The sequence below is a fragment of the Euprymna scolopes genome, chromosome 22 (assembly GCF_053919585.1).
Source record: "Euprymna scolopes isolate OS-2025 chromosome 22, ASM5391958v1, whole genome shotgun sequence".
Taxonomy (NCBI): Eukaryota; Metazoa; Mollusca; class Cephalopoda; order Sepiida; family Sepiolidae; genus Euprymna; species Euprymna scolopes.
Genome location: NC_136503.1, coordinates 89331033 through 89403121, shown reverse-complemented (window position 1 = coordinate 89403121; position 72089 = coordinate 89331033).

Genomic DNA, 72089 nt, shown 5'->3' with positions numbered 1-72089 from the left:
GATAATGAACCCTGTTCATGAAAACCCACAAAGATATTAGCCAACGCTGATCCCAATGGGGAACCCATGGCCACACCATCTGTCTGTCTGTACATAATATAATTAAAACTGAATTCAACCAACATGGTAGCGAATTTCATCAATTCTACAAAAATATCTTCTGGAATTGGAGGAATTTGAAGTTTACTCTGATATAAGCCGTCAACACAAATATTAATAGTCTCTAACGATGGGATGCAAATAAAAAGACTAGAAACATCAAAAGAACACATAACTGTTTCTGAACGAGTATAATTTTGCACAAAATTAGCAAAGCTAAAGGAATCCTTAATCTCTATATACAAAACAGTAGGCGTATGGGTGTGCAAATATCTAACAGGTAAATTCCTAAACTACTGGTCACATAACATTGAAATTCTCAGGAAATAATATTTATGCACCAAGGATAGTTAATAGCGAATAATATCTTTGTTTAGATACATGAATAACGCGTACAGATACCGGCAAATTTACATGTAAAATGCATTAATCACTAGCCGACATTTCTGCGCATGCGCACACATACAACAGCATGATGCTAGAACGCTACATATTTTGATTATGTCTTTTTGTATTAATAAAAAAAAAATAAAAACTACGTAAATTTCACTCGCAGTTTTGAACTTGCTAATACAAAGAAAAACCTATATATCTTTTATTATTCACTTATCGAAGACATTTACTTATACAAGACATTATGCCAACACAAAATACCGGTTTATTTCCAATAAATAAATAATATTTAATCAGATAAAATGTATCATATATTTTATTCAGACTATTATTCTCATCTTCTCGAAAAATTGAGTCATAGAAAAACCTTTAACAAATATCTTAGTGACCCCTGTTTTTTTTATAATATTTTAAAATGTTATTTATTTATTTATTTTTAATATTTTAAAATGTTATTTAAAATATTTCAAATAACACGAGATATTTTCCATTTATCATAAAAATACATGCACTTGATTATCTTCGACACATACTTCGCTTACAGTAGAATAAGTCATTTCCATGAATATGATTTTCATAACAAAAACAAAACAAAACATGTATTTACATTCGAATCCTCGACTGATGAAAATCCGCCAAAATAGTCAGATTGCCGTCTGCCACTTACTTCAATCAAAACACCGCTACAAGACTATTTCAACACATGAAAGGTTGACACGAAAGCAATCATTCAAACATAAAGAAAAGTTTTCTTTCTCATTTTTTAAACGAAATCAAATTTCGTTCATCCCCCGCCCCCGCATCGATACAAGTGCCAATCGACATTACTTTCTCTTTCTGTTTTCTTGAGATAACTTTCTTTTCTCCAAATTATATCCTTAATTTACATAGTCTCTTCCTTTTTCTTGAAATAATTTTTCTTTTTCGATTAAACTGCAAGGTGAAAATGTAAAATAGTTAACAAGCCCCCTTTCCATGATAAGAATGGTTTTCTAAATAATAGCGTTATTATTTCAGCATGGTTCATACCGTACACTGCAGAAGTACCCAAAAGTTTGTCAAGACGGGTGTTTAGGTTGCAAAATAATCTCGAACCTTCTATCAAATAAAAGAAACCAAACTCCCTAATCACCGTTATGTTACTATGCCAACGATATATAAACAGTGACATCGGTATTTCAGAAGTTGAGTTTTAAGTAATCAGTACTTCTTTAAAATATAAATAATCTGAATATGAAAACAACGTTTTTTTTAAGAATAGACAGTTTCTTTATTTTAAAGAATATAAATCTTTATCTTTTTATTTTAATCAATATAAACCTTTCTTTTTATTTTCATCAATATAAACCTTTCTTTTTATTTTCATCAATATAAACCTTTCTTTTATTTTCATCAATATAAAGCTTTCTTTTTATTTTCATCAATATAAACCTTTCTTTTTATTTTCATCAATATAAACCTTTCTTTTTTATTTTCATCAATATAAACCTTTCTTTTTTATTTTCATCAATATAAACCTTTCTTTTATTTTCATCAATATAAACCTTTCTTTTTTATTTTCATCAATATAAACCTTTCTTTTTATTTTCATCAATATAAACCTTTCTTTTTATTTTCATCAATATAAACCTTTCTTTTATTTTCATCAATATAAACCTTTCTTTTTATTTTCATCAATATAAACCTTTCTTTTATTTTCATCAATATAAACCTTTCTTTTTATTTTCATCAATATAAACCTTTCTTTTTATTTTCATCAATATAAACCTTTCTTTTATTTTCATCAATATAAATCTTTCTTTTATTTTCATCAATATAAACCTTTCTTTTTTATTTTCATCAATATAAACCTTTCTTTTTATTTTCATCAATATAAACCTTTCTTTTTTATTTTCATCAATATAAACCTTTCTTTTTATTTTCATCAATATAAACCTTTCTTTTTTATTTTCATCAATATAAACCTTTCTTTTTTATTTTCATCAATATAAACCTTTCTTTTTATTTTCATCAATATAAACCTTTCTTTTTATTTTCATCAATATAAACCTTTCTTTTATTTTCATCAATATAAACCTTTCTTTTTATTTTCATCAATATAAACCTTTCTTTTTTATTTTCATCAATATAAACCTTTCTTTTTTATTTTCATCAATATAAACCTTTCTTTTATTTTCATCAATATAAACCTTTCTTTTTATTTTCATCAATATAAACCTTTCTTTTTATTTTCATCAATATAAACCTTTCTTTTTATTTTCATCAATATAAACCTTTCTTTTATTTTCATCAATATAAACCCTTCTTTTTATTTTCATCAATATAAACCTTTCTTTTTTATTTTCATCAATATGAACCTTTCTTTTTTATTTTCATCAATATAAACCTCTCTTTTTTATTTTCATCAATATAAACCTTTCTTTTTATTTTCATCAATATAAACCTTTCTTGTTATTTTCATCAATATAAACCTTTCTTTTATTTTCATCAATATAAACCTTTCTTTTTATTTTCATCAATATAAACCTTTCTTTTTATTTTCATCAATATAAACCTTTCTTTTTATTTTCATCAATATAAACCTTTCTTTTTATTTTCATCAATATAAACCTTTCTTTTTTATTTTCATCAATATAAACCTTTCTTTTTTATTTTCATCAATATAAACCTTTCTTTTTTATTTTCATCAATATAAACCTTTCTTGTTTATTTTCATCAATATAAACCTTTCTTTTTATTTTCATCAATATAAACCTTTCTTTTATTTTCATCAATATAAACCTTTCTTTTTATTTTCATCAATATAAACCTTTCTTTTATTGTCATCAATATAAACCTTTCTTTTTTATTTTCATCAATATAAACCTTTCTTTTTTATTTTCATCAATATAAACCTTTCTTTTTATTTTCATCAATATAAAACTTTCTTTTTTTTTCATCAATATAAACCTTTCTTTTTTATTTTCATCAATATAAACCTTTCTTTTATTTTCATCAATATAAACCTTTCTTTTATTTTCATCAATATAAACCTTTCTTTTATTTTCATCAATATAAACCTTTCTTTTATTTTCATCAATATAAACCTTTCTTTTTTATTTTCATCAATATAAACCTTTCTTTTTTATTTTCATCAATATAAACCTTTCTTTTTTATTTTCATCAATATAAACCTTTCTTTTTTATTTTCATCAATATAAACCTTTCTTTTTTATTTTCATTAATATAAACCTTTCTTTTTTATTTTCATCAATATAAACCTTTCTTTTTTATTTTCATCAATATAAACCTTTCTTTTTATTTTCATCAATATAAACCTTTCTTTTTTATTTTCATCAATTTTTATTTGAAGCAATATAAAGAGAACTTTTTGTATTTTTATTTTTAATTTTAACCAATTTAACTAGAAGTTTGGAGCTTATGTATTTTTGGTACTGCGCTATTTTAAAATAGTTTTTTCCAGGTAAAATTTACGATTCACGATATCTTTGTTTTTATTAAATTGTTAGGTGGAAGCAGAGAATACTTACAAAACATCCCCCACTCCCAATGCTAAGAATGTTTTTTGAAACATAAATAGGGCGATGAGGGAGACGGTAGACGGAATGCACATAAAACAACCTCTCCCTACCACCCCCAAGCAACACCAAGGTGGAAAGATTGCATCGGGCGTTGGTCGATGTTCTGGGTAAGTTAACCAGCGGAGACAAGGAAAACTGGGACCTCTATCTGAACCAGACCTTGTCGGCAATGAGATTTTCGGAAAATTAGACCTCGAAATTGTCCCCCTATTACATGTTATACGGCCGGGACGTAGTACTGCCAATAGACAATTTGCAAAAGATTAGGAGGAAATATATGGGAGAAGACCATCAAAATAATTCTCCAAAAACTACATCAAGTGTTTGTACAGGCTAGGGGGAGAGCTAGGAGTGCCCAAAAACGAAGAAACGAGCGAACCAATAGAGGGCGGAAGGAAGGGTGTGTGGGAGACCCGGTCTTTTATAAATTCACCTGCGAGAAAGGAAGTTTGATCCCCGGTGGGAGTCATACTTCTGAATAGTGGAACAGATAAGACCAGTATCATTTGTGATCTGGGACCAGGTATCCGGGAAAGTTAAAAGAGCACATGCAAACGACCTCAAATTGGTAGATGACTGGGAGCCAATAAAACCAGACCCTCCAAGAAGGAGAATGCGAAAAGTGACTCTGGTGGAACCATAGGACCTGTGAACGAGTAGTTAGACTGAAGATGACGAAGGTGGGGTAAGGAGTTATCCAAAGTTACCTGGACGAGCTCGAAAGCCTTCAGAGAGGGCACGACCATCAGCTGAGAAAAAATTTGGTCTCGAACACGACATGCGAAAAGAAGAGGGTGAGATCGGCGAAGATGATGAGGAAGACAAATTTCCTCTATCGAATCACCGGGCTAAATAGGATGAGGAAGGCGAAATACCTCTAGTCGATCTCCAGGCTTAATGGGAAAGAGAAGACAACATAGCAGTGATCCGGAGAAAATGGATGACAGAGGAAGAAATGATTAATAGAAGAAGGATAATAAAGAAAAAGAGGGTAACCAGTTGGTGAGGTGGTGTAGGGTTGAGGTTGAATGCTTGGCTTCGGATGGTTACGCCATCGCATAATAGGGGGGACGCCCTCGGTCAGACAGGTGTGTCTGGCTGGAGCAGGGACCACCCTAATGTGAAAGGAGCCCAAGCAACCGTAGGTTATCTCGATAAGAAGGATAGAAGTGAGGAAGGTTTTGTCGGACAGACACTCATATCTTTTAGTTTTTGGCATTGGCATGTACGTGGTGAGGCCTCTCACGTGTATGTTGGGGCTGACACCTGTGGTAGGAACTGCCTTCGGTATCATCTCTCGGTCCTAGGAAGTAGTGAGGGAGATTGAGACTTAGAAATAAAACCTAAGCCAAAACGGTCTTTTTCTGCATCTCTTACAGGAATGGATCGGAAATCTTTAGGGATGATAGTCCGGTACTGATGGCAGCGGACACGTGGAAACACAGCCGGAATTCAAGAAAACCAGCGAAGTGACCATAACCCGATCAAGATGGATGATTATGTTGGTCATGAAGTTAATTAAACTGAAACTTACGGAGGTCGAAAGGGGACAAAGACAGCCCAGGTAGCTAGGGGAAGCGTCTCCATACTAAACGTAACCCGGTTGGAATTGGCTAAAAATCGGGCCAGCATAAATGGGTGGATGCGTAATATGAACTCGCTGCGGGAAGAGCTGAAGAATGTGACAACGGAGCTAGCAGATGACTTGCGAGCGCTGGGGGGGATTGTACAACAGGTTCTTTAGTTATTAAGGTGCGCCAAACGGGGCAAACCTTACTAACATTGTTAGAGCACATAAAGGCTCAGTTGAACATACTATCGCTGGGGCATTTGCCCCCGAGTATTGTGGCCCCGAATCATCTCAGGTAACTATTACTAAGAACACAAACAGAGTTACCTCATCATCTGAGGCTGCCGGTTGATCCCGCTGAGGGGCTATGGAAGCATTACAGCTCGTTGGAGTGTGCCACGTTGTTGGGGTGTGTCTTGTTGTGGTGTGCCACGTTTCGGAATGGACTATTTGAGATTTATCAGGTGTTGAATTTGCCTATACACTACACCCGAGTACAGGAGAGGGTGGAAGCGGTTGCTAAGTACAGGATTGAGACTGAATATCTGGCCTTGAACCGAACGAGAACAAAGTTTAATGCTTCTCACACGAGAGGAAGCCATAAAATGTAAGAGAGATGCCCTAGAGGCATGTACGTCCACAAGCCCGATTTATGTAACAGGAAATCACGATTTGTGTGTCCTCGGGTTGTTTAAGGGAAAAGATTAGAAAATTAGGAAGCACTGCCAATTAGAGGTATTGGCAAGTGCAGTATTGCCTCGAGCAATCAGTATAGCCGATGGAGTCTGGGCGTTAGCCACGCAGAAGCAGATGGGGTTAACACGTGTATGTGAAGGAGAGCCTTCCAAAACTATAAGAATATCACCCCTTTAACGATTATAGAGTTACCCATGGCTTGTTCGGCGTTCGGGGCATCTATCTCCCCCCCCCATATTATCAGATGGAAAAAAAATTCGAGGAACGGAGGATGTTTAAGAGGCTGATACAGAAGAATGGGAGTGTTTGGGCAAAGTTATGGGGACTCATAGTTAAAAGATTTCCAGAAAGTAAACTAGAGAAAATCCCGGAGTTGTTGAGACTGGTTGAGAGGATCAACATAGATCGATTAAGGGATAGGCTAGACGCAATGGAGGTTGTGGAACCAGGAAATGGTACCACGAAACATGTTATCACTTGGTCGGCAACGCTTGGCGTTCTCGCCCTCGTATTATTGAGTATCTCGGTAGGAGGTGTGCTAAAGAAGTATGGGAAATTACCGGCTAGGAAGAGGAGACTGGTAGCAAGGGCTGAGAGTGAGACAAGGAATCCAAGGGGTGTTCTCTTTCCCGACAAGTCCGACGAGACTGCCACCGAGCAGGCCCCTGTAACTCTGGAAGAGGAGCCGAGCCCAGAGGGAGAACCAAGTATTCGTAAGGAGAAACAAGGCGCTGTCCCGAAGAGAAAAATGAAAAGGAAAGACAGGAACTGAGGGAGTGAAAAGAAGAGAAACTTTCTTTTTGAGTGTTCTATTTCAGTAAGGAATAGTTAGGGCTCCAACTTTTTGGAATAAAAAATGAAGAGGAGATACATTTATATATATATATATTTTTTTTTTTGACCATGAAGAAGTGAACTTTTTGCATGAATTGACCCGGACAGGACTGCCCATTTCAGTTTTATCCTCATACCTCAGGAACGAGGGCAGAGGCGGTGTCATTTACAGGTAAAGGACAACATTGTGTGTTTGGGGGGGGGGCGATGTAACACTGTAAAGCGTCTAAGTTAAAAGAATTGGAAAGTGCGGGAGAGAAATCAAACCTGGCTCATGGGTTTTAGAATTACTGATACTAGTTGGAAGATAAATAACAGAGCTGAACAGAAACAAGAGGAAAGCCAAAGTTTTGTAAACAGAAAATCATCGTTAAAAATAGATCGAAGGAAACAATAGAAAAGTTGAATGGGTCGACATTTGATAGGTATAAATACGGTATTGAATGTCGGTCGAGCGACCCGAATAATTGACCGGTTGAAACACTTGAGACGTATGAATGGAAGATTAATATCTTGCGTATCAGCAGCCTCAGGTCAAAGGCGATGTGCGACGGGCTAGCCCAAAATATATAAAACACGGGGTTTTTTTGCGAGCAGGGAATCAGAGAGAAAAGCCGAAGAGATATAGACGCGCCGACCGCACCTACCGTCTTGCATGTACACGCCGCATCTACCACCACGACCATGATCACAAACACGGACTTTTACAGTGTTCGCACTCAAACGACTTGATGTAACAAGGAATTAGTGTTTTATTGTATTTTTTTCGTAATACACTTAGACTTATTATTTATAACAAGTCGTCTGTTTTTTGTCTTTGTCTTTCTCTCTCGTCTTGTGACGTCATAATAAAACATCATAACTGGTCCCGTGACCTAGGATCGACCCTATGGTGAATACGTCATAAAAAAAACTCGTAAAATAACATAAGTAAGGAATGATATATCCAGCATATAATATACGGGAAAGAGAAGGAAAAACGGGAGAGCATTTGTATAACTTACATAGAAAATATACACAATTTAACCCAATAAGTTAAACACTATGGAGTGAGAAAGAATGATCGTTTGGTTGTCATTTATCGCTCTAAAAAGAATGGTGATTAGGGCAGTGGAGCGGCGACGTGGAATAGGTCAGTGGATACAATTTGGCGGAATTATGGACAGAGTTAACGAGGTTGAAGCAGAAGTATTTGAAAAATTTGAGGACTGTAAGCCTATTGTGAGAAATAATTTTTCTTGAAGATTGGAAAGGAGTATTGAGAGTTTTGGTCGATTTTAAGGGTTGAGTAAAGAATAAATGTGTGTGTGTCTGGTCATGAATAGGCTCCTATATGGTTGACTATTATAGAAATCTGATCACATATAATGATAGAAGATGTATCGAGACACAGAAATGGGTATGTTTGATCTGGCATAATGATGATTCATTAAAATTGTGGGGTCTGCGTACGCGCCTGGTCCAAAAAGTATGGAAATAAAAAAATTAAAAACTGAAAAAAAAAAAAACATTTACAAGTGTTTTTGATATAGATGTACATAATAATACTTTGATAAGTATGTTTTAACTTAAATATGGATGGTATAATAAAATTGTGGGGTTTGCGTTCGCGCTTGGCATCCATAGAATAGAAATAGGCACACACTTTAATAAAGACTTTTCATATCTATCTGTGTAAGTATACTTTGATAATTATGTTTCAGTTTGAAGAAATATGGTATAATAAAATTATTGGGTGTTCGTTCGCGCCTGACCTCCACAGAATGGAAATATGTCACAAAGTTTAACAAGGTTTTTTAATATAGACCCACAGTATATTGTGATAAGTGTTTCAGTGTGAACAGGTATGATATAATAAATTATGGGGTTTATCTATTTTATTTTTACTTTCATCATATTTTGCTTTGGTTTTGATACCCCCAAATTCGAAGCTATCTCTTTACAACCCTTCCTTTTCATAACCTATCATACTTTCATAAATCAGAGTCCATTTTCTGCAGGTTGTTTTTGAACCCAGTCAACGACGGATAGTTATTTCTAGTATATATATATATATATATATATATATATATATATATATATATATATATATATATATATAATAGCGTCCAAAACTAAGGGACCCCATTTTAAAACCTAATATTTGTTAGAAATAACAACTGTGAAAAGCTGAAATTTTGACAATTGGTAGTCGTTATCATCCATAATAATATACTAAAATTTGAATCATTTGCAAAGGATAAAAAAAGAATTATAACAATTATTTATTTATTTTCAAAATAGGAACGTCCAAAAGTAAGGGAAAATTGAGAAAAACAATGTAAACGGTATTCTTTATTCAAATTTATTGATTTCCTCTAAGGAATAAGTCTTACTTAGTCATTTGTAAGCGTTGCATCAGCCGGTACCGTAGTGAAATGCCAAAAACTTGATTACTCTTTGAGACAAGCTATTGTGAAGTTACACAATGAAAAGCGCACCATTAGAGAGATTTCAGAGAAAGTTAAACGTTCCAAAAGTGTTGTAGGCAGGATTGTTCTAACCTACAATGATATCGGCGAAATCGTTAGTGCTTTGAAAACCAACAGACCTCGCCAAGAGAGGATCGAATAATGCAGCGTATGTCAGTAAAGGACCGCTTTAAGTCTTGCACAGAAATTAAAAGTTTTATGAATAGTACCTCCTGTGTGAATGTGCCAAGACAGACTGTTTCTAGATAACTGCAAGGATTAGGGCTGTTTAATCGAAACCCAGAGAAGAAACCACTTGTTAACTCGAAGAATAAGAAAAAGAGATTAAAGTTTGCAAACGGGTATGAAATTTGGACATATGAAAATTGGACAAAAGTATTTTTCAATGATTAAAGCAAGTTTAATTGATTTAGAAATGATGGGGAAAAACAATGTAAAGAGACGTATTGGTGAAAGATTAAGTGCAAAGTGTACTAAGAAAACTGTCAAGTTTGGGGTCGGAAGCATCATGGTATTCGGAATGTTTTTTCTGTTTCTGGCGCATGTCCAGGACAGAGGTTTCTTTCGTAGAGTCTGGTGCCGTCAATATCTGAAACAAATGGATGGAAATTTCATTTGACGAATACATAAGATCCGTCATCATAACAATCCAATTTACAATTCACTCTGATCCATTTGAGTAGACTAGAAAAAATAGAAGACATTACATTTGGAACATTTTTCGAAGTATAAATTTTGCACGAAAAGTTCCCTTACTTTAAATGGCTACAAAACCGACTAGGATTATTATAACATGCAAGAGTATAATGAGAATAAACTTTATTTTAGGGGAACAAAAAGTACGAAATAAATAGTCCATAATTAAGTAAATGAAATAATTAGTTATTTATTAAGAAATCTAAATGGGTTCAACAAAAATACGAAAATGTACTCCAAACAGTTTTCAATCCAAGTCACCTATTAGTTCAACACATGCACAAAAATGCCTTTCTCTTCAGATCAGAAATAAGAAATAAAACAGCCGAACATTTGTCGAAAAAAAGTTCTGCTATTAGAGAACATTAATCTGTGGCGGGGGACAAGCTTAACACTACGTATACATATTAAAACACATGAACTACATGCATTTTAAACTTGCTGAGTCCCTACAGGAATGAAACGCGGGAGATTGTAGTTTAATTGTTACATATATTTTCATAACTTACTATTTATATATTTATATCTCTATGTATCTTGTAATTCTAATTTCGTTAAACATTTTTGTTATTGATTGCTGCCCAGTTTTATTTCTGTGTCGACCGAAGACCTTGAGTCCCCATCACACGACCACTATTAATTGTTTTTTCTTCCCCAATCCAATGTTCACAACGGACCGATATTGCCCGATTCAAAAAGTTTCAACAATCATTCTTCGATGCTGTTATTTTCATTTTTTTTTTTTGCATAGATTTAAAATGTACAAACATGCATCTACTATTTTCATTATTCGGATTATTATTCTCATCTCAAGTTTTATTTTACAGGATTTCAGTCAATGTAACCTTCGCCTTTTTCTCAGGTGTATCTCTTCTAACTCGGAAATCTTTCCATCGAACTCGGGAATATTTCCTCCGAACTTGAGAAATCGGGTATGAAATTTTAAACGAAGCTCTTTATTTAATTAACCGTGCTACTATGCTCTTGTCCTGTCAGCCATGACTTGAGAGAAGTTCTAAGAAATTTGCATTTGTCATTTTTGGTCGTCCGTGAGGACTAAAACTTCATGTTCCTGAAGAGTATAACTTTAGAACTGAAATTTTACCAAATACTTTATGTTATCATTCTTCACGCCAGAGGTCTGCAATAAAACTCAGGATAAAAAGAAAAATGCAAATGATAATTCTAATAGAAAAAAACTGGTATTACAAAAAAAAATCATCATTAGAAACTAAAATAAAATCTCTGCGTCCGGGTGAACGCCGATAAGTAAAGTCAATTCATAATCAAGTATTGCGTTATTTTCTTCAATAGCATATAAACGTTTACATTGTTTTTTAGTGCTGCTAAGTGTTTTTTTATTTTGTTTTTTATTAAGTTTTTTCATCTTTATTTTGTAGATAAACTGTTTAATCATGACTGGAGGTTAATGTTCAGATTCATAAAGTATTTTAACAAAGTGGCCACTGCATATCAAGGCCCGGAGGAAACTTGAGGACAAGGGTTAATGCAGTAGTCATTGTGACAATAGCGTAGTAATCGTTAGTAGTGGAGATTTGGTTAATTTCAATATTTAAGTGGACGGTTCGATAAGAATTTGTTTATGTTCGACTTGAATACGACAATACTGTATTCAGCTGGAAAGCAGACCAGCGGAACAGAGTTTCACAGGCGGCCAGTTCTATGAAAGAAGCTTTGTTCATGGAATCCACGTTTAGGCTTAGGCACCGATAGAGAGTGGGGGGAGTTTTTTATAGTAATTTTGGCTAGACAGGTGTATTTTCTGAAAGATTGGCAAGAGTGAAATAGATTGGGGTTCATTTGCCATGAAAATAACGATGGAGCAGAGACAACATTTTGCAAGTTTTATTGCGTTCAACATATTTGATACTCCGACAACATTTAGTATTTCTGCCCTATAGATCAGTATAAAGGAAATGCTTGGCTAAAGAAGTAGACATGAATTATTAAAGCTTCCTGTCGGTACCATCAATGGTTTCCGTTTTAGTCTATTTCTTTGAAAGAATTCCAAACCGGAATGACATTATTGAAATGATGAATAAATTTCGATCGTCTGCTTCAACCATTTTGTTCGCCATATAATCTCGCTTATAATAATCTTTTCGTTTACTCAAACCAATTTACCAACAGAAAAAGGTAGAACTTATATAAAAAAATCCTTTATTGTCTTGTCTTTACTCTTTTGTGTTCTACGTGCGAAGGCAAAACATGTTTTCGAGAGGATTTGCGGATCCAACTTATGTTTAAAATAATGTACTTATCCCTAATCGAGTTTAAATCATTTGTTGTTAAACTGTCACGTTGTTGTTTTGAATGAAAAGTTATGTTGGCTTGTAATGCTTTCGTTTAAAATCACCATTTCAACAATTGCTACGTATATTGGTTGGCCCCATACTTAAGATGTAGAATTCTTGTTTTATTTATACATAAATATTAAGTGTATGCTTTCATAGAAACAAAAGCATTATTGGATAAAATATTAACCAATTTCAACCATACTGTACAGATTTTCGTGAATTCACTTACACACACATCTACACATATATACACACATCTACATATATACACACACATCTACACATATATACACACATCTACACATATATACACACATCTACATATATATATACACACATCTACACATATATACACACATGTGTGGCAACAATAAATGGTACATTACAGATTTTAAGTCCAATATTTGATTGAACCTTTTAATGAAGATTAATTATCAACATGGGATTCGACATCCGGTCTAATCGGTTTTTATTTGCTTGGTTTTTATTTCTTTTTTGCAGATTCTGGTATATTCTATCTATATATCTATAAAAGTGAACATGCCTGTGTGTGTTTGTGTGTGTGTATCTGTCTGTCTGTGTACATCTCCCTACGCAATAACTCGATCAATTTTCGGTCTACAGACTTGAGATTTAACATAAGGGGTATTGAGATTTGGGAAAGTCTTTTAAATTGGGGTTCGGCCAGAAATTTGGCTGTTAAAGGAGTCAAAGTTCAATGATTTGACTTTTGAGAACTCTACCAAACTCCTCAGCCAATTTTAGGTCAAAACATCTAAAATTTTAGATACAGATACTTTGGACATGGATCAAACATTATAATTTATTTGATCCCCAAATAATAAATGCTAAGGGGTCAAAATTAAGATCAAATTTAAAAAAAAAATTGATCTCTGCGGTCTCTATCTAATTACTCAGCCAATTTTTGATCTAAATATTTGAAATTTACATAAAGTGTATTCAAACATAGGGCAAGCTTTTTAATCAGTTTTTGGCCTAAACTTTGGCTGCAAGGCGTCAAAGTTCAAAAGACTTTACATTTGAGGTCTCTAGCAAAATATTCAGCCAATTATTGGTCTATTCATTTGAAATTTAACATAAAGGTTACTGAGCCATGCAATAGGCTTTTTAATCAGTTTTTGGGCGAAAGATTCGCTGCCAAAGAGTCAAAGTTAAAATAGTTGACCTTTGCGGACTCTATTGATCCTCTGCCAATTGTTGGTCTAAAAACTTGACATTTTAAATATAGGTTAAAAGAACATGTGTCAAACACTTTAATTTAATTTGATCCCAAAACAATAAATGTTAAGGGGCATAACTGGGGTCAAAGTTTACAAAATTACCTCTGCGGTCTCTACCAAATTACTGAGCCAATTTTTAGTCTAAACATTTGAAATTTTACATAAAGTGTATTCAGACATAGGCCAAGGTATTTAATAGTCTCTTTGCTGATATTTGTTTCAAGAGGTCAAAGTTCAAAAGATTTGATCTTTTCAGTCTCTAGCAAATTATTAAGTTAATTTTTGGTCTATACAATTGAAAATTTATATAAAAGGTATTCAGACATGCGGCAAGCTTTTTAATCAGTTTTTAGGCGAGAATTTGGCGGACAAGAGGTCAAAATTTACAGAGCTGGCCTTTTCAGACTCTACCAAACTCCTCCGCGAATCGTGGGTTACACCCTTGAATTGTAGATGTAGATTACTTGGACATGGGTCAAACACTTTAATTTAATTTGAGTTTAAAACAATAAATGTTAAGGGATGAAAATTGGAGTCAAAGTTGGAAAATAATTTGACCTCTTCGATCTCTACCAACTTTTCTCTATGATAATTAAAGAAGTCTATTATATAGAAAGGCATTTTAATACATATTCACACTTTTGAATATATACATATGCACATCAAGTTATGAACAGCACATAGGGCCCGAGCAAAGCCGGACAGAACTGCTAGTCTGATATAAATCCGTTAACTAACTGAGTTTGAAAAGGGTAGATTGCTAGAGCTCGTATCAGGAGAATTTCTGTCAGCAAAACAGTTGTTCTGTTTTCTGACTAGTGGCCAATATATATGAGAAATAAAAGTATTATATATATAAGTGTGTATGTGCCTGTGATGTTCATATGCTTCGTATAGAAGAAAAGATAACACGCATGAAATCTAAAATCTATGCACATGGAAATTTATTGGGAAAATAATGGAAGTGCAACCGAATGTCTAAGTTAACAGTTCACAGGGTCTATTAAATTATAACGCCTTAAAACATGAAACAATCTTCAAATTTTATGAAATATTCATTAGTTGTATAAACGCTTTCGGGGAAGATACTGGGAATTGTCCAGAATCTGTAAGTGCATTTTTTTTATCTCAGGGAGCTGTTGGCGCCGAAAATCTCTTAAAATTTCAAATATACTCGATTTTGCTAAAATGATTAGCTTAAACGGTACCATCTATGTGCCAAATATCTATATGGTCACCTCGATGTTATCTATGAAGTCAGAATCCCCCCGGAAACATCAAATACGTAATATAGATTTTAATTCAATCCATATGTATTAGGCATTCATTCGGACAAGTTTCTAACATTTCCGATTCAATTAAAGGCGCAGTAAAAACAAATATAGTAATATATTGCTGTGAGCATAGATGAAAAGTACATTGTAGTTATCCCATTCAATCCTAGTTAGTATTGCTCTGTGAGAAAATCAGGTAAATCAATTTCTAATTATTACACGAATCTTTTTACGTATGAATGTTTCCGTCAGTATAAAACATGATTATGAATGATTACTGGCTAAACAATTGCTTATCTTGCTCGCTGCTGATTGTTATAAAATGCATAGCATTACGATGGAGTGAAGACGCATTAACAAGATTGTAAGCTTCAGATGAAACTGCTGATTATATTATTTTAGATCGTAGCAGAGAGATTGAGAGATCGGGTAAACACTACTAGGAACTCTACTCAAAAGTAAACGCTGTAACAGAAGCAACCGTCAAGAAGACCATCAGTTCGCCTATTGAAAGAAAGCTAAACGTCACCTTTCTGCATAGCAGAACAAGATCATTTACAGTACAGCTTCAGGTAAAATAGCACCCCACCTTAAATTAAGGTGAGAAAGGGGATATCTGTTCCACCATCTACATTTTATTTTCATTAATGCTGTGTAGCTCTTTGATCTTGTCAGCAAGAAGGAAAATTTCATTTTGCTGAGAATGCTCCCCTAAGGTTCTTTAAACAAAACGTTGACCATCAATACTTAGATGAACACGTTTACGTGAATACCAAGCTTCCCTGCAGCAGTGAGCCATGCGCTTTAATAACCCCCCACCTAATAAAAATGCCTTCACTTATTTTACGTACCTTGTATATAAGCAACAACTCAGCGACTTTTCTGGGATTAATTCACTTTTTAACTGTTTACATTTAAACAGTTCATGTATTCTAAAGCGTACGTTGTATCAACCCTTAGATTTCATTTCTACTATTAAAAACCATTGACATTACATTGTACGGCACATGACAACCAATTTATAATAACAATTGTCGACCAAGTTCTGCTATGCTAAAGCAAAATATATCTTTTTTGTGAAAATAAAATTGCATTTTATGATTTTTTGATTCGAAAACAAATATTTTCCAGGCTCATTTTATATACTTTATTTTTCTATTTGACTTTCTTTCGTGTAAAATCGAATTGTTATGCCCGGCAATTTTTCATAGTAAGTTTATCGTTACATATTGTGCTGTTCATACGTCGACCCCGGTGAGCAGGAGGAGGAAAACTCATTAATTAACCAAATTCATCTTACAAAGCAATCGACTTTTAATAAAACATTTCAACGATTTATCATTTTATCTGCTGCTTTCAAAAAGTTCACAAAAATGGTTTTATGAAGAGACATGAATTTCATCGGCAAATTTAGTGATGGAAATGATATCAAATTTAGTGATGGAAATGATATCAAATTTAGTGATGGAAATGATATCAAATTTAGTGATGGAAATGATATCAAATTTAGTGATGGAAATGATATCAAATTTAGTGATGAAAATGATATCAAACTTAGTGATGGAAATGATATCAAATTTAGTGATGGAAATGATATCAAATTTAGTGATGGAAATGATATCAAATTTAGTGATGGAAATGATATCAAATTTAGTGATGGAAATGATATCAAATTTAGTGATGAAAATGATATCAAACTTAGTGATGGAAATGATATCAAATTTAGTGATGGAAATGATATCAAATTTAGTGATGGAAATGATATCAAATTTAGTGATGGAAATGATATAAAATTTAGTGATGGAAATGATATCAAATTTAGTGATGGAAATGATATCAAATTTAGTGATGGAAATGATATCAAATTTAGTGATGGAAATGATATCAAACTTAGTGATGGAAATGATATCAAATTTAGTGATGGAAATGATATCAAATTTAGTGATGGAAATGATATCAAATTTAGTGATGGAAATGATATCAAATTTAGTGATGGAAATGATATCAAATTTAGTGATGGAAATGATATCAAATTTAGTGATGGAAATGATATCAAATTTAGTGATGGAAATGATATCAAATTTAGTGATGGAAATGATATCAAACTTAGTGATGGAAATGATATCAAACTTAGTGATGGAAATGATATCAAATTTAGTGATGGAAATGATATAAAATTTAGTGATGGAAATGATATCAAATTTAGTGATGGAAATGATATCAAATTTAGTGATGGAAATGATATCAAATTTAGTGATGGAAATGATATCAAATTTAGTGATGGAAATGATATCAAATTTAGTGATGGAAATGATATCAAATTTAGTGATGGAAATGATATCAAATTTAGTGATGGAAATGATATCAAATTTAGTGATGGAAATGATATCAAATTTAGTGATGGAAATGATATCAAACTTAGTGATGGAAATGATATAAAATTTAGTGATGGAAATGATATCAAATTTAGTGATGGAAATGATATCAAATTTAGTGATGGAAATGATATAAAATTTAGTGATTGAAATGATATCAAATTTAGTGATGGAAATGATATCAAATTTAGTGATGGAAATGATATCAAATTTAGTGATGGAAATGATATCAAACTGACAAACTGACAAAAACGTCATTTCAGACTGAAATGTGTCAGAATACAACAAAGGAACGAAAATGCCATTTTTGATTTAATCAGAACAGATTCACGAAACGCATGTTTATAAGTAAATCGTAAAAGCTCGATTAAAATACTATTTAAACTGACGAGATGTTATGTTAAATTTTAGTTTAATAATCGAAAGATTGGCAGCGCCTTTTATAACAATGTGTTGACGTACATGAAATATATGCGCCCATCTAATCCGTGGCTTTAACGATTATAATATTATTTCAAACGAAATCATAAAAGACCAATGAAAATATTAATTTAAAATTAAGCGTAACAGATTAACGAAAATGCAATTTAAAACTCCCACTAATGCACGAATCTTCATTCCTCCCAGGGAATGAATAAATCCTTGAGAGACGCCGCTTTCTTAAGTACGCTAATAGGATGTGGAATAGCAGACTGGTGTTATAACTGTTAAGAGCATTGTTCGGCCATTCTACGACTTTGATAAGTACCTCACTTCTAACGCAACCCTTCTACTTGTGTAAGAGCCATACACGTCGTGAAGTATCGTGATCGCATATGGGGAGATACACCTATGTTTTTTCCTTGACAGAAGATAAAATCAACTTAGCGATCTAGTAGATATCCTTTAGCTTGTTCCCAACTGTCTATTTCACATAGACCAACCCTTACTTGTCTCTCTCTATTCTATTATTATGTTAATGCTATGTACTTGACTGAGCCTAATCTCTAGTTTCCGCTGTAAAATATCGGCACAGCAAATCGCCTAGCTACAACCACTAGAAACATTCTCTAGCTCATGTTGCATACCTTAACTCTGAATCGAACAACAACGAACAAAGCTTTTTTTTTAATATCCATCACGAGTCTGCTTCCCACCTGACTACATCATGACCATCTTCTAAGTCCCATGCTTAAAAATTCTTAAGGCGCTTTCTTTGAATAATTAATTGTTGCCTTTTGTCTTTCATGTTTCAACTCTCACACGGAGTTTTTATCACCCAACTTACAATCTCTTAACTTTATCATCAGGTACACACCATGGCCTTGATTAAAAATGCACCATTAGTAAAACGAACGACCGCTATTTCAAACTTAATTGTAACATACAAACTGACTAGTAGAGTAGTTAGCATCTAAATGATAGTAAATCGGTTTATTACATTTTAGAAGATCTCATATTTAAGCAGATGGAAATTTAATTTCGTTCCCATTTCGAAAACTGACATTCTGTGAAATCTTTATGATAATAGCAATTGTATCCAATTACCCAACAGAATATCGTCCACATCAGATCCGATGTCGATTAAATTTTCAACTACAAAAAGTTACAAAATATCGTTTTCTTAATTAAAACAAAAAATTAAGTAAGTTAATGTCATTTGCTTGAAGCATATCTGAACGTAATTAATAGCATTCCGTATTATGCAAAGGTATTCCAAAGGTATTATGCAAAGGTATTCCAAAGGTATTATGCAAAGGTATTCCAACGGTATTATGCAAAGGTATTATGCAAAAGTATTCCAAAGGTATTATGCAAAGGTATTATGCAAAGGTATTATGCAAAGGTATTCCAAAGTCACAGAAGTATTCACTCATATTTGTTTACTAGCATTTCAGCCCGGCGTTGCCCGGGTGTTTGGAAATGTGTGTGGAGCCAAAAAACAAAGTGGCAGTACGAAAGCGGGCTCGAACCCGTACTGAGAAGGAAGAACAGAACGAGAGAAAAAACTGACGTCTTGTCGGTTACGACCACCGTCAAACCGGAAGTGACGTAGGTTTAAATTAAGATTAGACAATCGAAGAGAGGGGATGACTTTTGAAAATATCAGCGAAAAAAGCAGCCCCTCCCTGTAGGAAAACGCGCAGCTGAGGGTGAAGCAATTAATGTTGTTAGCCAAATATTTGGTATTTGTCATCTGAAAGGTCGAGCTTCAAAACAATACGGATCTTGTGAAAATCCGTCGACTCTGTCGAAAGTTTTAGGCAGACATGCAAACATACATGCATATATTTATATATTGGTAGCTCAAATTTTCGATCCAAATCGATTAAAAGGAGTCAGACTAAAAATTTGATATACAGGGTACTGAGATTCGGGAAAGCTTTGTGGTCGATTTTTGGACAGAAATTTGGCTGTTATCGATTTGACCTTTGAGAACTCTACCAAACTCCTCCGACAATTTTGGGTCTAAACACTTGAAATTTTAGATATAGGTTCCTTAGACAACATACACCTCCAAACCCACGGGCAACGCCGGGTTGAAACGCTAGTATATCTATAGAAGTGAAAGTGTATCTGTGTGTGTCCGTCTGTATATATTTCACGACACAATAACTCTGTCAATTTTCAGTCTACAGACTCGGGTATGGAGATTTGGAAAAATCTTAGTAATCTGTTTTCGGTAAGAAATTTGGCTGTTAACGGGTAAAAGTCTAACGATTTGACCTTTGAAAACTCTATCAATTTTGGGTATAAACAATTGAAGTTTTAGATATAGGTTCCTTGGACATGGATTGGACTTAATAACTTGATTTGAGCCCAAAACAATAAATGTTAAGGGGTCATAACAGAGGTAAAAGTTTAAAAAAATGACCTCTGCGATCTCCACCAAATTACCCAGACAACTTCTAGTCTAAACATTTCAAACTTTACAAAAAGGGTATTCAGAGATAGGGCACGCTTTTTAGTCGGTTTAGATCGAAAATTTGAGCTACCAATATATAAATATATGTATGTATGTTTGCATCTCTCCCTAAAAATTTCGACAGATGCGACAGATTTTCACACGATCAGGATCGTTTTTAAGCTCGACCCTTCAGACTACAAATACCGACAAATTGGCTAAAAACAATTGTTTTTTCACCTTCAACTTGGCACTTTTCTACAGGGAGTTGTCGCTTTTTCGCCGATATTTTCGAAAGTCATCCCCTCTTTTCGATTGTCTAGCCTTAATTTAAACCTACGTCACTTCCGGTTTGGTGGTGATGGTAACAGCAAAGACGTTACGTTTTTTCCCGTTCTTTTCCCCCTTCGTGGTACGAGTTCGAGCCTGCCTTCCTACTACAACTTTTTTTTTTGCTCAACACCCCCCCCAAACACCCGGATAATTCTGGGCACCCATACTAGTATATATATACATATATATATATATATATATATATATATATATATATATATATATACACTTGTGCCCGATATTATTCATACCCCTCTTTGAAAATTGAGTTTATTAGGTGTAACTTTGTAACAATTTATTGCTTACGTCCATATTGATACATATTCTTAATAAACCTCTTCTGATCATTTTCGTCATTTTAAAATCTCGGGATACTTGTAATAAAAGAAATATTCAGCTATTTATAAAATCTGCAATGTTCAAAAATAATAATACCCCCTTATTTTTTCAGTATTAATCGAGTTTCTGACTGTTTGTTTCCTGTTTGATTCTTATTTTGAATGCTTTTATACAACCTTTGATTAATTTCATTTCGTTTTTTGCATTTTTCAGAAATTAAAATGATATCAACTGAAAACCAATAAAAGAGTAAAAATTATTAGAATGGGGAAGAAAAAAGAGCTTAGTAATGATCTTAGGACTAAAACTGTGAATTCACATGAGGATGGTTTAGGTTACAAGTCAATTTCCAAGAAATTTGAGGTCCCTACAGCAACAGTACAGAGCATCATCAAAAAATTCCAGAGCCACCACATAACAAACAACTTGATTGGTAGAGGAAGGAAAAGGAAACTGTCTGCTAGAGCCACCAGGGATATTGTAAGCAGTGTTAATGCAAATCCAACCACCACTACTAAGGACATTTTAGAAAATCTGGAGTCTTCTGGCATAAAAATATCAAGGCAAACATTGCAAAGGACTCTGCATGAAAATGGTCTGAAAGGAAGAAGACCAAGAAGAACTCTATTGCACACTGGAAAACACCTTGCAGCACGTCTAAAGTTTGCTAGGACCCATGTGAATTCTTCAGAGTCCGTTTTCTCAAGTATTTTGTGGACTGACGAAACAAAAATTGAATTGTTTGGCCATATGGATGCTTCTTACGTTTGGAGGAAGAAAGGAGAAGCTTACAACCCAAAGAACACCATACCCACGGTGAAACATGGTGGTGGTAGCCTAATGTTTTGGGGCTCCTTTTCGGCTAGTGGTCCAGGTAGTTTGGTCAAGATAGATGGAACCATGAAGAAGGAGCAATATTTGGAGATACTCCAGAAAAACATTAGACAGGATGCGGAGAAGCTCCATTTAGGACCAAACTGGGTCCTTCAACAGGATAATGATCCAAAACATACTGCCAAAATAGTCAAGAAATGGTTTGAGGATAATCAAATTAATATTTTGGAATGGCCTAGCCAGAGTCCCGACCTGAACCCTATCGAAATCCTCTGGCACATATTAAAAACTAAGGTTAAAAAGCGGAAACCTAGAAATTTGAGGGATTTGGAGAACTACTGCATTGAAGAATGGTAAAAAATCAGTGTTGATGCTTGTAAAAACCTTGTTGATAAATATCCAAAACGGTTACAGACAGTTATTAAGAATAAAGGGCATGCTATTGACTATTAGTAAGAGAGGTATGAATAATTTTGAACTAGTGCCATTATTGTTTTTCTTTGTATACTGTTTCAAACTTGCATAATTTATTTATTTGTTGAGTTTAAATTAAATGCTTATGCTTGATTTATTGTTTGAAATCCCTTTAATATTGTCTACCTTCTGGTTTGAGCAATATTCTTATAGAAATCTCAAAGATCCGAGGGGTATGAATAATATCGGGCACAAGTGTATATATAATACGTATTACAGTAAAGTTACCAAAATGATCCAAGATGGCAAAACTAAAATATATTATAAATATTGAAGAGTTTATATTTATAAAGTAATCTCAACCAACATACACACATACACACATACATACATACATACATACATACATACATACATACATACACACGTATTACTATATTAAACATTCCAAAATCACAGAGGGTTAATTTATAGTTGTTTATTGCTGCGTATTACACGTGTTTCATTGGATATCCTGACTATACTAAACAAATTATCAGAGACGCACATTCTTCCACAAGGGAAATATATATTTTTATTTCCTTTAATAAAAAACGAAATTGAAATTTTCTGAAATCACAAGAGCAAACCTAAAAAGCATAAAACCACAAAAAACTATTTCTCTATTTGAATATTCTGTATTTGCGGTTAACTGAAATATGATTATTAATACCAGTAGTAAATATTTCCTAGATTTTGAAAGGGTTTCAGGTTATATAAATATAAAGATATTATAGAGGGCAATTGTAGAAATATCAAACGTACTAGGGACGTGCAATATGTAATGCCTCTTACTCACTTCCCATAGGAGTAGAGCAACGAAACTCGGCACAGTTATTAGTCTTTCTCTACATAGGAACCACCCCGAGTTATGCATTTCTTCCATCGTTTGATGCAGCTCTAGAGACCATTTTTGAAGAACAGCCCAGGTTGGTCCTCCAACCACGACGTGACTTCAGAAATCAAGGTTGCGTCATCTGGGAAACGCTTTCTTTTCAAAAACAACTTCATGGCTGGGAAGAGATGAAAATCAGAGGATGCAAGGACAGGAGAGTGTGGAGGATGGGGAGGATTTCATAACCATACGCCCGTGCTTCTGATCTGGCGACATACGAGTTGTGGACCGTATCGTTGTCCTGCAGGAGGAGGATGTCTTTGTTGATCTTGCCCCGCCTCTTGATTTTGATAGCTTCACTTAATTTTCTCAAAAGTGAAGCATAATAGGCTCCTGTAATTGTGGTACTCTTTGTCAGGAAATTTGTCATCACTACTCCGTCCCAGTCTCAGAAGACTGTGAGCATTTGGTCTGCGGAGGGCTGCCCCCTTGGCTTCTTTGGAGGTGGTGAGTCCAAGTGCTTCCACTGCATTGACTGGGCTTTGGTCTCTGGATCATAGTGATGGACTCAGGTTTCATCCTGTGTAATCAGTCTTTTGAAAAACTTTGACTCATCTTCTTGGCACATCTCCAAATTCATCCTCGACCACTCGACGCGTTCTCGCTTCTGGAATGGTGTGAGCAACCTGAGAATTCATCTGGCAGACACCTTATGCATATGCAAATGGTCATGAATGATAGTTTCCACAGACCCTGCATTACTCTTGACATCTTGGGCGAATAGTAATGAGCCGATCTTCCAAAATGGCAGCCTCAACTTGACGGACAGATGCCTCATCAATGGCAGAAGGGGAACGACCAGGTATTGGAGCTGTTTCCACAGACTTCCGGCAATGTTTGAATTCACGATGCCAGTGGGCATTATCACCATAAGTTTCTTTCATTTCATCTAAAGTCTTCTGTGGTGTGCGTCCTTCCAAATACCAAAACCGTATCACTGCTCGACATTCAACAGGCTCCATTTCACGCCTGACTCAGTTCAAACACCTGTAAAACAGAAACAACAATTAGTTCAGAGCTGTAATTTTCCACATAACCCGTATAAATATACATCATCGCACATGCAAAATTTCAGCTAGATCAGACAACTGGAAGTGGGTCAGGGGTATTACTTATTGCACACCCCTTTCAGAAAAAATACTGAAAGTTTTACGTATTAATGTTTTAAAAGAAAATAGTAATTCACTAAAAGACTTTTGCTAAACTTAGTCGTTAAATATATATAATAAGGAAAAACGCTAAACCTTTGATCAGTTTAGGAATATCTTATTTAAAATATGACGAAACTAGAGTATACCTTAATTCAACGCACCTTACATGAACGTTTTAAGTAAACAAATTTATATTATGACGCAGTTAACTTAAATAAAACTGAAATAATAGACTACTAAAAGTTACTTACCTCTACAAATATTTTAAGAATTTATTTATATTATTATCCGACCAAGTAGTCCTAAATGAACGTATACTATTTTTGTGTTGGTAATATCAATGTTGACAAATTACCCCCACCAAAAAAAAAAAAGCGCAAAACACTATACAATTACATTGCGCGGAGTACCACCCTTTGCACCGTTCAAGGATATTTCTACAATTGCCCCTCTAATAATATATTTATATAACCTGAAACCCTTTCAACATCTAGGAAATATTTACTACTGATATTAATAAGCATATTTCAGTTAGATTAACCGCAAATACAGAATATTCAAATTGAGAACTAAATATCAATCGTTAAAGAAAAAAAGGTCTAGCATAAAAAAAACCCAAATGTCTGATCGGTCTCCGAGAGTCTCACCCATAGTGACAGAAATATTTCTACATTGATTAGAATTATTAACTTTAAATATTTAGTATATTAATTACATATTTTACAAAATTATTATTCATTCACTGATAGTATTCACAGAAACCATCATAAAAGATTGCTCTTTGAGAACAACTTGTGATGTTCCCTGGAGTCTGAGTGAAAAGAAGTTTCCCCAGATTTCCAGCATTCTCCACCTCTTTCTTTGCAAAAGAATTTGCGTGATTGTAACCGCTGCTTACGATTGATCTCTCGTTGGCGGCGACTGCTGGTCTTCACGGAAATTTGGGTGGCAATAAGACTCCCCAAGGTTCCAGCCCCCTCATTGCACTCCTTGAGCGGAGGTATGACTAGTGCTTTCTCTTCTCGGTCTTATGATGGCACCGGGCAATTGGATTTCGACCACTCAGGGGTGACGATGATATAGAATATATAGAACTGACATGAGTGACATTTTAACCAATTAACTTGAGGTATAGAAGAAAGATATCTTGGAAATTATTATGCTGATGGGGTAGAGGAGGTTTTCTGTGTGTTCTACATTATATGAGTTGTATAATTGTAGATTAATGATGAAAAAGGGTGCAAGGCCTGCGATTTGGAAAACAATTGTGCGGAAAGAAATCTGGTCTGTAAAGCCTGGGACGATGATTGTCCGATTGAAGAGGGAGATGGACCTCGATTTGGTTGTTCGGCTCATTTGTCGAGAATTTATCGACCACGCGTAGTGTCGACGGGAGGAAGAGATGCTCCTGGAATTTTGATTTGGCCATGCCATGAGGTCACAGGGAATGTGTTGAACTTTGAGGGCACAAAGATTGATGCCACATGGCATTATTGTTCTTTATTTTATTTTTAATTATGGTATGGCAACCTTCTTTACCAGCGGGCAAAGCATTTGTATTTCCTTCTTAGTTTGATGTGAGTAGTAGAAAATGTATGTCTTCGCCACACGTTTTGATTAGAAAAAGGAGGAAAGAGTGTTATGTAGTTGTAGAACACAAGCAATTATTTGCTATTTACCTGTCTGTCGATCTCTTTCGCTCTCTCTCTCTCTCTCTCTCTATATATATATATATATATATATATATATTACTGTTTTTTAAAAATAATATATATATATATATATATATATATATATATATATAGGTGTATGTATTATCTAGCTATCTATCAGTCTATCTATCTAACATACGTTGAATTAGTGACTATATAACATTTGGTATGGTGCTTATTTATGCTGACACTAAAAAAAAGGAGGGCATTATCTTTCAATTATACATTTTCAGTTTTCATGATTCCATGTGATGTTCCTTTGTGTTTTGCATCTGTAATCGTGTTTCTGTTCAGTTTGTGTGTAGTTTATGTGTGGTGTTAGTCTCCACATTCAAGGGGTTTCCTTAATATTTCTGCAGTTTTCATTATTGAAATTTCTTGTATCTTCTCTGCCATCTCTCTGATTTTATCCGCTCCTATTCTTTTTTCAAGGTTTTTCGATATCGCTCATATCACTCCTACTATTAATGTGGTAGTCTTTACTTTTTTCATTTTCCAGATCCCTTTAAACTCTCTGGCTAGTTCCGTGAATTTGCTTTGCTTTTCGGTCTCAGTGATCTTCATTCTGTGGTCTGCTGTAGCGGAAAAATGTACAATCTGGCAGCACTTTTCCTTTTTGTTAACTATTTTAACATCCATTATTCTTGTTTGGATAAGTTTATCCGTTTGTATATCCGTTTGTATATTCATGTCCCATAAGATCTTGTGACTTTTTTCCAGTATTGCCGGTTTGTGTTTGTACCATTCGTTTGTGTGTTCCAGATGTAATTCTTTGCATAATTGCCAATACACTGCCTTCCCCACTTGATCCTATCTATTTTTATATTCTTTTTGGGCTAATTTGCTGCATTCACTTATTATGTGGTTTATTATTTCGTCCTATTGTCCGCAGAGTCTGCATTTGCTTTAACTTGCGCATTTTTGATTGTTGATTTGATGTGGTTGGTTCTATTGCGTAAGCAGTTCTAAGTGTAAAAGTCTTATTCTCAAGAAGACGTTGTCTTACCTGAGCATTACGTAAGCCGTTAATGAAGGCGTCCAAAAGGTATTGCTATTGGGCTTTTAATGCCGTCATTGGACAGAATTTGCAATCTTGCCCAGTGTCCGAAGACTCTTAAGGAAATGATCCAATGTTTCGCCTGAATCTTGTCGGCGAGTTGCAAGTAGGCGTCTAAAAAAATAACTCATTTTGGGGCTTTATGTATGTAGCGTTCAGTACATCGACTGCTTCTTCGTAGGTAACGCAATCCGAAATAATTTCGTTAACTGTGTGAAACAGGTAGTTGGTTAGGAGCGCATGCTTATTAATGAGAGGTCCCGATATTTCTGAATGTTGTCTCCCGCCAATGTTTCCAGCACTTGCCGGCTGAATCGTTTTCTGAATCTGTTGTAAATCGCTCAGGTCGCATGAATTGTTCCATTCTTTAATTGAATAAATTGTAATGAGAACAGGTCGAGAGATTTTGTCTCGTAATCTTTTATTCAATTAAGAATTCTACTACTCGTCTACTCGAAAAGCGAAAATGCACAACTTTTATAGCTTGGATTATCAAAGAGGAGATAATCCATATTCACAACATAGTTGTTCATTCTTAGATAGTTTATTAATTGTTTTAGAGATGGAAGAAAAAAATAGAACTCTTAATAAAAGATAAATTGATGGTTATTATATATGTATATTTGATTATGATTCGGTTTATAGTAATGCTGATATAAATTATTTATCAAATCTAACTTAATGTAAAAAAAACTTACATTAAGATTAATGTCTATAGATATTTTTAACTAAACTTTTGGGATGAATTTTCGCAACCTTTTCTTCTCATCTTAATTCATGATGTTACACTTAACGAAAAAAATAAAGCATTGTCTCTATATAGTCCTTCTATATATTATGTATATAGCCCTACCAAATCTATTACGACTACGGAATCTGGATTTCCCATAGGTATACCAAACTTTTTATTCTTTCTGATCCATAACTTATTATTATACAAGATTAATGCCATTTTCAGCTAGCCTTATGATGCTAATTTCTAGTTTACTTACATATGTTCGAATATTAGCCACGTTAAGATCCTCATCGAACAGTGAAGTGGATATAGATGGGCCAACATCAAACATAATGAATTTGCTATTCTTAGTAATCGATACAGTTTGGAAACCAATAAATTACTTCATCAGATGAAATCCATTATTTGTGATATTTTGGGATCTTTTCACTCTTATAATTCTATCCAATACTTACTGTTCCTATATCAGAAACACATGGAGATTCTATATCAGACACACATGAAGATTCTTGTTCGGAGAAATATTCTCTGTGCAGAATCTTAACAAGACTGATAGTCCCTTCGTACATTCTCGTAGTCTGATAATAAAGAAAATAAAAAACGAAGCAAATGTCTGGCATGTGTTAGCACCTCTATGGCAAGTTGTCTTAGTTTCTATCAGCTTCGTCATGAAATAACCATGTGAAGCTTAAAACAGAAAAAAAACGTAGTAAGCTTGAGTTATATAAACAAAATAATTTTATTACACAAGAAAGGTTTCATCATGCAATCCTCAATGAGCAAAAAGTGGGGTTACCTAAAAAGAATTCGTAAATAAAATTAAAGAGATATCTTTCTTTCGTGTTTGTTCTTGTCTATAAGACAGGATTATTATGTTCTAAATAATAAGAATGACAAGAAACTTATTTGAACTAAATGAACTGGCCAATGAGTATGGATGAGCGCCAGGAGAAGGCAGAGTAGAAAATGTAAAATAATTAGTTCGACATTATGTACAAAATTGAAGATAAATGAAGATTTGTCTAAAGTAAATTATAATCTAATTTCGAAAGGTTTTCAAAAAAGTTATGACGCGATAAATGAAGTCCAGATATAAATCCGCGTCTCCTCTTACTTTCATTCATAGTTAAGTCAAATAACAGATCGATTCTCTTTTTGTTTGATTTCGATCGTTTACTTTTCTGATAAATATTTCCGCAGACGTTTCTTCGATGAATAATTTACTAAAAAATATCGGAACATACATTCTTTTATCTCATGCGAGATAATGTTTTTTGCGACTCAACGCAACACATGTACATGTTATTTCGTATCCTTATGCAATACAATATCAGTTCTTTAAACTACTGTGAAGGCGGTCAAGTCTGCATTCCATTCAATCTTCTCTGTCTATTTAAGTCATATCAATTCATTCGGGCGAAAGGTGCATGGCGAGTTTATACAATGGATTTGGTCACAGCGCGATTGGAGACGCTAGCCTATTTGTTGCTTCACTGTAGGACGCCTGTGTATCGATTGAATTTTTCTTATATTCTTTTCACACGTGCTTGGTTTCGAGCTAAAATATTTCTTGAATTACAGTCTTGTACTCTCGTTACCTTAGAGAAAAAAGAAGGTGTAAGAAGAGAGAAGGGGTAGGATGGAGTTATGTCGGATCAGGAAAGTGTTTTGCGACTGATCCTGTTTAGAATGTTTCCGTTTGGGTTTTTCAAAAATGGGCGTTTTGGAGAAGAGCTTGTTCAATGACACAAAATAAAAATAAATAAGAACTAAAAGGGGGAGTCCTCATGCTATTTCACAGTACTGCTTAGTCGCACCCCCACGTCATATATGTTCTGTGTTGAGTAATTCATATATACATATTAATTGTAGCAAGTGTGTATAACTTTATTTAATATATACATGTATTGGTTTACAAACGTGCGTATATATATATATATATATATATATATATATATATATATATATATATATATATATATATGCATTGTTTTGTTAACATACTGACTGTAATGGGACGTGTAGAGGCATATTAACGATTTGATATTCCGTATAAGCTTTGGTCTATTTGTTTTACGGTTTATCACTTTTCGGGATTATTAAATAGCAATGATCAATTATACTTGTGTGCCAGCGCAACTAAATTTAATTGTGGTGTGCAAACTTCTCATACACTCTGTATGCATGATTAATTGAACAAATTGTGTTGAACTATGGATCTCTCATATTGGTGGAGGTATACTACGTTTATTTTATATAAAAAAGATCTTCAATTTTTGTTGATTACTTAGCCGCGTTTAAATTGTTACATAACACTTTTTACTGCAGCTTTTATAGAGTAGTTTCGGTAGAGATTGAACTCCAAATAATAGGATTTTATTGTTGGTGTTTTAAGAATGTTAGTATGAGTTAAGTATTGTCTAGTTTTTAGATGACGTATTATTTAGTAAAGTAAAAAAGACAGCGAATTCAATATAATTTCATATTAATGTCATGTTAAGACAGAACCAAGTAAGTGTAAAGCGGATAGGTGCAATCCGATAAATTAAATAACATTTCAGTTATTTTTTCTGTTATACACGTGCAAGCATTGTTCAAGATACGATTAAGAGTTCACGGGTGATTCCAGACCATGCAATAGGAAAGGGCGAGTGAAAGGGAGGTGGATGCGGAGAAAGACCATACATGACTACAACTGAGGGACTATACAAACAAATATGCGCAACAGTAATCATTAGTAATTTCCTCTCCTTCCTCAGTAATTGATATAGTGTGTACTTGTGTCAAATACTAAGTCTGTTTATAATAAATACAAGCAGACATAATATAAATATAATATAATGTATAAAATTAAATGTTTCTTTTGCTCATTTGATTAAACATGTATTTATCTACAAATAGAAATGTTCTCCTATCGAGTGGGATAGTTTCGTATATATTGCTAGTTCAAATATTCGTTTATGTTTACATGTTATAATCATATAATCAAATAAGAAAGAGTGGGAACTAAAAAGTTCCAAGTAAGAAAAGATATTAATAAAAAATTTTAAAAGTAAAGAAAATAATTGATAATGATATAAGTAAGAATTAAGAATGCAAAAATAAAGTAGAAACAATGGTTGCTGATGCAGAATAAAATATCAACTTTACTGTGAATATAGAAAGAAAGAAAAAAGAAAAAAGAAAAAAAGAAGTCATAAGATAAAGATAAAAAAAAGAAAAGACGCAAACAAAGCTGATGTTTAATATTGAGAGGCCAGGAGAAAGAAATAATCAATAGGAATAATGTTAGAACGAAATGATGAAAACAATATAGAAATGATAAGGGTAAAAGAACTAACACTAAAAGAAAACCGGAAAAAGGAAACACGGAAAAAGAAAAAACGGAAACCAGGCAGGAAAAGGTAATTAAAAAATACAAGAATACTTATAACTCGAACAAACGACATGGATAGAATTTTATTGTAAAAAACAAGGAAAAGAATTATAAGAATAAATGATAATGAAATGTGGGAATAAGGACGAAATAGAGATAGAGCAAATAAAACTTAAAAAAGAAAAAGAGAGGTAAAGAAAATAAGATGGAAAAGAACGGAATTTCTTGGATTGATTGGAAGTAGACCTAAGGAAAAATAGATGGGTGAATGGAAAATGAAATAAGTAATTTTAATAAAGAAATAGAAAGAATGAAAAGATATCGACGGAGGCAATTGCTATCAAGAATGAATCCGTTGTTTTTCTATTTCGCGTCTTGGTCGAGCCGTAACCAATCCGGTGTTCGTCGAATCGGGAGCCGACTTTTCACCACTGCCATCCAATATAAGGCATAAGATATAAGTAACATTTAATCCCCTTTCCACCGTCCGTCATTTGGTTTGCTTTTAATGTGATGTAACGCCAGGGAAAAGCGGACTAAAATGTGTCGGGGGACAAAGCCGAACTTGCACCGAAACTACAATGGGCAAGATGGCTGTATACAAACTCTTGCAGAGCTCATAATCGGATTATATAGACCAAAATAAAGATTAACTTGGTCAGTACAGAGATGATGGACTGCAGAATGGGGTCAAGGAACTGGTCGGCTGAATCATACAAAGAGGTATGCCGATCGGCAATACAATCCAAACAGTCTCTATTGTTTATCTTGACGGGCATTCAACAGCCTAGTTCGTGAAAATACAGATTAACAAATAAAGGGTTACGGTTCGATGGCATTCGCTTATATATTTAGATTTGTATGATTATGTTGCACCAACTTGAGGTTGGATGCAGACATTGCATGTAAAATTGTAGAATCTCTCATAGGACAACATAGTAATAATGGTACAATAATGGTACATTTTATTACACATTTAACTTTATCTTCGATGACATTTTTGCTGATAAAGAAACAACTGATGAGAGTGCTGATTGCGACTAACACTTATGCATATTCTAATTCGTTTTTTTTTTATCTGCACACAGCCATTTCGACGGTGGAATTATCTGATGTTGTACATGTAAGTTATTTTGCTCGTGTAATATGAGACTGGTGGATTCATATACCTTTCGAAACTATAATTTTTTGCACTTACAGGAGTTTTCTATATGGTTGTTTGGCATATTAGAACGTGAATTAAGTGATACTTTATGATAGCTTAAATGAATTTGATGTTATTGCGAATAATATATATATATATATATATATATATATATATATATGCGTGTGTGTGCGCGCGCGTGTGCGTGTGTGGATGTGGGCGTGTGAGTGTGTAAATATGTTTGAATTACCAATTTCCGGGCTATTGAACCATAACCCTAATAATAGCAAATAACTGAAAAAAGCGTCACGTCTGGGGCCCTAGCAAGCAAGGTCAGTCGAACAGAAAGGAATAAAAAGTTTTTACAATCACTATAAGAACATTTTAAACTTACCTTGAAAAATACAAAAATATCACACACGATTTATACTACAAGTGAACTTATTTAATATTATGTAAATAAAAAAAGATAAATGCACATTAATTCAAAAGCAAAAATCTATGTATTTTTATGCGAACCTTTATTTTGTAAATAAACCTTTGGTTTGTTCATGGATTTAAACAACTCAAATTCGTTTATTGTTTACTTGAAAAGTTTCATGTAAAAAAGAAAATAAAGGAAATGTGAGTCGATTTATACTGATACTGAACTTTAATATGAATTAAAAAGAAAAAAAAACAAGAATTATGTACGTAAAATGCGTATTTTAGAAGCTAGATGCAATGAAATCCTGACAATACTGAATATAAATTTAGGGAATAAATAAACAATAATTAAAAAAATATATAAATTCAAATGATAAATAATTTTAAAATAAAAACGATTTAAATTAAAATAAATAATTTAAATACAAAGATCGTGGTATATATATATATATATATATATATATATATATATATACATCAAATTAATTAAAAAATATGTTTCTGCATAATAACGTTATTATTTCAGCATGGTCCGTATCCAAAACAATCAAAAATTGATTAAAGGAATTATAGGTTCTTATTTAGAATAATAATTATTAATAAAGTAAACACAGAAAATACAGAGAAATTCTCATGAGGTACGTATCTGTGACGGAATAAATATATCATATTCTAAAAATCACGTAAATAGGTTAAGTATGTTTTAAATGAGAGAATCAAATTCATGATAAGCGAGATGGAAAAACCGCAGTGTTTCATAAAGCATGTAACAATATGGCTTTCGTAAATATGTTTATTATGAAGTACATATATCAGGAAGATTTTTCTCTATTTTGTAGGGAAGAGACTTGAAAGAATCTCCTGTAAAATCTATTTGTTTACACTTGTAATAAATATAAAACTTACAGCGTTTCCCCCCGGACAAACTACTTCAATTATCAGAAAATAAAATACACGACCAGTTTTATAAATCTCGTTGTAATTTCTTCGATCTTTTTTAGCGTGAGTCTGTGACCGTATGATTTCAGCAGTACGCCTAGTATGCTACATGGCTTTTAGTGGAGAGGATTACTATATTTACGTCGATCTCAGTTCAAGTCTATGTTTCCAATTAGCATGTGATATATCTTATTTCTATCAAAGCCATGATTAGTGAATTTAAACGAATTCTTTAAGTATGTCAAATATTATTTAGAATTTCCGTTTATTGCATTGATTACAGATATGTGTTGAAAGCAAAATATTATAAACAGTTTTCTCGTAGATGAATGTTCATTTCATGTCCAATTTTAGTTGTAAGAAATGTGAGCTATTCAGGTCAAATATTTTTCTTAATTTATTTTGTGTTTTAATATAACAGATTAAAAGTTATTCTCATTTACTTCAAAATAGTTTAATACATTCTTAAGCATATTCTTGAAATATTTTGATTGTTTTTTTTACTTTTATGTGAATAAATGATTATTTTTTGTCTTAATTCAAGACTTACAGGGATTTTCTAAATGTCACCACTTAGATAAAATGTTTTTATAGTCTATAAACTTCATTTGTTCCAACATAAAATTTAGTTTGTAAAAATCTTTTATGCGTACGAAAATAGGAATAATCAGTATGTATAGTATTTGAATCATTTTAAATCAAGAAAAATATTTTATTTTTATTTTTCTCAAATTATTTTCTGTAAAAAAGAACAAATTTCTACATTTGTTTTATTAACGTTTTACTACGATTGAAATCTTTCAAACCATATTGATTACGTGGTATATTTCATTCGTGAGACGCATAAACATGTAACTGATATGATAAGCATATCGACATTGAATGGATTTTGCAACTTTGCATTATTTTATTCATGAAGTAAAATATTTACATTTATCTGCCACAGACGCACTTAAAATTTCAAGTTTACAAACCAAAAATTACGCATTGTATTATACAATATGAAATTTATCCGAGAGAAACTGTGTATTTTTTACCACACGATGCAACACTATTATGACATATAACAATAGAAGACTCGAAACATATCTATTTTTGTCCCTAAATTTTATTGAAATGTCGAAGTAATCTTGCATGTATAATCCACACTTGGGAAATGAGAAAACGTATCCAGATTTTATGTCGAAATAAAAAGGTCGTATTTATATTTTATTAATAAACAGGACATATTTATAGATTTTACTCAGTAATACATTTAATGCTTACTTTATTTACGTACACTTTATTCATTATAGATTTATCAAAGCTGTCAAGAGATGAATTTTACATGAGATCAAAATTTATTATGCAGTTAGTTTTTATGAGATCAGAATTTATCATTTGCAGTTAGTTTTTAGTAACCTATGTTCCTAATGGTACAGTTTTTGACGATATCTATATTTCCTTGTTATTATTATTATTATTATTATTATTATTATTATTATTATTATTATTATTATTATTATTATTGTCTATATATTGATACAAGAACGTGTGTGTTCCTTTGTGTGTAATGCTTTCTTGCAAATTTCACTCGTTGAGAATAAGAACACACACGCTATCGTATTAATATATAGATTATACTAAATATGAGTTAATGGATTTGGTGAGTGTTTAATGAGATCCCATGCATAATCTCCTCCTCTTTCTTTTCGAGTAGGGAGGGATAAGAGTCTGTCGTGTTTACGTTCAGTGATGACGTCATTATCTTCTGTTAAAAAAGATGCATATAATATATTTATGATGTACTATTAGTATGCTTATTTGTAACAGTCTAAAAATTCACGTAAATATATAAAGTAATCCTGAGTTCATGTTTTTGTCTTTTATGTCTTCATAGCAATAATTGCAAAAACTCTTCTTAAGGAGGAGAGATTAAATTCACTGAATGCTGAGACTGATACTACACTTAGAAAATCATCTCGAAGTAATGATTGTCTAATCCCTAACCGTGTTAATGTTTTTATGAATTAATTTCGAAAAGCTTCTGAAACAGTTTATGATTTAAACCTTCCAAGTATATTTTAACAGTGGGATGGGAGATATGAAATCAGTCCCGGAAATGACTGAAACAGTTTATCATTTATACATTACCTTATTTCATTTACATTTTTAACAGTGAGGTGGGGAATATAAAGTCAGTTCTGGAAATCTTTGAAATAGTTTACGATTTAGACATTGTATGTATATTTTAAACTTATTGTATGTATATTTTAAGCAGTGGGTTGGGGATATAAAGTCAGTTCCGGACATGGCTAAAACAGTTTGCAATTTAAATATTACCTTATTTCATGTATATTTTTAATAGTAGGGTGGCGGACATGAAGTCAGTCCCGGAATTGGATGAGATAAGTGTAAATATATTCTAGCAGAATATCCAGCGTCGCCCAGGATGTAATGAGATAGGTGGAAAACATATAGTAGCAGAATATCCAGCGCCTCCCGGAATAGAATAAGAGGGGGAATATATATACTAGCAGAATACGCGGCGTCACCCGGGATTGGACAAGATAGGTGGAACATATATACTATGAGAATACCCGGAATTGATTGATATGTATGCAATGAAATAATCAGCCCAGACAATATATCAAAGATAATGTGAGATAAATAAGGAAAATGATTGTCGAAATTAGTAACATATCCAAGAATTATGAACACTGATGAAATGCGAGTTTATTGATAGCTGTGTTTGTAATGAAATAATCAGCCCAGACAATATATCAAAGTTCTTATTTTAGTAAGAGTGGGCCATAATATGGGTCAACATTATAAAAAATGATTGTCGAAATTAGTAACGTATCTTAGAATAAGATAAATGATGAAATTGATTGGTGTGTTTGTAATGATATAATCAGCCCAGAAGGGGCAGGGGCAATACTGTGGATTAAAATTATGAAAAATGATTGTCGAAATAAGTAACATATCCAAGAATTATGAAAAATGATGAAATGTGAGTTAATTGATTCGTGTGTTTCTAATGAAATAATAAGCCCAGACAAGGTATAAAAGTTATCATTTTAGTAGGGAGGGCGATATAGTTTTAACAAAAGGGAGACAATAATATGATGGTGTCTCCATTCATGCTGAACGCCCACAGAATGCCCAGCAGCAATATATTACATATGAAAGATGCAACTATGGAATTTCCACAAGTCCTGCTAGTTATTATTGTTATTATTATTGTAATAATAATTATTTTTATAGTTCTTCTTCCTCTTCCTCTTCTTCATCTTTTTCCCCTTCTTCTTCTTCTTCTTCTTCTTCTTCTTCTTCTTCTTCTCCTTATTATTGTTTTATCATTATTATTGTAATTATTTTTACTTGTACTAACTAGAAGCTATCACACATGCCATCAACAAAACATTACTTTCAATAATCAATCTCTGGTGTTTCCTGGAGCCTGAGTGATTTCAAGTTTCCCCAGATTTCCAGTAATATTCACTTCTTTCAATAACTCATTGAAATGAAATTACGTCATCGCAACAACAGTTTACTATTTATTTCATACTGGCAACGACCACTGGATCACTGGAATTTGTGGCAACAAGACTCCTTGACGGTACAGTACTTTTCGCATTCATCAAGTTTAGGTTTGATTAGTGCTTTCTTTTTTTGGTCTTTCCATCATCCCTGACCCTTTAAGATAATTTGATGTGGTGCCTTTCTATGCCGACACAAAAATTTTTGTTTTGGAGAGTAGTTAAATTACAATTTTGCGGTTTCAGTTCTATCTTTTTGCTGTACTTCTATTGCAATTTCTATATGGCCGTTTACAGCTTGTAGCTTGTGTGGGTTAGTTTCCACATTCAAGTGTTTTCCTGAAGATTCTAGATGCTTTCAGTATTATCGTCTGTTGTATAGCTTCAGTCTTCCCTGGATTCTGATGTCCTATAATCTTTTATTTATGTTCTTTGGGATTAGTTTTCCTACAATTATTGGAATTATATTGATTTTCCTCACAGTTTCATATTTTTTCAGATCTCTTTCAAGTTCCTCATATTTGTTTCGTTTTCCGGCTTTTGGATCTTCAGCTGGTTCCCTGCTAGGACGGCAAAATTTATAATCTGGCACATTTTTTTTTCATTTTTGTTAATTATTATGACAACTACTTATCTCGTTTATATGGGTTTATCTGTTTGTACTGCTTTGTTTCAAAGAATATTGTGGTTTTTGTTTTCAGTTATCTCCGGTTTGTGCTAATACCATTTTGAACATGTTAGAAAAGCAGTCGTTTGAAAATCACATACTTTACTGCTTTGCTATGCAGTCGTTCCTGCCTTATGTTCATATTCGTCTAGTTTGCTGCATTCACTTATTATGTTGTTTCATTTCGTTGTTTACATCTTCATATGTTTGATCTATTTTAGCTTTAATGTGGTCCGTTTCAATCGCAGTGTTCTATACGGCTGTTAGAAAAGATTTGGTTTATCTATTATATGTCTTTTTCTTAGCCGTGTATAGGTGTTTTCGCAATGCTCTTCTCTTCGTATTTTAATAAACTGTTCGTGCAGCTTTTTCTCTTCCCATTTTTATTTTTATTGTACTTTGTTTCATCGGTTTCTATATTATTTTTCTTGGCGTTGTCTTTTGCTGCGGTGGTCAATCGTTCATTTCTGTTGATTTGATGGTGTATATTTCCAGAATTCCCCCAATATTTGTAGGTAACATATTCGCCTAGTACTTTCATTTGACTTGGTTGGGTGGTTTCATACATTTCGCTGCTTCCATTTTCTTCTTCTTAGCCGTGCGTAATTTTTTATTCCAAATTCCATTTGGATATCCTAGCTGAAGATTCAGGTCGTATTTATAAGTATCTCTAGCTTTTTTGTTTGTTTTTTGCGCAAAGTTTTGGTCGTTAATATACACTATTTAGTTAATTTTATCGTCCGTGTCAGGCATGTTATTTTATTAATACCTTGTTAAAAAGGCATAATGATATAATGAACAATAGTGGCTATAAGGAATCTCCTTGAAATACATCTTTATATTTTTATCCTTTGCCTCTGTTCCTTGACTTGCTCATTTTTACAATGTTGCCCACTGCAGTAATTATCCATTCTGCGTTTTGCGTTATGCATTTTCCCATTCTTTTTTGACTCATTAACCTAATCTTCTTTACAAACCCTAACCTCTTCCACCGTCTATTTTATGTAGAGTCAGTCAGCATCGTCCTTTAGGTGCAGCACGCTATGCATGGTCAAACTTTTTTTGTCTGTTGGTTAAGATTTGTCAGTTCTTCTCCTGGTCAGCCTATGAACAGTTCGAAGTATCTTGCTAGTGATGCTGCATATTTATGCTTTTTATTAATTTCAAAATGCATAGTTTAGTCTCCAGAAGGTTTTGCTTCAGTTGCTGATGGTCCATTTCTGGTGATTTAAAACGTGATAATAGTACACCATTTATGACCACCCAATCCATATGATTTTAAAAAAATAAACTTTCTTTTAAATGCGAAATATTTTTTGTCAATTTTCACTTAATTAAATTAAGATTTGTGTAACTCTGGATGTTTCTTATATACTGTAAATTTTGAATATTCATTACTTCTAAGATTAACGTATATATGAAATGATCTAATTAAATTATTCTAGTTACTCGGAAATTATCATTATAAGAACAAGCGACTAACCTTTCCTAACCATTTGAATTTTTTTTTATTATTCCCACGAGAGAATTGAAACAAAAATACTAGATTTGAATATAAGAATCTTTTTTACAAAGTGAATATTTCTTCAATTTACATTGAGAATTCCTGTCTGTAACATTTTTATTTCATATTCCACATATTATTTAAGCGTAAAATGGTATTAAACCTATTAAAATACAAGAACATTCGAGAAAATGCACAACAATTACATTGATACAATGTTATTATTATTATTATTATTATTTTTATAATAATAATAATAATAATAATAATAATAATAATAATAATAAATATGCATATCATTTTTTAGTAATTTTGTTTTGACTTCTCTTTAAAAGCAGAATCACATATTTCACGCATGGTTTTACTTTTTCTGGGTCTAACACATTATATATATATATATATATATATATATATATATATATATATATATATATATATATGAGACACATAAATCTTCGAATGTTCCATTAAAATTCTCCTGTATATCTTAAACACTCAGTAAAGAAGTTAAGAACATTATTTCCTTCTCCTCAACCGTTTTAAAATGTTATAGTACAACTTTGTTTTTGATCCCTTGGTGTTACTGCCCTCTAGGACAAAGATACATAGGGTCTACAGGAGTTAGTCATACCGATGGTGTGTTATTTAGGCTGTGGATACTATGTAATTTTAAATATTTGGTCAAAGTTTATTAGTAAGAAAATGGTATCCTGCGAGGTTTTCCTGACGCACTCCTGTACAGAGAGACCTTAGACACAAAGATAGTGTTCTCTATTTCACCTGTTTTTTAATGTTCGTATGTGTTTTTTGATCTTCTGAATTAATCTATTCCCGAAATTCAAGATTATTAGCAGATTACTAGGAGCTAATGTGGCATTAGTCATATCTACGTGGATCTTTGTTCACATGTTGTTTTGATTTCTGTATGTTTGTGTGCTCTGGGGAAACGAAATGCGGAGGAAGTCTAAGGACAGTACATGTGAGAAATAAAGCTATCAGAGTAGAAAATCTTCCAGGATTTAGTTAAGTTAAGGTGTACAGTTTTACTGCTTATCAGGTAGATCACGTAAGGCGGTAAAATAGCAGTATGTAAGGCATAGCCCTTTTCTTTCTGAGGTTCTCATGATTTGAAATCGAATCTTTTTCATCACATTTTCTAGGAGTTCATATATTAGATCTATTACCCTTTCTGCTTCTCGTAAAGTTCATTTGCTCTATGGTTTCAAACACTTGATTACACTTATATTACAGGTTATTCTATACATGTACTTATCTACTATCGGACCATGCGTGTACTAGTGCTTTCATATATGAGCTGGTTAGTCTCTTTCCTATCTTAAAGTACTCGATAAAATGCAGAAATACATCAGTAATTTAATTGGTTCTCATCCTTACATTTTCCTTTCACAAACGTAATATTTTTAGTCTCAGTTTTTCAATAAATATAATTATGACGTATTTTTCGAAACTGTTTTGTCTATTATCTGCTTTATTTGATCGAGCTCGTTAAACTCATTAATCTAGTGATTACTATTAATACGATTTTAATACCTCATTGTAATGCAGCTTTCCATTCCAGTAGATTCTAAAAAAAGAAACTATCAGCTTATCGAACTCTCTTTCTACATATTGTTTTCCTCCTACTTACTCAATGGCTATAGCCATTGACCATTTAGACTAAGAGTAATAGACATCTTCCTTTTTCAGTTATCATTTATTGCTATAGTTAGCTCTTTACATTTAATGGCTCAATGCTTACTTTGGATCAATTTTCAATGGCAAACATATGTCACATGAAATGATCCTGTTGCACGATAGATGCATTAAATCAATTACTGCCACAACTAGGCATTGGAAAGTTTATGTGCGGTTCGGGCCAATCAGTTTCAGTAAAGCGAATAGAGTACAGGTTATGTTTCTGCGTTTTACTCGTTCATTACAGCTGATTTTAATGAAGCCAGAATATTAGATAGATAAGAATAAAAGTATATCAATTTTTAAAATATACGAATCTTACAAAAAAAAAGGGTTTTATTTAATTTTGTTTTTGCTCACATATTCATTCCTTTTTGTTTTTTGGATTAATAACAGGATAATTAAGGCAACACCTTATTTGCGAAATGAATATAATCAAACGTTGATCTTTAGGCCCAACTAACATCATAGCTTTCCAAATCTAAAACCACTATGTCGGCATAGGGCTATTGAATAACAACGGATCAGGAGATACCTGTTATCTCTATACTTTAAACTGGACTATTATTAGTTGCTTCACGCGAGAAGAGAGATAAAACTTGTTACCACACGCGACAGTGTGACTGCGATAGCCGTTAAATCAACTGGATAAAAAACGGAGATCGAACGATGTCGTATATACGACTCAGCACAGTCTCGAACAATTTCTTCCACGTGACCAGACAAGATATTGAACAACTCTATCGATTCGAACCCGAACAACTCCGTCGAAATGATCCGACACGATCCTGAACGACTCAATCTATAGAAACGACTCAACACAACATGTAACCAAGGAAACATTGGCAGTTACAATATGTATTCATGTAATATGTTATAAACACATGAAATGTTAAACAAGGCAAAAAGAAAAGGAGGATGCGGCAACTCTGGCGCGAACTAACGTATATTTTACCTAGTTTAAACTCACAAAAAATCTCTCTATGACCAACTAAAAATAAAAATGTCCAATATATACATGCTGTGGGCAGCCGGGAAATTAATAGTTTATATTCAGCAGGCATGGAATATATAAAATGGTTAGTATAAAAATAAATTCGGGTAATGGATGGGGATTATCAACTAAAAGTGGGCGCAAGAAATTAGGGGTCTTATAACTGCATTTATACATTAGCTGCGTTAATAAATTAGAAAACTCAAGAAATATCCTACTCTAGTTCCAATTGGGTGAAAAGAATTAGTCGCAGCTCATTTTGGCTACCCAATATCCTCTATCGATGCTACATTCATATACATTCATATACCACTCGAAATTAGCCCCAAACGACACAGTCGCGGAACTTCCACCCACCTTCCGAGGTGAATTACACTTTCTCCAACTCGATAGACATTCTCATGCGGTGTTTGAAAATGTGCACAAGCTGGGGAGCAGTGAACGTCTCATCCTAAAAAAACTTCCTATTATCGCGTCGACCCTATCCCGCCTTTCATAACTGCTGGTAAGAAAAAAAACACACATAGTCTTCCCCCTTTTTCATAGTCGCTGCTGAATTACAGTTGAGCACAAAAACCCGAAGGACAAAAAACTGTATTTTCAACATACGAACCATGTAACATTCAACTAACCTACACAAAAAGCGAACGATAGTGCAGCAAAAGAAGACGTGACTGATATCTTTCCCCCCTCTCTCTGCAACGGATACAACTTGGTGTCTCTGTTAAACCCGTTGCGTAAATCTTTTTGCCGACCATGAATGCATTTCTCATTATCAGCCATGTGTATGATGTTTCATAATTGTCGAAATAGCTCAGCCTGGGAACCCAATACCAAATTAAGCGGATCTCCCCCTTCGTAAGACCGTGCTCCCCAATTCTATCGTTTTGAACAGGTACCCTCACCATAGCCAGATATAGCGCCTTACGACACAAGAGTCGGGTGTCAGAGAGGCTTTCTTTCAGCCGAATCAAGGCAACGTCTACTTTCGGGAGAAAAAATGGAGCATTCATTTCGCAAAACTTATGTGCCTCCTCTTCACCCGAATGTACACTTTTCACAGTCGAGAAGCCGGTGTTGTATTCCTTCCAGTAGCCATCGTTTCCCTCACAAGGGGTACACATTCGGTCTCGGAAAGACGAAGCGTTTGTCATGGGATGACACTTGGCATCCCAGAGACCGCCTTCAGACAGATGTAGGTAACATATCTTCCGTGCAACAAGATGCTGCTTTTCCTATCCACAGAAATTCTAAAAGAGTCTGCACTAAATCGAACATTATCTCCGGGGGTAGAAATATTGATAGTCAGTAATGAATAAGCGGATAAATGTGTGTATTGCACACCTCAGCCCTCTTTTCTGGCACCAATGCAAACGCAAGCACACTTACTTAAAGAAAGTTATTTATAGCTCCTGTCACGTATTGATAGCGTCTTATTTCCATATCGACGACAGAGGGGTGCAAGTACCGGACAAAGAAATACCGCCAAGTACCGGGTTCACCCTTAGAAGTAACAGTTCCAACGCAAGCACATACAACATAGGTGAGAACGGATAACTTGACGAATGGACCTGGAAAAATTTAAAGGCCCTGATCCCCAAAATTTACCTTCATTATCGCACCGGGGTTGGCATACAAAAGACGAATACAGGAGCCAAAGTGGGGACCAAATCCAGCTGAGACAGTTTCTAAGAATCGATGATTGCCCCTACCGAACGTTTTGGACTAATTAAAATTTATCAGCTGGTCTTCACTGTCGACTTTATCCTTGATCATGTGAAAATTATCTTGAATCATCTGCCCATTAACAGCTCAAATCTTTTCAGAACTTATTAGGCGATGCAAAACAATTTAGAGACAGTTAGTCAAGATCTTGGCCAAAATCTTTCTCCATGTATTTAACATCGTCAAGGGTCTAAAATTACCTATCAATCCCCATCATCTTTGTCGTCCTTACGTAGCAATTTAATGATGCCTCGTGGTAACGTACTGAGGAATAAAACTATTCTTAAACCAGGAGTTTACAAGACCGCCAGTAAAGGAACAAAAATAGGCGACAACTTCAAACATAGTTCGTAAGGCAGATCTCGAAAGATCTATACAGCCAGACATGTTTCAGAGCCTCCAGAACGTATTTCTTTTTTGTACACCATTCGCACTTCAGTTCTTCAGTATCTTGAAGACGAGAAAAGTCAGCTACATAGGCGTTTAACTGAACTATTGTCAGGTCCTGAAAATGAGAGCGAAAACCTTCCAAAAGTCGTTTGTGGTCACGGTGCGTCTGCCCAGCAATGTGACACTGACGATGAGTCGATCAGTCGATCGGTGAGGCTATTCTGTACGCAGTGAAGCAGTCATTTTTTGTCTCGCTCAGTACATCTTTTAACCTATCCCTTATTACAAATCCCTGATCATCCCTGTTATCGAAAGGATTCAGTTCAACTTTAACTATAGTAAAGGTATCAGTCTCCCTACTTAAATCATCCGATCTAATCTATTTCTCCTGTGTTGTTGCCATCATTGAGTCCTCTTCTATAACCTTTTTGCTTGCGGGAACCGCATCACTTATTCCCGATTATGGATCTCATCATCCCTCTGTATAGCTAATAAAAGCGTTTTCCAGAAGACCGCCAACTTGAATAACGTGTATTGAATTTTCAGAATCCAGCCATTACAGGTTCAGTTCTATCAAACTTTACACTTACCCGGACAAGCCTATGATCCGAGTAAACTATATTATTAAAACTTGAACAATCTAAAAATTCTACGTTAACTCTCCTAATTAAGGACCAATCGATGTAACTCGAGAGTCACGTCTATTTTCCCAGTCCATGCTATGTCAGAAGGGTTTTTATTCCAAAATTTATCGACAACGTAAACTGTTCGATAAAATTCCGGAAAGGTTTTATCTCACTGAAAGTGTAGAGACTTCTAGAAGAATTTACCTCGCGATCTAAATCGGCATCCAGTCTCCCGCTCGAATAATCCGCCGATACTTACTCATAAAAGGGTCAATCCACCGAAAAAAGGCAGCCCGCTCATTTCGTACGTGTGATCAATAAATCCCAATAACTAAAAAATAACATCCTTTACGGTACTATCCAGAACTCACAGTCCCTCCTGTGGATCTGCAAATACCTGGTTGCACGACGCATTTAAATAGCGCTTTGCTTGTTATGAACCCCCTCTTAAGTGAATATCAAAATATACTGAATACAGCTGAAAGTCTCTCAAGAGCACGCCCTGGTAAACACCTGGAATAAAGTGTTTTCTTTACATAACAAATCCACACCAAGGCGTTGAATGTCATGTACAACTATATTTTTATAAAAGGTGTTTCTTAACCCTCGGCTATTCAAGATAGCCAACTTTAGTGTCATTATAGTAACTTAGAGTTGAGTATCCGAAACGAAAATTACCGGTTTTAAGACACAGACAGCAGTTGCCCGGAGAAACCTGTCCAATTTTATCGGTAACGAGACCAACTGGAGACAATCTCGCGATATTTAAGAGGAACGTGACTTTTATAGCTTATTATATTATCGTGCACCCATAAGAAATGGGTGCACGATAATAGGGAATTTCCCCATACAAAACTTTTTTTTATGTCCGGTAATTCTTTGTCGTTGAAAAATGCAAGAGGAGACATTGTTTTTAATGCCGCATTAGCCTCCTCTATCATATTTCAAAATGCGGTTGCATCTTCCCTAGAAGTTATTGGGGGGGGGCTTTATGGAAATTTCAGGATTGCTTACATCTTGTTTACTGATGGTTTTAAGAACAGTGAGATTTCTATAGTCTTTTTAGAGTGAACCCTCATAGTAATTTCCGTGTAGGAAATAATTTTTCATACGCCGTTTCTTTTCGAGCCTTCCTCTTTAGTGAAAAGCTTCTGTAACGTTTTTGAGAAGAGGTTGGAAAAAGCCTAAGTGAGGGTAGATTTGAGTCGGGGTGCCGTATTCTGAGGTACATTGCAAGGATCACCGACGTTAAACAACGTTGAACCTGGTTGGTACTAAATGGGTGACCATTTGGGACTTCCAGGTGCTGTATGGTCTCTCCACGTATCTCGGCATTGTTTCCAGTCATCCTGGACTTTTCCTTGCCACTGCACTCAAACAGTGCCGATTAAGGAGAGGTGTGGTTGTAGATTCCGCAAGCCTTGCCTCACAATTACACGCGCAACTGCCCCTACAGGGGGTATCCTTTGTCTTTCGAGACTGAACGGAGGCATCCCGAATCGCAAGGAGTGGAGAAGGGATATCAATTTTAGGGATTGACTTGCTGTCTTCTTGGGTATGGAAGTAGGAACAGTCTTTACATGGGAGGATCTAAGGGGAGAGGTCACACTACATTATCTAAGGGAAGAGGAATCAATGTATATTCTCTTTTTTGTAGGGAAGCACTCTTTGGGGGAGGGAAAGCTTTTGGTGGGAGCGTCTATCCTAAATTGGGGAGGAAGTTTTAGTCGAAGTTAAAGGCAGTGTTCTTTTCTTTTTCCCCTTTTATTTTGTGTTCTTCGTTAAGCTTGTTTTTTAGTGTCACTATATATTTATATTTTTGTATCCCTGGGTCTATACTGGATCTAATTTCTATTTTCTCATCTTCAGAAAGCAGTTTTGCATTTTCTTGAATGACGGCATTTTCACCGCTTACTACTCTCTATTCATCGTTTTTTATACACTATTTGGAATTGGGTATCAACTTAAGTCTTACTGTTCCAAGATGTAATTCTTGGGATTTGGTGCAGCTGGATTGCTTTTTGGACATATAAATGTTAAATAACTCACTTCCCGACATACTCACTGTTACAAATTCCGTGCATTTCCGTGGTTTTGCAAACAATCTTCTACGTTAGCGGATTTCGGTTTAATCAATTCTGATTTTTCTGAAACAGTTGTTTCCATTTTCTCCAATTTACCAAGCTAAGATTTAAAAATACACAGAATTTTGTTACATATAACATACATTGATTGTAAAATGAACACAACTACTTTTTTTACCAGTCGGTAATTATAACTCATTTATGCACAAGATAGTCATTTGAAAATTGAACAATGCTTTGCTCATCTGAACTACTGTGTAATGACGTTGAGGCCAAGGAGGCAGGGTGCTCGCCTCGCATGCAATTCGGATTGTTAAAATTATTAGTTCGAAGGAAAGTGAAACTCGAGTTTGGGACATTCGGACTTAGACTTCCGGTTTATGGCGTTTAGGCTTTGTATGAGATGCAGCGTTGTCTGATTGTGATAATAATAATAATAATAATAATAATAATAATAATAATAATAATAATAAACAAAAAAATGGGAGAAATTGGAATCAAAGGAATGACTGGAAAAATACAACGAACAACAATCGTGAAACAGCTGGAATATTAAGAAAAACCTTTGAATGTGGAAACTAAAACAGAGTAGTAACAATTGCAGGCAAGACAAATTGCTGCAAAGGCAAAACATGAAACACTACATGGAACCAAGAACATTGAAAACGCATATCTATAAGTTCTCTAACCCAACCCAACCTTCATTGCCACATCACTGCCCCCGCAAAAGAGCGAGACCAAATAACCAGTAGAATCAAGGAGGAAGGAAAGATCGATGAACTAACCAGACCTCAGTGCGAAGAGAACTGGGTCCTTGGGGAGGCTTATTGACACTCAAATCCCAGCAAAGACCAATAGCTGCTGCCAACAAGAAATCAATGTCAAGCAGATGTTGCGATAATGTAAACTTATTGCAAATGTTATCGAAAGAGGTGGAGAGTACTTGAAACCTGGGGATACTTGTTGTCACTCAGCTTTCAGGAAACATCACAAACTGTTTTCAGGGAAAGATCTCTAAAGACCTGTGTGAAAGCTTCTTGTGAGCCAATAATAAAAATAATCTCTCTCCCTCTCTCTCTCTCTCTCTCTATGTATATATATATGTGTGTGTGTGTATATATATATCCTATCTTGTCCTACTTTGAGCTCATATATATATATATATATATATATATATATATATATATATATATATATATATATGAGTTCAATGTAGGACATCACACTCTTCATTTCTTGGTTTGTGTGAGTTCGGCATAGTACGATTGTCGAAAATATCATAAAAGTTATAATTATATATGGTTCATAATTAGATATCATTGTCAAAATTATTATAGTATAGTAATTCTGACAAAAGCACACATTAAATAAAATATCCTAGTTTGATTGAGTGGAGTTTTTTATAAATATCGACCGTAGGGGCATAACTATAAAAAGTCTTCTGTAAGTAATTATCAAGATTGATATTATGTTATATATAGACCTATTCCGTATGTAAAGATTGAGCCAGCTAGTATAAATTTCCAAAGCATGTTATTTAGGTATATTTTCAGGACGACCTAGCAGTAAACAGAATATACCCAATACCGGAGTGGAGTAAAGCGATAATCAAAACAAGCTAGGCGCAGGTGTTTATAATGCAAGTTTGATCACATGTTCAACCAATTTAAGTTTAAAAAAGTGTTTTCAGGCAATCTTCTTCTGGGAACTGTTCCAACAATGTAACAATTTGGGCAAATAACAGTGGAGCTTATACGTGGAAATTATTTTGAGTTAAGGAAGAATCAATTATAGTTTATCCTTATATATAATAAAAGAGGCGCAGTTTTTCCTTTCTGGGCCAAAATACCGTAAGTTTACAACAACATATGCTACGTACAATTTTCCTCTATATAGCGTATTAGTAGCTTTATAAATACTTTTCTAACCCATCCAGATCAAATAAAATCCTAGATTACTTCCGAGGAGCTACCCCAATACTATCGCATAAACTTAAAGAGGAAGTAGTTCCGATCCCGCCCTATTTCTGAAGTCCTCCTACTGATCCCCATAAACACTGCAGGGATTTATACACATGATATGGATATTGCGGTTACAGCTCTTGTAACGGATTCATAAACTAATAGTCCAAACGTTAAATTTCCGTCCGTCGATTCGAAAAATAATAAATTCTCCCTTAACATTCCTGCTATTCTGATTGGCTTAGATCATACCGATCCCTTATTTCCCGTTACAAATATTTTAACTAAGCTGAACGCGTAATCCGTTATCCAACATGGCGCCCACTGACACAGGAAGCTGACGTTTTACATTATATAGAGCGATTATTGAACAGCACATAGTTATTTGCTTCTCATTCCCTCTCTCTTTATACATCTCTCTCTCTCTCTACAGGTGTTTAAATACAGAGAGGGAGAGAGAGTAAGAGAGAGAGAGAGAGTAAGAGAGAGAGAAAGATAAGAGCGAGAGGTATATCTGTTTTGTCCACATTCGACCACTCTACCGGAACGTGATGGCTGAGAGAGAGAGAGAGAGAGAGAAGGAGAGAGAGAGAGCGAGAGAGAAAGAGAGAATCATCGTTACGAATTGGCTTCATTACACTACCGCGTCCAGTTATTTAGGTTAACTAGAAAAAAAAAACAGCAATATTTCAATGCTGTCGTGGGTTTCACGTTTGCTCCCATGTATTGATATTTTTTGAGTTTAAACATTTAAACAGTTTTTTTAATTCCTTCCCCCCATTTCATTTGCTTTTTTTTTACTTTATGTTGTTCTTTTGGGTTAATTTTTATTTTTATGTTTTTATTCGTTACGCTGCAAAGTGAAACATTTGAAACCAAGTAGTGCAGTAATTAATAAAAAAATAATAAATGATAAATACGCGAAAGAAGTTTCGTTTAATTTCCTGAGGATATGATTCCATGTTTTCGCTGCTATATTGATTTCTGCTTTTTAATAAAACTTAGAGACGAAGTATTTTTAGTTGCGGAGGCCGGTAAGTAACCGGTCAACATTACGACAGATTCAACAGCTTGATTTTTTTTTTGTTTGCTTTTAACCTATCTCCACCTGGGCTTCCTACTGCGTTCCGATAGAAGTTCTTACCATGAGGAGTTGGAGGTGTCTATTCAGAAAGCCGTTTGTAACATGAGGAGTTTGAGGGTTGGGCAGCAGCACCAGCAGCACCAGCAGCAACAACAACAACCGTACTGTAATTTTTTGGAGGGGAGCACGCTTCCACCGGGCAACGCCGGTTGGTGGGTACTGCTAATATTTTATAAAGAAGACATAATCTAACACTATCTTTGTTTAAATAAGAAATACTTTTATTGTTATCCTCATTCCGTTTGAAGAAACATTCTCTCACAATAAAAATGTATACATCGCAACAAATCTTCTTGTGTTTCCTGCATGAACTTATTCGTGTTGAGTAACAGAGATAAAGCCCTGGCGATAAATGTTGCAAACACATGGGAATCAATGTTAAAATAATAAAGGCTAATCCGTATGAAGAAAGGACTTTACTAATTGATTCGATTTCTCAGTTGCTCAGCAATAACAGACATGTGCAGCAAGTATGTGTTGGCTTAACACATAAGTACAATCACGCGTGAGTGAAATACTGTATGTTTCTCTTCTAGTTCATGAGTAGAGTAAACCAAATATCTATTTACATATTCAAAGCGTTTACGTATAAATATAGAATCTATCGCAGAAAGACTAGGCGAAGTGCTTAAAGGGTCAATGCATACGCGTGAGCACTGTATGGGAAGATGGTCTGTCGGAAGATGAAACCTAAAATCTTGATCACTATTTATTTATTATATTTATGCGTAACAAAAGGACAAAATAGATTTTTCAGCAAAATTAACAGTAATTATTCCTACGCCAAGACAAACATTTAAATTTGATCACCAAGAAATTAAGAAAATGGTCAAAATTGTTATATGTACTAAAAAAGCTATCTTACCTGAAAGGGTGCTAATTTTACGTTATATGTATGTGCAAAAATGATCCCCCTCTCCAAAGTGCAACATATTCTGTTGTTTTATTTCTTTTATTACTCACTTTTTCGGACTGTTTACATGTAACCGCCTAATATAGTAAAGCGTAGACCACTTATATTTTCTATTGACATTTTGCCAGTCACACTTAAAATATGTTTCAGATATGTACAAGCGTCTATATAATGATTGCCGCTCGATTGACTTATTTTTACGTTTGTTTTAAATATAAATCATTTTTGTCTGTCATATTTGCGTCTGAAATAAAATGTTTGCTGTTATTTAAACTTTAAATAGCATTGTCTTCGGTCTGTCAAGCCTTTTAAAAATATCATGTTTACATAGTCTACAAATATGAACAGACGCTTCTACAAATATCAATAAGTGGTTCTGTTTTGTCCGTCGGTCTGTTCCGCGCGTGTGAAATAAGATTAAGGGGACGTATCTAAAGAATAAACGTTCTGCTCATGTAGACGAAACTCGTTGTGGACATTAAATCAATAAAGATTCGAGATTTGTTTGTCCTATATTTACGAGTATTGTTTCTCCTTACAACTATTTGACAAAATAAAATAAGTTATTGCCTTGTTTAGATGTCGGTGACACCAAGACCTCGAGGCGAACTCCCTAAGCATTAACACTCCAGAATGTCCGCCTCATTTTCCCCTCTTCTGTACAATCTGTTTCCTTTCGTGAATAAAATTCGCTGATGGCATCAAATTGAATTATCTACACTTGCTTAAACATGACTTTCATCAAAATAACTGACATTTAAAGATCAGCTGTTCAGAGAATAGTCGCACTAGAGTGAGAAATGGAAAAAAAAATTCAAATATCAATATAAATTCATTATTATTATTATTATTATTATTATTGTTGTTGTTATTATTATTATTATTATTATTATTATTATTATTATTATTATTATTATTATACAGAGTACAGAGCAACACATACTTTGGGCCCATACACCAGAGATGAATTGAAACGTAAATGAAGCATATGAAGAGAAATATAAGGAATCAAAGGAAACTGAAACTACCATAAATCCTTTAAGTTAACCCATAAAAACATAAAGGTGGAAGCTCTATGAGACAAAAAGGGCATAAATGGTCATGGAATATGGAGAGAACTAGAAATGTCCGTTAAACGGGTATAGGTAATTATGGAAAAGATTTTTGCTGCTCAAATATCGGAGAAATCTGACGGTCGCAACAAACGAAAGATTAACGGGAAATAGCAGCTGCGAAAAAATATTGTCTGCTTTTAGAAGAAATGAAGAGTGTTGGAAACGTAGAGAGACTTGTTCCCAGTTAAATTTCAACGAACAACTTGTTTGTGAGCAATCACTGATACTGAGTCGCATGAAAACTTCAAGTTAGTTACTACTACTACTACTACTACTACTAATAATAATAATAATAATAATAATAATAATAATATATCAAGCGCGATCACCAACGTAATAGAAAATGCAATGAAAACATGGAGACTGGAATTGACAGCCGATGGACAACACATAACAGAAATTAACATACAAAGAGCCATCTTTCAAGGAGACTCAATATCACCACTACTGTTCATCATAGCCATGATGCCCTTGAACAGTATTCTGAGAAAGTACCAAATTCTCCAATACAGAGGGAAAAATGAACCACCTGATGTACATGGACGATCTGAAACTTTTTGCAAGGACCGAAAAGGAGGTAGAGACACTAGTCAACACTACCAGAATCTTCAGCCAAGATATCCAAATGGAATTTGGAATGGAAAAGTGCGCACAACTAGTTATAAGAAAGGGAAAACTGGAAACGACAGAAGGCATGGAACTACCCAACCAAACAGAAATGAGGCCACTAAGGGAACAAGACGACTATAAATACTTGGGAATTCTGGAACGGACACCATCAGAGCAACAGAAATGAAAGAGAAAATTGGAAAGGAATACCTCAGGAGAACAAGAAAACTCCTGGAAACGAAATTATATAGCAGAAATCTAATAAAAGGCATAAATATATGGGCAGTATCACTAGTAAGATACTCTGGACCGTTTATAGGGTGGACAAAAGAAGAACTAAGACAACTCGACCAGAAAATCAGGCAACTCATGACCATGCATCATGCACTACACCCAAAGGACAATACTGACAGACTCTACGTGAAAAGGAAAGACGGCGGTAGAGGACTGATCTGTATAGAAGACTGCGTGAAGGACACGAAAAAAGAACTAGAAAAATACATAATGCAAAACACTGAAAGGATAATTATGGCAGCGAGAGACACCGAAAAAAAAAACAACAAAACAGAAAACAGAGAGACAAACGACAAAACGAGAAAAGAGAAATGGTAAGAGAAACAACTCCACGGAATATTCATAAGTATGACAAAAGATGAGAATAACGAAAACACCTGGACATGGATGCGAAAAGGACATATAAACCGAGAAACTGACTCTCTAATAATTGCAGCACACTCGATAAGAACCAACCATATCAAAGCAAGGATCGATAAAACACAAGAAAACAGCAAATGCATACTATGTTGAAAGAGAGACGAAACGATAAACCATATAGTAAGTGAATGCAGCAAGCTGGCCCAAAAGGAATACAAAAACATGCATGACCAAGTGGGGAGGGCGATGAACTGGGAATTATGCAAACGACTGCATTTTGAGCGTACAAATAAATGGTACAAGCATAAACCCGCAGCAGCACTGGACAACGAGAACCACAAAATCCTATGGGACATAGACATACAGACCGACAAACCCATACATTTTTTATTATTATTTTTATTATTATTATAAGGTGTGGGCTCCACCAGCAGTCACTGAGTTAACAATAATAATAAAATAATAATAATAATATTAATAATAATGGTAATAATAAATATAATAATAATAAAATAATAAAAATAATAAAATAATAATAATAATAATAATAATTTAAAAAATAATAATAATAGTAATAATAATAATAAAATAATAATAATACTATTAATAATAATGGTAATAATAAATATAATAATAATAAAATAATAATAAAATAATAGTAATAAAAATAATTTAAAAAAATAATAATAATAGTAATAATGATAATAATAATAATAAAATAATAATAATAATAATAATAAATAATATAGTAATAATAATAATTATAATAATAATAAAAAATAATAACAATATTAATAATACTAATAATAGTAATAGTAATAATTATAATAATAAAATAATAATAATAATAATAAAATAATAATAATACTAATAATAATAGCAATTATAATAATGATAAAAATAATATTAATAATAATAATAATAATAAAAATAATATTAATAATAATAAAATACTACTACTAATAATAGTAATTATAATAGTAATAATGATAATAATAATAATAAAATTATAATAAACAAAATAATAATTATAATAATAATAAAAATAATAATAATAATAATAATAATAATAAATAATAATAATAATAATAATAATAGTCTTGCAAAAAATGTATTTATTATTTATTTACATATGCATAATTTTTACTATTCTATTGTTATTCTATTTTAAACGTATTCCTCTAAAAGTCTATTACCAGACTTATCTATAAGCATGGGAGAAAAATGTATGCTGGTTCTTAGCCCGATTCTCTCCTATGAACATGGTAAAAGCTCGTTGGAACAGACCATGTGCTGATTTCAATAATCAGACCGAACGAAGCAGGACCAGTTAAATTTTCATGGTGAGTTTGCAAGTGATCGCGATAAGAGATTAAACATTATGAACCAGACATATCTCTAAGCATAAGGGGAAGTGCAAGCTGGTACTTAGCCCCCTTCCTATATGAACATTCTGAAAAAGGACGTCTGGTGTTAAACGAATATATGTTGCGGACGTATTTTTCAACACTTAAATTAATCATGAGGACTTATACTAAATGCTTATGAATCTTTTTTGTGCGTGGATCGTTTACGTCTTTTGTCTTTTATGTAGGTGATACAGTGCACATTGACCCGTCTCTGATAAAAAGGCAAATACAATCTTTGCGACAGAACAACAGGCAAAACAATTTTGGGCTTGCTGTTGCTACAAACAGCAAAATACGAAAACTATAAATATTAAGCAACGCGGAACTAATAAAAAATATCTGTGTATCATGATCGGCAGGTGCTCTCCCGGTGGCTAGCATGGAGGATCCAGCCGTCATCCTGCGAATGTTGTCTCCCCTTCTAATTTCAACTACAAGAATATCACAGACAGGTGTCAAAATAATACAGTGCAGCAAAAGTAAACATAAAAAACCCAAAGGAAGAGATGGACAACAAAAGAGAATCGACTAATAATGGAATGCTATTCTAGAAGCAACCGCAAAGTACACGGTTATTGGAAACGAACGAAAAAAAAGATGGGCAGTTAATCTGAACACTGGGGAAAACGGACTTTTGAAAACAATCAAGGACAGTTTTATCAAAACGTGAACAGAGGAAGAACGAGAACAGAACAACCAGACCCGACAGAAACAAATTTCTACTAGAGCCATAATTAGGAAGAGCAACAAGACAATAATAGAAATGCCGAATGGCTGAAACACATGAAAAAGGAGATGCAGCAAATCAAAGAAAGGACGGGAATAAAATCAACAAAGAATTTTAGATAACTCTACAAAAAATGGCAAACTAAAGAGTATCAGGTCATGACGGAATACATGCACATTGGTTTTAAAAATTCACAACACTACATGAAAGACTGAGTCAGAATCTGAAAAGCTGTATCCACGAAGCACAAGTACCAGAAATGGTAAAACAACTTTGGTGCAAAAAGACGCAGAGAAAGGAATCATCCCAAGTAATTACAGGTATATTACATGTTTACCTGCAATGTAGAAAATACTAAACGCACAACTATGGGAACAAATTTATTCCTTAATAATCGCGGACTTTTCCCTGGTAAACAGAAAATATGCCAAATATAAAAAAGAGAGACAAATGATCTGTTATGCATAAACCAAAGGATTCTGAAGGAGGTAAAAAGTAGTAAAAAGAATTTAGCCATGGTGTGGATCGACTACACAAAGGCGTATGACAGAATCTCGCAAGCATGGATAATTGAATGCCTGAGAATCAAAGCCCATTAATAACATACTAAGAAAATTAAACGGCGGATACATTTTTTTAACACAGAAGAAGGAATGGGCAACCTAATGTACGTGGATTACCTGAAGTTATTTGCAAAAATCAATAGGGAATTAGAGGAACTCAACCAGAATCTTCAGTCAGGATATCCGAATGGAATTTAGCATGGTAAAGTGTGCGCTCCAGATTATGAGAAGCGAAAGAAGGTATGCTACTACCTAACAACACGGATATGAGTGTACTAAGTGACCATGATAACTACAAATATTTGAGGGTTCTAGGAGCAGACATCGTCAGGACAACAGAAATAAAAGAGAAAATTGGAAATGAATACCTCAGAAAAACACGAAAACTTCTCGAAACGAAACTATATTGTACAAATCTAATTAAAGGTATACATGGTCACTGTCACTAGTTAGATACTCGACTTTTTATAGAATGGACCAATAAAAAACTGAGCCATCTTGATCATAATGCCAGGAAACTTATGATAATGCATAATGCACTACATCCAAAGAATGATACTGACCGACTCTATGTGAAAAGAAAAGACAGCGGAAAAAGCTGGTTCGTATGGAGGACTGCCTAAATGAAACAAGAAAAGAATTAGAAAAATACATAAGGCAAATCCCTGAAAGAATAATTAATGAAACAAAAAGAAAACAAAACAAAACAAAAACTGAAGAAAAAAACAAAATAAAAACAAAAGGAATAAGACGAGAAATACTGGGAGGGAAAACAGCTACATACACGATTCGTAAAGATAACAAAAGATGAAACCAACGAAAACACTTGGAAATGTCTACAAAAAGAAAACCTTAACAAAGAAACCGAATCCCTAATAAGAAACGCACAAGATAACGCGACTAGAACTAACCTCATAAAAGCAAGGATCGACAAGACATAAGAAAACATCAAATGGACCATCTGCGTAATAAGAGACGAAACAATAAACCACATCATACGCTAATGAGGCAAACTAGTCTAAAAAGAATATAAGTATAGACACGATCAAGTGGGAAAGGCAGTACACTCGCAATTATGAAGATAACTGATTCTTGAATATCCAGACAAATAGCTCAAACACAAACCGGCAGCAATACTTGAAAAAGAAAATGACAAACTCCTATGGAACATAGATATACAAACGGATAAACCCATTCAAGCAAGAAGACTGGATTTCATAATAGTTAACACGAATGAAAAGATCTGGAAAATTGTAGATTTTTCTGTCCCAGAGTGATGATTATGTAGACGGAGAAGCGGAGAAAATACACTAACTTGGCCTAGGAGTGCAAAGAAATATGAAAGATAAAAAGGTTAGGCTAACACCACTAATAGTTGGAACGATAGGAAGAATACCGGCAAAATTTGAAAAGAGAATGCGAGAGATCGACATCAGCGGCAAGCACATATTTTAGGGATGAGAGTAATGAAAACTGCTGAAATATTAAGGAAAACCATTGAATGCGTAGATTTATACACATGCGTGGTCCAGACAAACTACTACAGAGGTAAAACGTGAAGAAACGTTACATGGAACGAAGAGCATTGCAAATGAACTACAGCCACAAATTGGACACGCAGAAAAAGTTGTAGATGTAAAACATAAAAGAGCATCACATTGAAATCACGAAAATTGGAACTTTTTTTGTGTCACCAAAATCTGACACCACACCAAAGCGAGAAGGGTCAAGGAGGATGGAAATAACGAGGGGACAAATCACTAGCCATACATCCGCTTGACGAGTGCAAAGAGGACGGAGATCTTGAAGAGGATTGTTGCCACTCAAATCCCAGTGAAGACTAATGGATGCTGCCGGCTGTTTCTAGAAAGCAAATCTATCTGCAATTGTAATCTAGCTGGAGAGTACTCGAAATCTGGAGAGACTTGTCATTCAGACGTCAGAGAATGTCACAAGAAAAATCTTTGATGAATGCTTGTGTGACTACTCTTAGTGAGTAAATAATAATAATAGGAAGAAGAAATAAAAACAACGGTGTACTGATATTAGTAGGATACATATAAGATCAACTCCCATAATGTTATATTCCTTTTTATGTCTAAGAAAGCTCAACATGGAATGTTTTATGTCATTCCATATCTAAAGTCATTCGCCTATTATAAACGACAATTCGCAAGTAGACGGCAGTCTCAAAAAGTAAAATTAATTCAATGGTGAAAATCTTTTTTTAACAAAGGAACCACTAATTATTAAGGCCCAGGAACATTAAAGAGTGTACAGTAGTCAAAGAGACAATATCATAGTAATCGTTAGAAGTGTAACTTTGGTAAATTGGATTACTTAAGGGGAACGACTACTCAAGAACTTGTTTACGTTGGACTTGAAGACGATCATCTGCCATCACACGATCAGACAGTCAGCTAAAAGCACGCAAACGGAAGACAGTTCCACAGGTTAACAGTTCGAAATAAAAAAAAATTGTTCATGGAATCTACTAGGTTTAGGCACAGATGAACAGTAGGGGAAATTATTGATAGATTTCAGAGCTAAATGAGTGTGTCTCGCGAATGCTTGGCGAGGGGGCACCATGGATTCGAGCTTAGACGAGTATTTGCCATAGAAATAACGAAAAAACAGAGAGAGGCTCGCAACGTCTCTTCTGTGAGAAAGAAGTTGCAGGGAAGAGAAAAGGGCACCCTGCACTAGGCTACGAAGTTTATTTTGAACTCTGTCAAGGGAGCAGATGGTCTTTCTAACAGCTCCTGCCCAGGTGTAGAAACAATACTCCATCCTTGGGCGTACCTGGCTCTTATATAAAAAGAAAATTGCATCAGCAGGTAGATATCTATTGGATCCCACCATTTTTCCGGCGATTTTAGCGACGAATTTGATGTACGTGTTCCATTTCATATCAGGAGTAAGATCAAGCCCAGAAGCTTGTCAAAACATGGAGCCTCCCAAATACGAGAGCCATTCATTTTAATTGATGCCAGATGTGAATCAGAAACGTTGATGACGTAAAGATAGATGTTTTAGATGCATTAAAAGAAAACAGCCACGTTTTCCAATTGCACAATATACTCAAGATCAGAGGAGGGAGAATCAGAGAGAACTTGGTCGTTTACGGACTTTGATGCCATAGATGATAGTGCCATCAGCATAAATGCCATTGAATAATTTAATGATGTGATTAGGAAGATCATTAATATAAATAAAGAAGAGAGTTGGACCTCAAATTATAGAAGGCGTAATGTAGAAAAACATGTTATCATTGACCATTATTTAAAATAAAGATATAAACTTCTATTAGAACAATAATGGAAACATCATTTTACAAGTTGATTATTATTTTGAAAAACAATGGAAATCAAATTATAGAGTACGTAATGTGGAAAATATTTAATAATTGACCATTATTTAAAAAAAAAAGAAATAAACTTCCATTAGACCAGTAATGGAAACATCATTTTACAAATTGATTATTATTTTTAAAAACAACAGACATCAAATGCGTAATGTGAAAAAATATTTTATAATTGACCATTATTTAAAAAAAGAAAAACAAACTTATATAAGACCAGTAATAAAACATCATTTCACAATTAACTATTATTGTAGTAAAAAACAATTGAAATAAAATAATAAAAGGTGTATAGTGGAAAGACAGTTTATATTAGACCATTATTTAAAAAATATATTAGACCATTATTTAAAATAAAATTATATTAGACCATTGTTTAAAAAATATATTAGACCATTATTTAAAAAATATATTAGACCATTATTTAAAAAAAAATTATATTAGACCATTATTTAAAAAAATTATATTAGACCATTATTAAAAAATTATATTAGACCATTATTTAAAAAATTATATTAGACTATTATTTAAAAAAATTATAGTAGACCATTATTTAAAAAATGATATTAGACCATTATTTTAAAAAATATATTAGGCCATTATTTAAAAATATATTAGACCATTATTTAAAAAATATATTAGACCATTATTTTAAAAAAATTATATTAGACCATTATTTAAAAAAAATATATTAGACCATTATTTTAAAAAAATATATTAGACCATTATTTAAAACATATATTAGACCATTATTTAAAAAATATATTAGACCATTATTTAAAAAATTATATTAGACCATTTTTAAAGAATTATATTAGACCATTATTTAAAAAAATTATATTAGACCATTATTTAAAAAAAATTATATTAGACCATTATTTAAAATAAAATTATAATAGACCATTATTTAAAAAAAATTCCAATAGACCATTATTTAAAAAAATTATATTAGACTATTATTTAAAATAAAATATATTAGACCATTATTTAAAAAAATATATTAGACCATTATTTAAAATAAAATTATAATAGACCATTATTTAAAAAAAATTCTAATAGACCATTATTTAAAAAAATTATATTAGACCATTTTTAAAAAAATTATATTAGACCATTATTTAAAAAAATATATTAGACCATTATTTAAAATAAAATTATAATAGATCATTATTTAAAAAAAATTCTAATAGACCATTATTTAAAAAAATTATATTAGACCATTATTTAAAATAAAATATATTAGACCATTATTTAAAAAAATATATTAGACCAGTATTTAAAAAAAATTATATCATACCATTATTTAAAAGAATTATATTAGACCATTATTTAAAAAAATATATATTAGACCATTATTTAAAAAATTATATTAGACCATTATTAAAATATATATATATTAGAGCATTATTTAAAATAAAATTATAATAGACCATTATTTTAAAAAAAATATATATTAGACCATTATTTAAAATAAAATTATAATAGACCATTATTTAAAAAAATATATTATACCAGTTAGAAATATCATTTTACAATTGATAATTATTTTGAAAAAGCAATCGAAATACAATTATAGAAAGCTTATAGTGAATATATATATATATATATATATATATATATATATTTAAAATAAAGTTATAAACTTATATTAGACCAGTAATAGAAAAATCAATTTACAATTGATTATTATTTTGAAAAACAACGGAAATAACCTTATAGATAGTGTAATGCCGAAAAATATTTTATAATTGACCATTTAAAAAAAGTATATTAGATTAGTAATGGCAATATCATTTTACAATTGATTATTATTTTGAAAAACAATGGAAATGCAATTATAGAAGGCGTAATGTGAAAAGGATTTTATAATTGACCATTTTTTTAAATGAATAAACTCATATTAGACCACTAATAGAAATATCATTTTACAATTGATTGTTATTTTGAAAAACAAATGAAATCAAATTATAGAATGCGTATAGTGGAAAAATATTTTATAATTGACCATTATTTAAAAAAAATGAATTTATATTAGACGAGTAATGAAAAAGTATTTTTACAATTGATTATTACTTTGAAAAACAATAGAAATAAAATTAAAGAAGGCATGTAATGGAAAAATATTTTTAATTGACCATTATTTAAAGAAACTTATATTAGACCATTATTTAAAGAAACTTATATTAGACCATTATTTAAAGAAACTTATATTAGACCAGTAATAGAAAAAAAAATACAATTGATTATTATTTTAAAAAACAATGGAAATCAAATTATAGCAGGCGGATAGTGGGAAAATATTTTATAATAAAGCATTATTAAAAAAAATAAACTTATACAAGACCAGTATTGGAAAATCATTTTATAATTGATTATTATTTGAAAAACAATGGAAATCCTATTATAAAAGGCGTAATGTAGAAAATATTTTATAATTGACCATTATTTATAAAAGAAAGAAATAAACGTGTATTAGACCAATAATAGAAACATCATTTTACAATTGATTATTATTTTGAAAAACAATTTAAATCAAATTATAGAATGCGTAATGTGGAAAAATATTTAATAATTTACCATTATTTTAAAAAAGAAAGAAATTTATATTTGACCAGTTATTATTTTGAAGTACAGATATCACAATGGTTCTAGATCATTCTTACTTAATCGCTTTTTAAAGTCATATGGCGAGGAATGCATGGCGACATGTGCAGATTTAATTGGTTGGGAACACACAGTCATCATTTCACACATAGACGGCAAGAATTTTTCTTAACCTCGTTTTGATGTTCTGATTTGTGGTTAGAAGCAAGAAAGACTATTCTTACCGTTGGTGCTCAGCGAGTGTTTCAGGCGAAGCAGTGGAGGGGAGTGTGCAGCCACAGGAGGAGGACGAGACACCTCAGAGGCCAAGTAGAGAGAGGCGATCGCCACAGTGGATGAGAGACTACGAAATGTGATCTTGAGATCAGGGAGGCATGTGGTTAGAAGCAAGAAAGACTATTCTTACCGTGGGTGCTCAGCGAGTGTTTCAGGCGAGGAAAATGAAGAACAAACATGGCGGCCAGCATTTTTATCCTTTTTTCGCTTGAAATGAGAGACTTTAGCCAAGCAAACACCGTGGCAGGCTTCTAACCACATGATTTATTCTGATAGGCACACTTTCAGGCGTAGATTTTTGTGACTGAGCAGGCCTATTTAGGGACAGCGCTGCTCACCTATTGTATGAGAAGGTGCTAGAAAAGTTGCTCTAAAAATTGCCTATCGGAACAAAGCTGTTTAGCTTACTGCAGCTAACGGCGATTCATTACAGCAGGAACAACAGAAATAATAAATTTACAGGAAGATGAAACTGAACATAAGTTGTTGGAACGTTAGAACTCTTCTTGATATAGAAATAAATGCACGTCCAGAACGACGAACGGCACTGGTAATAAATAAGCTACAAAGATTAAACATCGATGTAGCAGCTTATTCTGAAACATGTCTATCAGGCGAAGACTAAATTACTGAAGTGAAGTCGGGTAACACATTTTTCAGGAAAGGTAAACCGGAGGGCATGAAGCTGGATGGTGGTGTTGGCTTTGCCATCAGATTCATTCTTGTTGAGAAGATTGAACATCCAACTGGAATCACTGATCGTCTCATGAAGCTCAGTGCCCCTCTGGCATGTAGTGGATACTTGTCAGTGTAAGCACCAACTATGGTATCTACAGAAGAAAACATTATGTCCTTTTATGAGACACTTCGGAATACCATTGCATCTGTACTAATTGAAAAGAAGCTGATTGTACTCGGCGATTTCAATACGCGTGTTGGTCAGGACCATGACATATGGGGCGCACATGGCCGTCATGGTATCGGCAAAATAACAGTAATGGTTTACTGTTACTACAGCTTTGTTCGGAATTTAATCTTGTTGTGTCTAACACATTCTTTCGTCAAATTTAAAGTCACATTGAACATCCGGTCAAAGCATGGGCATATGTACCCACACGTGAAAGTGACATGACAGACATGTGCAATGTGCGCGTCTTGCGTAGTGCTGACTGTGAAACTGATCACAATTTGGCAGCTGGAAAATTTAAGCTCTGCATTCGTAGAAAGATTCGAATGGCAGGGGTTAGGGTTCCAAAACATTTTGATGTCTCCAAACTAAGAGATCCTGCAAATTCGCATGACTTTGGAGGAAAAATTAAGCACAGTTAAGTTTGATGACACCTGATAAACTTTTAAAGATCGAGTACATAATTCTGGAGTGGAGATACTTCGTATGCAGAAGTCTGTAAACATAGGATGATAATGATCAATAGATAAAGTCTCTTTTGGAGGAGAAAAAGGTCCTCCATGAGAAATTTTTGAATAACAATCTCAGAAATAGAATAGTGATTGAAAGAAAATGCAAGGAGCATAAGGCAGTTCGACAGAAACAGCTTAGGAGAATGAAGAATGTGTGGTGGTTCAATATATTTGCAGAGGTTGAATCTGCTTACGACCGGAAAGACGCCAAAGACTTATATAGTCTTATTAAGAAGGTTTTTAGACCAAAACCTGCTCCTTTTTGTACCTTTACTGTCCAAAGATAGGTCAACCCTCATCAAAGATCCAGATAAAATAAGTAAGCGATGGATGGAACATTTTGCTGATTTGTTTTTCAACCCATCAACTGTCGATGAAAATGTCATTAGTGGCTTGCCTCAGTTTGACATTCTTTATCACATGGATAAGTTACTTGTTGAGGTTGTCTCTGCTATGGGGAGGAGAACGGCTGAGAAAACACCAATCTGCAATCCCATTGAGCTGCTTCAACATGGAGGGATGCATGTAGCCAATGCCTTACACAATGGCTTGTCACTGAGTTATTGTTGCAGAGACTTAGAGAGTGGCACTCGTGTCATACAAGCGCTTTTCACTTTAATACAACGATGTACAGATGTTACTTGAGATCTTTTATCTCTTATTCTTTTTGTATCTTATCTTTATCTGTCGTTTATTTCTATTACAAGTTCTATGGCGATGGAGGAGTCGCAACGAGTACAATCTTGACCAGTTGGAGCTACACAGTCACAAATCTGCACAGAGGCGATAGAAACCCTATCTTAACATCGTTGTTGTGCCTTCACATGAAAGAGGCCAACACCGGTGGGGGTTCCTGTGACTGAGCAACCCTATTCAGGAAGAGCACTCCTCACCCATAATCTTGGAAAAGTGCTAGCAAAGGTGGACCAAAAATTGTCTATCACTGGTTAATCTCCTGCGCCTAACGGTGGTTCATGTAAGCAGGAAGAAAACAAAAATATATCTCCAAAAGAGGAGTAAAATTCAATTTATGCTGTTGGAATGTACACATTCTTCTTGATAAAGAGTAATCCAACCGTCCAGAGCGCAGAACAGCGCTTGTTACTGCAGAACTACGGAGACTTGATATACATATTGCTGCTCTATCAGAAACCCGTCTCTCGGGAGAAGATCAAATGACAGATGTATCATCGGGATACACTCTCTTCTGGATTGGTAAACCGGAGGGTATTCGTATAAATGGTGGAGTCGGTTTTACGATTAAAACATCCTTGGTTGATATTATGGAACTTCCTTTCAGTATCTGTAACCGTATCATGAAACTCTCTCACACAACAGCTTCATCACTATTCTTTCGGTCTATGCACCAACCCTTCAACCGAATGAAGATGATATCTTGTGTTTCTTAGAGTCTCAGCAGTTTCTTAGAGTCTCTGCACTCCGTTATTGCACTTACACCAATTAATGAAAAGCTTGTTATTCTTGATTATTTCAATGCCTATGTTGGGAAAGACTATGCGACCTGGAGTTCTTCTGACCATTATGGTATCTGGACCATGAATGCTAATGCTGAATGTAACATTTTTTGCCGTAAACTGAAGCACAAAGCTACTAATTGATGATAGGAAAGTTTAATCTACGAATCCGTAAGAAAGTTCATCATAGTGGCGTTAAGGTGCTTAGCAGTATTGATGTTGCTAAGTTAAAGTTTCCTGAAGTTCAAAAAAGTATGGCGGAAAAGCTTGATAATCTTGCATTTGATGGTACATGGGTGAATTTCAAGACTCGGGTTTATTCTGCTATTGCTGAAGTTCTTGGCTTCAAGAGAGATAAGAACAAAGACTGGTTTGATGACAACAATCTTGAAATTAATCAGTTGCTGGTGATTAAAAAGATAATTTATGAATTTTCATTCTGATTATACAATTAATTTTCGAAAATACAAGGAGGTCAAAGCCACATTTCAACGTGAGCAAAGAAAAATGAACAAACAATGGTTGATCAATATAACCGAGCAGATCAAAAAAGCGTTCGACACAAATAATTTGAAAAAATGTTATGGATTCCTGCGCCAAGTATTTGGTCCTTCTACCTCTTCAATATCTCCTTTGATGTCGAAAGATGGTTCTGTTGCCATTAAGGATCCAAAAAATATATTGAAAAGATAACAAAGGCACTTTACTGGTGTGCTTGACAATCACTCAGCAGTAGATGTTGATACAATTGATAGCCAACCACAATGTGATATCATATTCAGAGTGGATCAGTTCCCTAGTCTGGTTGAGCTGCAGTTGGTTATCGTACAAGTCAGCAGTGGCAAGGCACCTGGTTTGGATGGTGTTCCGGTGGAACTTCTTAAGATTGAAGGTGTGAATACATGTATGCATGTATGTATGTGTGTATGTATATATATGGCTAAAACATTATTTCCTTCACCCTTAACGGGACAGTTTTCTACAATGAGTAGTCGCTTTTTTTCGCCGATATTTTCGAAAGTCATCCCCTCTTTCCGAGTGACTAGCCTTAATTTAAAGCTTCGCCACTTCCGGTTTGGCAATGGGTGCAACAGCAAAAATATCACTTTTTTACATTCTTTTCCTACTTCGCGGTACAGGTCCGAGCCTTCCTGCCTACTACAACATTTTTATCGCTGAAAAAATACCTCTAAATACTCGTGCAAAGCCAGGCACCCAGGCTAGTCTATAATATATATATCTACTGCCTGTTCAAATGTATGTATGAATTATGTATGTATGTTTGTATGTCTCGCAAAAATTTTCGATTTTTCTGATGCTATCTTTGGTTTTGTTGAGGAAATCTGGGCAGATGCTTCAGTTCCACAAGATTGGATTGATGGTGTCTTGGTGAGTCTGTTTAAAGAGAAGGGACAGAAGAATGTTTGTGACCACTACTGTGGGACCACGCTTTTAAAAGCTGCTGGGAAAGTTTTCAAACGACATCTATTAAACAGGTTACTGGAGGATGTTTGCCCTGATGTTATTTTAGAGTCACAAAGTGGCTTTAGGTCTGGAAGCAGAGGAACTATGGATATGATTTTTTCAGCCTGGCAAGTCCAGGAGAAATGCATTTAACAACAGATGCCACTCATTAAATGTTTGTGAATCTGACCAAAGCGTTTGACACCGTCAACAAGAATGCTCTCTGGTTGACCTTAGAGAAAGTAGGGTGTCCCCAACCTTTGTTAGACTATTCAAGGAGCTGCAGATGGGTATGAAAGATCGAGTCTCGTATAATGGAAAATTATCTGATGAAGTCTCAGTTGATAAGGTGATATTCCTGGCCCTACTCTTTTCTCTATATATTTTGCTGCTCTACTTGCTCATGCGTTTCAGAATTACGATAAGGGTGTAATGTTCAATTTTCGAACCGCAGATCGCATTTTTAATCTTAGAAGATTTAATGCCAGAACAAAGCTGCATCATGTCTTAGTCAAGGAGTTACTGTATGCAGACGATGCTGTTTTTTTGTCGCACACTGAGACTGATATGCAGCATATAATGGATAGCTTTGCTGACTCCTGTACTGCATTTTGTCTGGGGATCAGTCTGTCTAAAACAATAGTGATGTTCACTCCTGCATCAGGCCAGTCATATATGGAGCCGACCATCCTGGTCTGTGATTCTAGACTAGGAGTAGTTGATTCGTTTGTTTACCTTCGCAGTTCTCTGTCGAGAGATGTCTCTCTGGACACTGAAATCTGCAGGCGAATTCAGAGGGCTCTGTAGCTTTTGGAAGGTTGGAGGATAGAGTGTGGTCTAACCGTGGCATCACAGACAGGACTAATATCTGCGTTTACAAAACCTATATGCTAACCACACTGTTGTATTCATCAGAGATATGGACATTGCATCAAAAGCACATTAAATGGCTTGAACGATTTAACTAAAAATGCTTGAGGCGTATCTTAAACATCAATGTAGCTCTAGTGTTAAGACCCTTGTAATCAGATTTCACATGCGTTGGGTGGCCACCTGGTTCGAATGAAAGATTGTAGGCTGCCAAAACAATTTTTTACGGGAAGCTGGAAAATGGCTAGCGCCCTCAACACAACCTAGGAAGAGGTTCAGGGACGAATAATGTGAACGTCTTACAAATAGAAAAAAGGCCGAAGTGGCTAAAGCTTTACGTAAAAGTTGTGATGCTCTAGAGAAAAGAAAGTGGCCTCCAGCAATCTGAAGCGAGAGCTTCACAAAGGTTTCATTGATGGTATTATCCATGACACACACAGCTGGAAATGCGACACTTGTGAACGAGTGCTTTTGTCAAAGGCTGGCTACGTCAACCACATTGAATCGCACAAAACTCCTGTTTAGGTCAACTGTGCACCTATTCGTCCGAACCAAACGATCTGTTTAATATGTAGCAAAGTTTGCAAGTCTACTGCTGGTTTGATAAGACATGTGATTGTTCATAGGAATTCCCTTCAACCTCCAGAGGAAGTCAGCTCAATGGAAATTGCACAATTTGTATGTCACATCTGCTTCAAGATGTTAAAATCTTGGCGGGTGTGCAGAGTCACCTGAGATAGTATAGATTGGAAGAGCTCAATTTGACGGCGATCATCTGGAAAGATGCAGCAATCATTATTATGTATGCATGTATGCATGTATGTATGCATGTATGTATGTGTGTATGTATATATATGGCTAAAACATTATTTCCTTCACCCTTAACGGGACAGTTTTCTACAATGAGTAGTCGCTTTTTTCGCCGATATTTTCGGAAGTCATCCCCTCTTTCCGAGTGACTAGCCTTAATTTAAAGCTTCGCCACTTCCGGTTTGGCAATGGGTGCAACAGCAAAAATATCACTTTTTTACATTCTTTTCCTTCTTCGCGGTACAGATCCGAGCCTTCCTGCCTACTACAACATTTTTATCGCTGAACAAATACCTCTAAATACTCGTGCAAAGCCAGGCACCCAGGCTAGTCTATAATATATATATCTACTGTCTGTTTAAATGTATGTATGAATTATGTATATATGTTTGTATGTCTCGCAAAAATTTTCGACAGAGAAGGTGGATTTTTACGAGATTGTATTGTTTTGAAGCTCATCCCTTCGGACGATAAATATCGAAAAATTGGACACATGAATTCCTTCATCCTCAACTGGACACTTTCCTTCGGGGAGAGGGCCTATTATTTGGACGATATTTTCGAAAGTTATCTCTTTTCGTGTTTTTTTTTCACGTTCCTTTCCTTCGTCGCACTACTGGTTCGAGCAAGCTTGCCTATTTTTTTTTTTTGCTCAACAAACCCCTCCAAACATCCGAGCAACGCCAGGCACCAAGGTTAGTGTTGAATAAAAATTGAAATAAAAAATATATATTTATCTATTCGAATTAGGCGTGATGGCTTTACAATGCTATCTCCCTTAGACTAGTTTAGAAATTCAGTAAGGATAAACACAATTTCGTTTAAGACCGAAATAAATTCAAAATTAATTCTCTATACTTTTTATAGGTGACGCGATAAATAGTTATTATATATGAGAATAATGAATAAACGAAACATTTAACTTCTTTGTTTTCTGCTTCCTTTTTTCTCTTTTCCTTTGTTTTTTTTTTGTTTAGTGTCCAAAATAATAAACGGAAATTTTAAAATAAATACTGGCTTAAGAAAATGTAGTTTAGCAATGTAAAAATATATAAAATTAAATATAAGTATAGGAAATAATAGGGAAGTATTATATATATTGTTATATCTTTACTTTAAAAAAGAATACAGCATTCCCGACCTGTGAACATAGTGCCATTATCACTAACAATTGTTTTCGGATCTCCGAAGCGTCTAAATACTTCTTCCAGCGCTTTTATTGTGTTTGCCGCTGTAGGGTGTTTGTATTAAAACATTGTGGCGATTTCTACGATTACTAGTTAATAATATCCCTTCAGAGATCCTGCGTAATCGATATGGATGCCTGTCCAGGGTACATCTGTTTTAGGCCAAGGTTGCGTCCGTATAGGTGGAGATCTTGCGGCTAGTTGGCAACCTGTACATAATTTCACCATTTTCTCAATGTCCTAATTCATTTCAGGCCAGTATGGAAATCCTCTCATTTGGACGTTCATTTTGGAGATTCCAGGATGCCCCATGTGGAATTCTTTTAGGATTTTCTTTTGTAATACTTGCGGTAGTACCGTTCTGTCTGCGTTCATCAAAGTTTCATCACACATAGAAAATGGAAACACTTTTAATCCTTTTCTATTCTTTTCGTCTTGTCCCACTTATTTTTTTCATCTTATTAATATATTTATCTGTTTTCGTTGCTTTCTTTATTTCCTTAAGTGTAACAAAATGTTCCCTAACAGCATTTATTAATATATCTGTTAGTTCATTTTCTTCTTGTAGTGCTGCTATAACAGTTTCTTCAAATTCAGTTTTACTGGGGATTAATCTCGACAAACCATCTGCATATTCAATTTTACTAGATGCTAGGTATTAATTTTGAAAATGTAACTGAGAAAAATAATACTCTGTAATTTATTTGCCGTATGAGTGGGAATCCTTTTTTTTTCACCAAAAATCGATAGTAATGGTTTCAAGACGAAAGATCTTCCATGAATGAATATATGAGACTTTCTCATGGCATACACAATCGCCAGACCCTGTTTTTAGATCTTGCTGTACTTTCTTTCAGCGGATAATAAAACCCTCGAGGCATGAGAAATTGGTTTAGTAGACCCATCTTCCATTCTGTGTAGAAGCACCGCTCCTAAACCGTATTTGCTCGCATCTGCCGCTACAATTAAATCGTTTTCCGGATCTTAATGTGCTAACGCTAGATCCGATAACAAACATCTTTTATTTTTTTTGGAATGCTTCCTCACATTGTTTTGTCAAGAGCCATGTTTTATTCTTCTTCAATAATTCATCTAATGGTGATCTTAGTTCGTGCATATTTGGGATATAAGAATTATAGTAGTTTGATAGACCCAAGAATGGCTGTAACTTCACTACATTGTCTGGTCTAGGCATGTCTCTAATTGCTTCTGTCATATTTGGGTTAGGTCTTCTACCTTTCCAATCAATTATTTGTCTCAAATATTCAATCTTGTCCATACCAAAATTTCATTTTTCGAGATCCACTTTAAATCCGTAGTCTTCTATTTTCTCGAATACCTTCCGAATATGGTTTCTATGTTTTTCAACATTTTGCTTGTTATCAAAATGTCGTCTAAATAAGCCATTGCAAAATCCAAGGCTGCTAGCATGGCATTCATAAATTGTTGGAATGAATTTGGTGCTACTTTAAACCCAAACGGCAATCTTTTTATGGAAAATAATCCTTTATGAGTATTCATTGTATGGTATTTAGAACAATCTTCATAGACTTTGACCTGCAAATATGCTTCTGATAAGTACATTTTGGTGAAAATTTTTCCTCCATTTTAGTTAGAAAATATTTCCTCAGGGGTAGTGAGTGGGTAGTTATGATCCTTTAAGCAATCATTCAGTACCGTCGAGAAATCCCCACATACCCTGATTTTTTTAATTTTTATTTTTCACATAAACTGTGAGTGATGCCCATTCCGAGTAGTCCACCTATTATTACTCCGATTTCTTCGAGTCTGTTTAATTCTTTCACGATTGTTTCTAATACCGAATACGGTACCTTCATTTTGGGTTTCAACACCGGTTTCGCTTCATCTTTCAGTTCAAATTTCACTTCCGTTTTAGTGCAGCAACTCAGGCCTTCAGAAAATACATTTTTAAAATCCTTCTTCAAATTCCCAACAACTTTTCCTGATAATTTGGGACGTTCAGATCCTGTCAAATTTACTCTTTTGCAAAATGAGTTTATTGGTTTCTCCCATCAATTGAAAAGTATCATTAAATCTTCACCGAATAGATTAGAATCTTTCCAAGTATCACATACATTTTAGTTTTTACCGTATTTTCATTCAGGGTCACATTAGTATAACATTCACTTTTAAATTTTAATCTATTTCAAGACATTCCTCTGGCAATTTTCTTTGTATTTTGCAGCTTTGGAGAATCAATTTTCTTCCATGTTGTTTCATCAATTAAGGATATGTCACTTCCAGTATCCAAAAGACAGTTTACTTTCAGACCATAAATTCTAACTTCAATATATTTCCTTTTTTAACCATACATGGACACTTTTTTACAATCAATGGTCTTTATTTCAGGCTTAAAGATTTCTTCTTTTTGCATACTGTTGACTAGTGTCCTTTACGCCCGCACTTATAGCATATTTTTTTTTGTCTTTTGTGAAGTGATTCTTTGCTCCACACGTCTTACAGTATTTTTTTAC